This window comes from Mesocricetus auratus, unplaced genomic scaffold (assembly GCF_017639785.1).
Source record: "Mesocricetus auratus isolate SY011 unplaced genomic scaffold, BCM_Maur_2.0 Super-Scaffold_100042, whole genome shotgun sequence".
NCBI lineage: Eukaryota > Metazoa > Chordata > Mammalia > Rodentia > Cricetidae > Mesocricetus > Mesocricetus auratus.
Window position 1 is genome coordinate 2,297,238 of NW_024429219.1, and position 69,103 is coordinate 2,366,340.

At 50.3% G+C, this 69,103-nt stretch overlaps 3 protein-coding genes across 9 annotated transcripts; 1 reads left to right on the forward strand and 2 right to left on the reverse strand.

The window, feature by feature from the left end:
- Nucleotides 1-5,195: 5,195 nt before the first annotated feature.
- Nucleotides 5,196-37,732, reverse strand: Cep104 (centrosomal protein 104). Of its 5 annotated transcripts, none has more exons than XM_013120060.3 (23): nucleotides 37,435-37,732; nucleotides 35,014-35,098; nucleotides 33,512-33,663; nucleotides 31,505-31,678; nucleotides 31,095-31,233; nucleotides 29,585-29,647; nucleotides 29,254-29,336; nucleotides 27,693-27,861; nucleotides 27,254-27,412; nucleotides 26,895-27,122; nucleotides 25,136-25,333; nucleotides 24,620-24,787; nucleotides 23,971-24,144; nucleotides 21,302-21,478; nucleotides 19,130-19,336; nucleotides 18,510-18,617; nucleotides 17,063-17,099; nucleotides 15,916-15,982; nucleotides 15,332-15,440; nucleotides 10,446-10,584; nucleotides 10,229-10,296; nucleotides 7,701-7,791; nucleotides 5,196-7,326 (listed from the first exon to the last, which is right to left on the reverse strand). In XM_013120060.3, the coding sequence occupies exons 3-23, from the start codon at nucleotides 33,622-33,624 to the stop codon at nucleotides 7,211-7,213; spliced, it is 2,787 nt and encodes a 928-aa protein (XP_012975514.2). In that variant the 5' UTR covers nucleotides 33,625-33,663; nucleotides 35,014-35,098; nucleotides 37,435-37,732; the 3' UTR covers nucleotides 5,196-7,210. The 5 variants fall into 5 exon arrangements, 4 of the variants coding, with proteins under 4 accessions (XP_012975514.2, XP_012975515.2, XP_005079317.2 ...); XM_013120061.3 differs by having other exon boundaries at nucleotides 37,374-37,732; XM_005079260.4 differs by lacking the exon at nucleotides 35,014-35,098.
- Nucleotides 37,733-37,810: 78 nt separating this feature from the next.
- Nucleotides 37,811-50,485, forward strand: Dffb (DNA fragmentation factor subunit beta). Of its 3 annotated transcripts, XM_040734917.1 has the most exons (8): nucleotides 37,811-38,108; nucleotides 38,243-38,369; nucleotides 39,886-40,074; nucleotides 41,676-41,755; nucleotides 44,014-44,184; nucleotides 45,169-45,269; nucleotides 45,918-46,120; nucleotides 49,123-49,250. In XM_040734917.1, the coding sequence occupies exons 1-8, from the start codon at nucleotides 37,986-37,988 to the stop codon at nucleotides 49,125-49,127; spliced, it is 999 nt and encodes a 332-aa protein (XP_040590851.1). In that variant the 5' UTR covers nucleotides 37,811-37,985; the 3' UTR covers nucleotides 49,128-49,250. The 3 variants fall into 3 exon arrangements, with proteins under 3 accessions (XP_040590851.1, XP_021088202.1, XP_005079318.1); XM_021232543.2 differs by lacking the exon at nucleotides 45,918-46,120 and having other exon boundaries at nucleotides 37,819-38,108; nucleotides 49,128-50,485; XM_005079261.4 differs by lacking the exon at nucleotides 45,918-46,120 and having other exon boundaries at nucleotides 37,822-38,108; nucleotides 49,123-50,485.
- Nucleotides 50,486-53,073: 2,588 nt separating this feature from the next.
- On the reverse strand, nucleotides 53,074-57,762 carry CUNH1orf174 (chromosome unknown C1orf174 homolog). Its single transcript, XM_040734918.1, has 4 exons — nucleotides 57,666-57,762; nucleotides 55,329-55,442; nucleotides 54,114-54,572; nucleotides 53,074-53,607 (listed from the first exon to the last, which is right to left on the reverse strand). Exons 1-4 carry the CDS (start codon nucleotides 57,678-57,680, stop codon nucleotides 53,500-53,502), a joined length of 696 nt encoding a protein of 231 aa, XP_040590852.1. The 5' UTR covers nucleotides 57,681-57,762; the 3' UTR covers nucleotides 53,074-53,499.
- Between the last annotated feature and the right edge of the window lie 11,341 nt (nucleotides 57,763-69,103).

The window sequence follows — 69,103 nt, forward strand, 5'->3', positions numbered from 1 at the left end:
GCAGCCAACCAAGGAGTCTGAAGACGACTGGACAAATGAGACATCTGAAGAAGAAAGATGAATCATCCAGAGAGAACTGTCTCAAGAAAAAGAGTAAATTTAGCCTAATGATGTAGCACACTTCCAACAGGATGAAATTTCATAAACCTGTCCAAATATTTGTTTCTGCTGCTCTCTACAAACATAAGAGGCAAATGGTTTTTTCCGTGGTTCTGATTCCATTGAAAAAATTAAACCTGGCTTTAGAGTTGGAGCGTAGCTCTCTCCTTCTCTAAACCCAAGCATATTTGTTAAAGGAAAGTTCAAAATCTCTGTCTCATGTTAGAAAAGCCCCCCAATATGGGACAGAAGAAAATCCAAATTAAGGGACTATTCTATTGTCACTAATCTCATAATCCTTTGGTTTTATTTTGACTCTTTAAAACTTTTTTTAAAGGATTTAAAAAAATTTTATTATGTATGTATATAGTGTTCTATGCTTGGACACCAGAAGAGGGCATTACGTATGGTTGTAAGCCACCATGTGGTTGCTGGGAATTGAACTCAGGTCCTCTGGAAGAGCAGGCAGTGCTCTTAACCTCTGAGCCATCTCTCCAGCCCCTCTTTAAAACTTTTCTTAAGATATAAATACTATCTCTAAATTCCTAAGATTTCTGTCTGTCTGTCTATCTGTAAATTTTCTGTCGTGATATTAATGCTCATATAGAGTACTAACTAATTCTAGAAATAGGTTTCACCTAGCTTCCTGTATGTAATTTTGGGCTTGAGTCTGAAGCAGGTAACTAGGAATTAGATTTATGTACCTTGGATATACTTAATAGATTGTGGTCTTTTAACCTATGTGAGATCTGCTTCACACGACATTTAAAATGTTTGAGTTTTCTGCCGTGAACCCTGACCATTCTTTTTTTTTTAGATTTATTTATTTATTACATATACACCAGATTGAATTGTAGATGGTTGTGAGCCACCATGTGGTTGCTGGGAATTGAACTCAAGACCTCTGGAAGAGCAGTCAGTGCTCTTAACCTCTGAGCCATCTCTCCAGCCCCAACCCTGACCATTCTTAACAGTGACCTTTGAAGTCTCCAAAAGTTCCTCTCTGTTTTCCTCTCCCCAGCATTCCTAGTCTGGTAGCACCGCCTATACTTCCTGCCTGGCTACTGGACAATCAGCATTTATTCACCAACCAATAAGAGAAACATATATTCATCGCATACAGAAGGATATCCCCCATCAGATCCAGCCTCACAGACTGCCCCAGCCAGGACTTCAAATAAGCCCCACACTTTCCCATTACACAGAGACTGACAACAAATGATACAGCTAGCTTTCCTAGGACTTGACCATCATCTCAATTTTCCAGGGTCCTCTAAAGATGCTGTCACCCACAGACAACAGGAAATAATTTTAAGAACATGACATCCACAGTCCCAAGAGGTGGGGTGGGTAGTTTTTTTTTGATCATTCAGTGGGTTATGTATGTTTGTCATCATTTGGGGGGTGCTGGTCACAAATTGTTACTGGTCATGCCATGGGAGGAAACTAAGCAAGGGAGGTTGAATTCAAGGATCTGTTTCTGAAAAGAAAAAGGGGGATATGAAAAGGATAGGATGGTTAGATTACTGAATCTACTTTAAACTAAAATGCAACTATTAATCTCAAATATTTTACATTGGTATGGATTTTTGTATTCTGATACAAATTTAAGGCTATTTTTGTTAGAATATACTCACTATGTAATTTTTCTACTTTTGTTTAAGGTATTTTTATATAGATGCAAATTCAAGGTTATTTTGTTATACCGTATATATTTCTACTCTAGTTAAAGCTATTGTGCCTATGTAGCTCATTTAAAAATGTAATGTATAATTATGAAATATAGGTTAGTATTTAGTCATCTATAATGATTAAACTTGTAATCATGTTAAGTATATCTTAAAGGTTAGAGATATAGTTTACATGGATAGGTGGTCTTCAAACACTTCAGCCTACAGAATATGGCATTTAAGATGTTTTCATGACAAGGCTTTTCATGGCAGTGAGACATGTCTGCTCCTGGCAGCACCAGTTTACTTCAAAAAAGGCTGATGGGCATTGAAGAACCTCCATATGGAGTTTACTTTCGTTGTGGCAAAGTTAGCCACTGTGCAAGAAACTGCCCTTGCCTCAACTGCTGACAGTATACTGTTCAAATTGGGTAAGCATTCCCACCACTAAAGGCAACTGCTGAACTTTTGGAAGACAAGATAGAAAAGACCTTCAAAATTCCTGCTTCACAGAAAAGTTGGTCAGATATTCTAGGTCCATACGCTGAAGATGGATGCTCCAGGGTTGCAGAGGAACCTTGGGTGACCAACCAAGAAGCCAGGTGTCTCTGTCATTTCTATAGTTTGAAAAATGTTTTTTTTCTGCATGTCCTGCTTACTCAGGTAATATTATATCCTTCTAGGTTCTGTGATGGGGTTGAAGATGAGACAGTTATAGTTACAGTTTTCTTTGTTACCAAATTCAGAAAAAAACTTACAAGAGGTATAAAGTGTATATGGTTGAACGACATAAAGTCTTAATTGTTTATCTAAGAAAATATTTTGGAGGTCTAAAAAAGATAGTTTTGGGTTGGTAAAACAAGTTAGGACAGAAAGCTAATTAGGTACAAAACTTTGGACTCACCAAGATAGGATAATTAAATACTTTTGCTGAATTTGCCAAATGCAAATGGATTGTACATTTTGAATGTAACCCTTACTTGATAATTGTTCTTATTGTATATAGTTTTACTGTGTTAGAGTTAAAACCTTTCCTTTTTATTTAGACAAAAAGGGGGAAATGTCAGGGGACATTCAATGACACTGTGAACCCTGAGCTAGCATTTGTATTAATAAAATTAACCTTGGGTCAGGAGCTGAGTTAGCAACTTGTGAGGAGCCGCCCTCGCTATCGCTATCGCCATTAGAAGATGGCGCTGACATCTGCTGTCAGTTGGAGTTTACCGTTTAAGCTGTGCCTCACCCGTCATCTGGGGTGATGAGCAAACCACCAATCCCGGCTCTACACGTCTCACTCGGAGCTCCTAGGCTTATATAAGGGGCTGGGTTTCTTAGCTTGGGGTCTCCCTTTCAGAAGCTGATCATCTATCTCTCAAGATGTATTAAAGCTTTACTGCAGAAGGACCCGAGTGTCCTGCGTCGTTCTTGCTGGCGAGACGGTAGCGCGGGACAGCAACCAGTTGACAGAAAGTAATCATAAAGCATCAGATGGCTTCTGGAAGAGATAGACAGACACAGGAAGTGGTGGGGAGGGATTTTGAGTGGCTTTGCTTTTTTTTTTTTTTTTTTTTTTTTGGAGAAGCCAACAAGGAGAGAAGGAGAGGAGATTAGCTAGTTGCTATGCAACTTCCCTGAGTTACCAGGTTTTCACCCCAGCCTCTGAATCTCAAGTCTTATTTATAAATAGAACAATGGAGATTTAGTTAAAGCTACCTTTAACAGCACCAACAGAGCTGGTGCCTGTGGGAACAGAATTCCCATCAGGCTGCAGCCTGAGCAGCTGGGCTGCTGGCAGAGAAGTGGGCAGGCAGCTGTGGAGTCACAGTTGCTGGCTGAAATAGCAGTAGACTGAGGCACAAAAGATAAAACAGCATTCTGCCAACCAGAACTGTGGTCAAGCCTTTCACAGAAATACTGTAGTTCCTGGTGCTAGCTTCTTGTTTCTGTTGCTGTGAAGAGACACATGACCATGGAAGCTCTTGTAAAGGAAAACATTTAATTGGGCGTGGCTTACAGGTTCGGGTCTAGTCCATTGTTGTCATGGCAGGAAGCACAGTGGCATGCAGGCAGACGTGGTGTTGGGAGTATCTGAGGGTTCTACATCCAGATCTGCAGGCAGCAGGAAGAGAGAATAAAACTGGGCCAGGCTTGAGCTTCTGAAACTCCAAAGCCCAACTCCCAGTGACACACTTCCTCCAACAAGGCCACACTTCCAATAATGCCACTCCCTGTGTGAATCCATGGGGACCATTTTCATTCAAGCCGCCATAGCCTCTTTTCCCAATGCCAGGTCAGGCTGATCCTAGACCTTCTCAGTGGCCTGGGAGAGCCCCACCCTTGCAGACCATGGCCCTTTTGCCAGTCTGACCATAGAGGCGGCTCTCATGAACTCATGGAAAGGGCCCAGGAGCCTCATTCAAAATAGGCAAGGGTGTTGCCCACCACTGGGCTCTCAAAATGTGCAGCTGGTAACCCTTGCTGTGGTGGATGGTAGCACAGGCTTGTAATGCCAGCATGGAGAAGGAGAGGCAGGAGGATCAGAAGGTCAAGGTTATCCCCAGCTACATTGTGAGTCTGAGGTTAGCGTTGGCTACAATGAGACCATCTTAAAAAAAAAAAGCACCCACTTAAAATGACTCTTTAGGTTTGTTTGTTGGTATTCCAGGCCTGCAAAATGAGTTTGTGGCAGCTCTGAGTCACTGCTCATCTGCAGAAAGCAGCTGGGACACAGCGAATGTAATGTTAGACCTGTCCTTGAGAGGTCGTATTCTACAGGGTGAATTCCGTTCTCCCCGCAGCTTAGCATCCTTCCATTTCTTGGCAGGAAATAACTCATTCTGACAGGACTGTGAAGTGCATCCCTTCCCCAGCAGCTGGAGAAACCCCAGGACTATGTTAAGTCGTCCCACAGAGTGAATTTTCTGTTCTGCATGTTGATAGTAAACTCATTTTCAACTGTGTTTTAGAGACCCAGCTGTCCTAAGCCTCTCTCCTCAGCAAGCATTGAGGACTGAGCCAACTCTCGGTCACAACTTTGAGCTGGGCATAGTGGCGCAAGCCTTTAATGCCAACACTTGGGAGGCAGAGCTGTGTGACCTCTGAGTTCAAGGTCAGCCTGGTCTACACCATGAGTTTTAAATCATCCAGGACTGCACAGTGAGACCCTAACTCAAAAACAAAACTAGGTGGAGATGGCTCAGTGGTTAAGAGCATTTGGAGTAGACCTGTGTTCAATTCCCAGGACTCACACAGTGGCTCATAACCCTAACTCCTGATCCTTTTCTGACCTCCATAGGCAACTGGCACATATACGGTGCACAAACATACATGTAGGCAAAATACTCACACATAAAAAGGAGTAAACACAATAAAAAACAAATGAAATATGTATATAAAATCTTAAAATAAAAGTGACAAAACAATGGATGATCTTTTTACTGTATTAATATACACAAGGCAAGTTAGCACATAAACCTAAAACAATAACAATAAAAATATATTATTTTATACTTCTGGCACCTGAAATAAAGACAAATAGAAAAACTAGTTAAAACATTAAAAAGTTGCAAATTTTCATTAAAGATATTTACAATGTATTCTAGTATCAGATATGACACAATTATTTTAAATTAGATTTAATAGAGTATCTTTTATGAAAAATATAAATAAATATTAAATACCCACGGAGTGTCATATGTGAAGCTTGAGGAGTGCCCCACGTCTTGATGTTATGAATGGTGGGGACTCTTAGCTCCTCCCCTAAGTCAAGCACAGTGGTGTGGAGCTTCGTGGCTGCAACGCCGCCGCCACCTACGCAGAGACTCATGATTCCGTAACAGGCAAACATGGTGGCTAAAAACGAAGGGTTCCTCTTTCTTCTGTTTAGTTTCGAGTCAGAGCCTCACTCTGGAGCCCAGGCTCCCCTTGAACTTGTGGTGAGCTTCTGACTCCGGCCTCCCAAGTGCCAGGAGTACAGGTGTGAGCCCCCACGCCAGGCTAAGGAGGGAGGAATTTTACAAATATCTTAAGTTCCAATAGATAGGAAGCGTTACATGTATCTATTTCTTAAGTTCTGAGGTTAACTTCCCATTGTCATCCGTACTTGGGGATGGGCTGGAAGACAGCGGCCGCATCTGACCCGGAAGACCACCTTGTCATCCTCTGGTACCCGTCTTGGCCTTCTCAGTCATTTCGTGCTCTCTCCACACTAAAGCCTCGGTCAGGGTCTTCCTCTCAACAGATCCCGTTCACTTGACACTGAGCCAAGCATAGTAGGAGCTGTTTGCCAAAAGCAGGGGTGAGTTCATGGGATTCACCACCCAGCATGCTCGCTGCTCAGGCACCTGTATCTTTATGGATTTCATTTTACATGGTTGGGAATTTTAAAGAAATATGCCCTAATTTTATAACACTCATTATCTCAATCTTAGACATTTCAAGGGGGCACGAGGAAACCTTAGAAAGCAGGCAGGGCCTCAGTGGGCCGCCCTTCAGCCCATGGTGACGGCAGTGACAGGAGTTTCAGATGGACTCGTCCTTCCCAAAGATGGGTGTCTGAGCGGAGCTCCTGGGAGGAAGGCGGGTTGAGGATGCTGACAGCTGTCTCCTGAGGTCTGAGTCAGTTCAGTGAAGCACTTGAGAGTGACACACTAGGAATGCTTTGGGAAAGTGGGGTCACTTACATCACAGGATGTCACACACCTGATCTGGAGGCTCTGGGCCAGCAAGGTGCGGGACTTGTCTTTGTGGGTTAGGCAAACATGGGAGGTGCTCATTTGTGCCATACCGCAAACAGGCTTGCAGGTGGGCTACAGTCAGGTGAGAATATGGTAACCAAGGGGGACATCGTCCAAAATCCACTTAGGACTGGGCAGCAGAGGGAAGACATCAAGGCAGGGCTGCCAGTGGAGACGCGGACAGTGTGCACGAGGAGCACGGGGCACAGTGTGTGTCGGAGGGAGGGACCTGTTCTTAGAGTGGCCGTCTTGTGCTTGCTTCCTTTATTGCTCGCCGCTGTCTACGGTGCGACACCCTAGCAGACGGGTCAGTGAGAGTCAGCACAGCAGGTTCAGCCTGGCTGCTGCTGTCTTCCAGAGCCACCAAAGCTGAGCTCAGCCCCGTGCAAAGTCCACCATGTGCAACAGCCACCAGTGAGCTCCAAGTCTGGGGTACATCTCAGTAGTAAGGAAAGTGGGCACTGCACTTGCTGGCTTCCTGAGTGAGAGGTACTTCTGTGCCTGAGCACAAAGGGCCCAGCACTGTGTGGCCTAGCCCGGGAAGGGTTCTTTGGTCATATCCATACACTCTGTTCCTGTGAGAGTAGACACGGTGACACAAGAGCCAAGGGACAGCAGGTACTGAACCCTGCATCACTATGTCAACACACATGGCTTAGAATGGGAAACTTGCACAGCCCTTGGCAGAGGCAGAAGTGGCAACTGTCAGCGCCTCGTGTACGTTCTGCTGGAGCTCTTACTCAGGCCTCCCTTTGGGGTGGGGATCTTGCTTCCAACCTTGGGTCCTAAGGTGCCTGACTTCGATGCTGCTGGGCCCTTCCCTGCAGTGGAGACAGATGCACAGAGCCACGTGAAAAGAGGAACTCTTATCCACAGGTGGGCTGCAGACCCCCAGTGATAGTGAGCACGGCTGGGAGAACCACACCGACACAGAGATACGCATGGCAGCAGGAGAGGAAGAAAAGGATGCAGGGCACAGAAGGCCATCAGTTCAACGACCCTGACAAGAGGTCATGGACCCGTGTTACACAGGAAGCGACAAGGCAGCTGTGGTGAGCTGTACCGGCCCCCAGTGAGCTGCCAGGCGGCCTGCGTGAGAAGCAGTCATAGCCTCTTCACACTGACAGAAACTCAGGATGCTTTTCACCTAAGCTGCAGCAGAGCACAGGAGCCCCACACGTGGCTTATACCTCACCTTGCTGCGGGGCTGTGGCCTTGGAGAGAATGTGTGTCTTTCGCAGGTTCATTGTGCAGCCGGTAGGGCCCATCAGATGAGCCTTCCACGCCTGCAACACAGAGGAGGCACAGCACGTTAGCCTGGTGGCTCCAAAGGGACCTGGGGTGCTGCCAAAGTAGATTACTCTTTGTTCATAACGGGATGGGGTGCTAACAGCGAGAGGCTTGGCTCCCTGCCCTTCTTGGCCTCAGCACCTGAGTCTTACAGGCTAAATGGCATTTCACATTCTGCCCTGGATGACTGGAACCTGAGTCTTGTGGCCACGAGGACTTATTTCTGCCAGTTGCTAGGAGGCACAAGGCAGTGGGCCCTTCCTGGGATGAGCTGCAGGGGAACACGCAGTTAGCTAGCAACTCCACAGGATCCCGGAGATAACGAATGGAAGTCAGTGGAGGCCTGGCCTGCCTCAGGGGAACCATGAGGTGGCAAATGGATGTTGCCATACAGGGCTAAGCAGGGTGTGTGCTGTATGGCACAGACAGCCAGAACAGGGGAAGCGAGTAAACAGCAAACAGCCGCTGACACAGAGAGCCGCTGACATGGAGAGGGTCTCAGTGCATGGCAGATGGTGAGCATGGAGGGGAGAAGGAAGGAAGGAAGCTGCTGTCTGCATCAGCACTGTTCAAGGCAGAGACCACAGAGTGAGGGGAGGAGAGAGAAAACTGGGTCAGTAAAGGCAGTGAATAGGATTTTAAAAAATGAAGGTTCCTAATTACGAATGGGCAGTGGGTTGCAGAGTCTGTGGATGTACAAGTGTGCACACTGTAAGGAGGGGACAAGGACAGCAGCCTCAGCCCAGACACAGCCCTTAGAACAAGCCTCATTTACAGTCTTGGGGAAGCCATCTATAAAACTCAAGCCCCTACACCTGTGAAATGAAAACAGTGCATCCAAGCAGGTCTTCAGTGGGCATCCAGACTGGGGGAGCCATGCTCTGGTCAGTCCCTGGGTACCAGATAATAGTGGGAGGGAATGGCCCACGGACACCAGCGTTGTCAGGCTGTCCTAGGTCACTAATAGTAGAAGGGAATGGCCCACCGACGCTCAGAACTGTGGGGAGAGCATCCTGGGATTCCAGAAGGGCAAGGTGAGGAAGGTGCAGTGGCTTGGGTGTGCACGGGAGACGGCAGTGTGCACCGACAGGGCTGTGACATGTCAGTGTCCCAGCTCTGTCCACTGTGGCTTGGCTGTGTTGAGTCTCCCTGTGCTGAGCACCATGGCGAGCTGAAAGGACCACACACCTTAGCGGGACAGCTGATTCCTGGTCTGGGCAGAACCTTCCAGATAGGAAGATACTACCTAAGGTCATGAGTCAGCTCCAAAGCCTCAAGGGACCAGGTGAAGGGACACTTGTCCAAAAGTGATCACCCACAAGGGCAGGGATGGCCATGGCTCTGTCTATTCTCATCTGTGAGTTTAGCAAGTCACTAAAAGCAGATAAGCGGCCACCTAGAGACTAGTGAGCTGGCCTGTCATCCTGAAAGATAGTTGCATAACAGTTCCCTTCAAGACTGAAAAATTTTATGCTGTGGGAAAACCTCTTAAGCAGGAAGGTAAACATGCAAAATAGCTTCAGGAAGTCCCTGAAACTGACCAATTTCACTAGGCCCCGCCCTGCCAGAGTATGCAAGCCAAGCTACAAGGAAGACCCCAAGACCAGTCTAGCTGCCTGGGTGAAGCAGAGACCAGCTGAGCTGCTGTGGAAAGGTTTAGACCAGAGTCACTTGGAAAGGACACTCTCCAACTCTGCCTGCAGGCTGTGCAGTGTGCCCCAGGTTCCCAGCTTCAGTGAACCGTCACTCATGCTGGGGAGGGCTTTGGTGATGCAACAGTCTTCTCCTATAACTCACCCCTCACTTACATTCCTCCTAAGTTATCCCAGTATAACTCAGGCCTCACAGTTGGACTTGGTAGTATCTGTACTGTAACGAGATCCTTCTCTGGTGTGAAGAGATGTGTGTTGTGTCTCCCCAGGAAAAGTTTTGTCACACAACACTGGTGATGAAGAAAGGTGACAGGAAGAATACTGTACTCTAGAGCATCTCCTGGGACAGAGCAGAGCTGCCTGGCATGGAGGGCATCCCCACTGTACTGTGCAGACAGCCAGATAGGAGGCAGACTCACGGAGACTGCAGCCCCTGCACGCACACCCCAATGCCAGAGGCTAAGTACATGCCAAAAAGCTGACGGGGTCACCGTGCTACTTACTCAGGACAGGAGGAGAGCATGGCACTGAGTAGGAAGAGAACTATCAACCATTACGGGGCACATTTTGTTACTCCCAACGGTTAGGGGCTACAGACCCGAGCGTGATGCCAGGAACCACACATGAAAGCCACGACCAGGAAGTGTGAAAGCATGGGTGCTGGCTGCCCAGTGTCTGAGACTGCTGTCAGGAGGCCAGGAGGGCACTGACTGACAGCCTTCATCCCAAGAGCATGCTCGACGCTTCCCTGCCACTCCCATCTCAGTTCAGGCCCCCTCACCTCTTCTCCAGGGGCAAAGTTCTCATGACACAGAGGACATCGGTTTGCCACCTTCTCCGATTTGGCAGCTGAAATGATTTCAATAAAGAAGACTTGGTTACTTGGACGAACCCTCAGGGAGAGGAAGGGCACATCTAATCCCTCAACACCCAAGCCTGACTCCCAACAGCAGCTGGACCATTCCCTGGGAGGACACTGGTGGCCAGATGACACTCACGGGTGCACTCCTTGGTTTTGATGTGCCTGGGAAGCTCCTCCTTGGGAACAGCTTCGCTGCAGCGATGGCACTTCCCAAACCCGTCCCTCTTGTCACATTCTGTCAGCAGGTGTTCCGTCAGGCTGGAGATCTCAACCACCTGTACCCGAGAGAAGGGCAGTGTGACTTCTGTGGACCCCACAGTGGACAGCACAGCTGTTCTGGGTCCTTTGGTATTTAGCCTAAGCGTCTGTAGTCACATACTTTGTAGAGACCCTGTGTCCTTCTCCTGTCACCTTAATGCCATGTAAAGGCCATGGCAGTTGATTTGAGTGTCCTCCGATGTGGCTCTGGGTTCAAATTCTGAATCCCCAGTATTTTTTTTTTTTTTTTTTTTTTTTTGGTTTTTCGAGACAGGGTTTCTCTGTGGCTTTGGAGGCTGTCCTGGAACTCGCTCTGTAGACCACGCTGGTCTCGAACTCACAGAGATCCGCCTGCCTCTGCCTCCTGAGTGCTGGGATTAAAGGCGTGCGCCACCAACGCCCGGCTGAATCCCCAGTATTTCTAAGAATGTGCATAAAAAAGAGAGTTCTCCCACCCATCTATGGTCAGAACGCCTTCCACACAGCAGCGGCACCCACACCGTTGAAGAGGGCAGCTGCTTGGGGCTTTCAGAATCCGTGCTGTCAGGTAGAGGAGACAGAACACTCCCCATCCTGCCATCCATGCTTGAAGAGAGGTCCAGAGCAGGAGAGAAGCAGACCAGGGCATGAACCCCAGGGAAGACTGGTAGGGGGACAGCCCCAAATTGAAAACTTCTGTTGTGGGACATTTGCACACTGTGTAGAGGTGTGCTGCTGTGGTTGGTGTAATAAAAACTTAACAGCCAATAGCTAGGGAGCAGGTATAGGCGGGACTTCCAAGTAGAGGTAGGAAGAGGAGACAAGTAAGGTGTGCAGGAGACACCAATGAGATGTGGAACGAGTTGGACACACAGACTGTGAGAGTAGTAAAAGCCACGTAGTAGAATGTAGATTAATAAAAACATAGGCTAGTTTAAGTTATGAGCTAGTACAATAGGCTAATGGCCAAGCTTTCATAATTGATACTAAGTCTCTGTGTCGTTATTTGTGAGCTGGTGGTCCAAAAGAAAGTCTGAGTATAGACTTCCATTCAAAAGATATGTGGAGACAAGGAAAAGACAGAGACATGGCCCAGAATGAGAGACGACGGGCCCATTGCCTCTGATGGACAGATGGCTATATCCAGATGTAGAAGTTGACAACAGGAAGGCCTAGCAAAGATGGCCAATGGCCAGCGGACAGGCAGTACGTAGCATGTCAGAACAGAGGTGTTCTCTCTCATTGCTGTGAGCTCTAAGGTGGCCAGGACTCTGTAGCACCTCTGGGTACTAGTTTAGTAGAAAAAAGCCTGTCCAAGAGGACCAGGCTAGACACGTGGCCCAGTGCTGTGGTTCTATTGATATTCCATGATTAACTCAATCATGGCCATTACTGAGCACAGATAGCTGTGCTGATCCCAAATGTGTTACACAACAAATAAAAAACTCAGACAGATATTGGGGTTCAAACTTTAAGCTCAATGAGCTGATCCTGCTGCCTCTCCTCAGCATGGCTGGGAATCCTGAGACTAAATGTCTTCCTATACTCCATGGGGCTCGAGAATGAATGCCCGATACTGAGACCTTGCTCCTGTCTTATTTACCTCCCTAATGCTGGGATTAAAGGCGTGTGATCCCAGGTGCTGAGATCATCTTTGTGTGAGTTGTTTCTCTTTAGGATTGGATCAATTTTGTGTAGATCTGGGTGGTTTTAGACTCATAGAGATCTGTCTACCTCTTAACCCTGAGTCCTAGGATGGAAGGTGTGTACCACCACTCCTAGCTTCTGGCTGCTGGGATTAAGGGTGTGTATCACCACTGCCTGATCTCTATGGCTTGAGGCTGACTTTGCTTTCTGAATCCTCAGGCAAGCTTTAATAAACCATAAATAATATATCACCACAATCACCCATGGTTATGGCAATGAAATCATGCAGAACAATACACTGATAGTCTGATCCATGGTAACGGAGGAAGCTGCAGTCATCTCCTGAGACTCCACCATGCTTGACCTGTCCCTCAGCTGCGTGTCACCCTGAGAAGCCCCACAGTAGTGCGCAGGAAGTGGAAGTTAACTGAGGACGACACTCCACTGGTACTGCTTTGGTGAGCTGTACCCTGAGGAGCCGTGAGTAGCCCCAGGAAATGCACTGGCTCACCATGCTGGGTAGAACTGTCTCTGTTTTGTTGGTGTCCTGTCGGGGGTGAACAGATGTCCTGTACATCTCCCCCAGGAAAATCCACACAGCAAATCAGAGCCTGACTGCAGTCCTGATGGAGCTAAGAGTCTTGGAGAAGCAGCTACGTTGCCTGTTATGGGTAATAAGGGGCGTCTGCAACTGAGGCTGAGCTATCTAATAGCGGAACATCTGCAGGGCCGTCTCAATATGCCTGTCCTGTGGTACTGACGGCAGGCCTCTTTACAGGAGGTCCTGAAAATGGCATCCATCAGGGCATATAGTACACGTCTTCAGGCAGCACACAGGGTGCACATCTCCTGGCTACTTGCTGGAGATGGAGGACCAGACAATGCCCACGAGCCCTGCAGGATGGAGGGCAAGGAGGGGCTGCCGAGCCTCTGCCCATTGCTGTGCAGGAATGAAAGCTCATGGGTGGAAACCACCCCAGCTTCTTTCCAAGAGGCCTTCTGAGACCTGCCTGCTCTGTGAAAAGGTCTCATTATATCCTAACAGGCCTTGAAAAGCATTCTAATAGCAGCCAAACAAGCAGGTAAAGGGTTTAAAAGCAGAAGGCATCCCACCTCAGGAACCACAAGGCTACCGGAGGAAAACCTCAGTGTTCGGAGTGGGCTACCTCCCACAATCTGTTGTTGTCCACCCACACCACACATATTGCTACCTGCATGCCAGAAGCATGTGCTAAGCCCCTACTGCTAATGACACCGCATGCTGTAGTAGAAAGACATGGAGGGATTCTGCTAGGCCCCTCCCACTGGCTGGCTTTAGTAGTGCCAGAAAGTGCTATGCAGGCTACCGGGGAGGACTCTCACCAGCAGTTCTGCACAGCATGAGCTCTGCCTGCTACGCTACAACGTGCCAGGCCCTGCCAGTGCAACAGCAGCACGAGTTCTATGGCACAACCGGCTGTTTTCTGACAGGGTGAAGGCTCGCTCTACAGCAGAGAACTCAGGTGAACTGGGATCATGGGCCTCTTTTCTCAAATTGTATGTCTGCCATATTGTTTTCTGAACATTTGTGTTTCTGTCTCTAGATTACTGTTACTGTGAGCTATGGTCAAGTGTGGATCCTTTTTTTTTTTTTTTTTTTTTGGTTTTTACGAGACAGGGTTTCTCTGTATTGTTTTGAAGGCTGTCGGTCCAGCCTGGCCTCGAACTCACAAAGATCCGCCTGCCTCTGCCTCCCGAGTGCTGGGATTAAAGGCGTGTGCCACCACTGCCCGGCAAGTGTGGATCCTTTTGTTACAAGCGTCAGTTACTTCAGAGAGCCCCAAAGGGCCTAAGTACTCAGGATCCATGTCTGCTACTGTGGCATGTAGAAGGACAAATTTACTATGGCTCTCAACTCAAAAATGGCTCCTCACTTAACTTTAATTTCTTTGAGCCTTGGTTAAGTGGAAACTACTGTCTTCATTCTACAACCTTGTCTCAGAGTCTGCTGACAAAGGAGAGAAGTTCAACTGCCCGGAAGAGACAATTCACGGAACCAGCACTGCAGACCATGTCTATGAGCCAGCCACTAATTCACTCAGCCCAGCACGAAGCCCAGTGCCCTGTGTCCTGGCCTGTGTCTACGGAGTGTGAATAGTTTCTTTGCTTATGTAGTGTTGGTGTAAACCTCTGGTTTCAGTTTCCCCCTAAGGGTATGGTAACTGCTCAATTACACAGTGAAGGAACGAATCTACATTACCCCCCAAGGCTCAGGGGACACAGCAGTAGAGGGCAGAAAAAAGTCACGCACTGGAGGAGGATGTGGTGCTGTAGTGTAGCTATGTCCTCTGGGCTCAATGTAACTGTTGGCCTCAAGGGGCAGAGACTATGGTGACCGACGAGTACCCTACCCCACAGCTATAGCAATGTAACAAGAAATGAGCCTTATGATCAATAGGTCTGGGTGACAGTCACGGGGCTGTCACCATCCCAAGGCTCCACTCACCATCCCTGGTCCTACCCCACCACACACGGTCTTGTGGTCTAGCACAGCAGACAGTGAGTGGGATTTGACTGTGATGGTTAGGGGGAGAGGGAACACTTTTCAGTGATGAAGCTGCTCGAGAGTCAGCCATAAGCAGCTAGTAACTGCTAAGCTGGACTTAGAGGATCCCAATTAGTGTTTTAGCTGGGAACAATAGATGTTTCTTTATGTTTCCCAGGAGTATTGCAACACAAGACTGTCAGTAGTAAAGCTATTCCCAGCAGTCCCAAACTGAAACAGTAAAGGGTTTGAATCAATTATGGTCTTTGCAAAGCACAGACATGGCAGCAGGTGATCCAACACAGGAGAGCTGGGCCCATGCTGCAGGACCCCGCTTACACAAAGTCCCAGCAACAACTGCTGTAAATGCCATCAGAGTGGGATGGGGATAACTTGAGTTGTGGGTGGTGAAACTGTGGTTAACAGAGCCGTCACTCTGGGTGGGACACAGCATGGACTTCTCTGCTCTCCTCATGACTTTCCTTCTGAAGCTTCAAAGACCTGGGCTACCCACGCTTTGGTCTTTTTCTCAAAGCCTGGATGTTCGAGTGCTCGGCACCTGCCCTGCCTGCAGTGGTCACCTGAGTGGCCATGGCCCACGCCCAGCACCTGACCTGCCTGCAGTGGTCGCATCTCGTCAGCATGAGGCAGTGTTTCCAGTAGTGGAGGTCCAGGCCCTCTTCTGTGAAGGACTCATTCCTCTCCCCACAAAAGATGCACAGACTACAATGAAAGAGAAAAGCTAGAGGTAAAGGCCACGCTCTGGCTACTGTGACCACTCAACGCCCTCTGCATTAGACTCAGGACTCCCTAGACGCCTCCGTCCTGAAACGCCTGGTGCTCTGAGGACAGGCTATACCTCTCGGGAAGGATAGCAGGGCTCAGGGTTCTTGCATAATGCCTGGAGAAAGGGCTTCACCAAGCAGATGGCACGAGCTACAAAAGAGGGGAGGACAGCAAGGCCTTTACAGATTGGACCTGCCCCTGGACAAGATGTCCAGGACAACTGTTGTGGGGCAAAGACGGGGCTGTGGCTGTGGCTGTCCCAAGCCAGTGTGAACTGGCTGAGGGCAGTTTCCAGGCTTTGGAATCAGGAGGTGGAGTCCAGAGACTGAGAGTCACAGTGAGCCAGGGAGGAGATGTACGCCCAGGGCCTCTCCCTGCCCACCACGCAACACACACAGATTGCATCACTCACTTATCCAAATAGTGGTTATCTGGGATCTCTGGAATGTCAGGTGGGGCAGCTTTTCTCCCTTGAGGGTCTGATGAGATTAAAAAAAAACACACACACAATTTAAGTAACATTTTGTTGAAATGTTTAAAGTTTCACCAAAAATACTAATTTAAGAAAATGTCATTTTGAGTCGGGCGTTGGTGGTGCACACCTTTAATCACAGCACTTGGGAGGCAGAAGCAGGCAGATCTCTGTGAGTTCGAGGCCAGCCTGGTCTATAGAGCGAGTGCCAGGATAGGCTCCAAAGCTACACAGAGAAACCCTGTCTTGAAAATCCAAAAGGCAAAACAAAACAAATACCTTAATGTCATTTGCTTTATTATGAACCCAGTGGTAAGGTATCCAGCGAGAGCTGCAGAGCTAAGAGAAGCGGTTTCCTATCCTTTTCTTCAGTGCTAGTCAGGAGCCTTACACATCCCAGGCAAGCACTGTGGCCACGAGCTGCAGCTGCAGTTGGGTTTGAGGCTCAGGCCTTGCTATGTAGCTCTGAGTAGCCCAAGCTGGCTGCAGTGCTTCCAGTGAGATCTGATCCCACCCCACCCCAGGCTTACATCAGAACAATTGGTTCCCAGTGGGTGGAACTGTTTGGGAAGGATTAGGAGGTGTGGCCTTGTTGGAGGAGGTGTGTCACCTGGGCAAAAACCTGAGCCACTCCCAAAATCTTTCTGCCTGTCTTGTGCCTTTGGAACAGATGTGAGCTCTCAGCAACTGCTTCAGCACCATGCCTGCCTGACTGCTGCCATGACAGTCATGGGCTCACACTCTGAAAGTGCAAGCCCCAGACAAACTTTTTCTTCTACAAGGTGCCTTGGTTATGACATCACAACAATAGAAAAGTAATTAAGACACTTGCCATCCTCCTGCCTCATCTGCCACTCCCTAGGCTCATAAGTGTGACACCAGGCCTGCAAAAGGAAGTGATTTTGTTTTGTTTCAAGATAGTCTCACTATGAAGTCCTGGCTGGCTTGAAACTTGTTATGTCGCCCAGGCTGGCCTCAAACTCACAAGAAAACCTCCAGTCTCTGAGTGTTGGGATTAAAGGTGTGTCACCATGCTTGGCAAAGAAAGGGATTTCAGGTTGAGTTGCCCCGACTGGAATTTGCTCACCTTGATTCTTGATCTTCATGGAGTCATCCTCCTTCTCCTAAGACACAAAGAGAAAGGGTCAGGAGCAAACTGTGTCTATGAGCTGCAGTCTACCCAGCATACACTAACCTCAAAGTGCATGTCTAGATTTTGTTTGATATTTCTATCAAAGAATAATAGAATTCATGTCTTTCCTATTTATTTATTTTATTCATGACAGTCCTATCTATCTATCTGTCTACCTACCTACCTACCTACCTACCTACCTACCTACGTACCTATCTGTGACAGTCTCCTCTGTGTAGCCCAGGCTGGCCTCAACATTGCAATCCTCCTGCCTCAGCTTCTTCAGTGTTGTAATTGCAGACACTCAGCTCCACACAGCTATGACAGGGTCATCAGCAATCTTTTTGAGCCAACCCTGGTGGTGAACACCTATGAAGTTGGCATTTGTTAAGCAGAGACAAGAGGGTCACAAATTTGAGGCCAGCCTGGGCTACTGAAATGAGTTCTAGGGCAGCCTGAGCTATACTGTGAGTCTCCATGTTAAAACAACAACAACAACAAAACAACTCCAGCATTTCCTGCTGCTCTCTTTAGCTCCACCATTCCACAGACACACACATACCAAAGCTACCAATCTCCTCTACAGGTGACTGCCATTCATTCCTGTTTGTCGAGTGACCACCAACCCCATCAACATAGGCCATGTCCTTGTGACCTGGAGAGAGCCTCTAGTTTGTCACACCTGTAAGCTAGTAGGAAAAATACTCAGCATGGGCTGCACCCCTGCTGATGGCTACCATCAGGCTGCAATGGGACAGGAGGCACCGCAGAGCGCCAGGGAAAGGCAGTGGCCAGCTCCAGCCTCCCCCTGCGTTCCCCTTTCCTTACTGTTGCTCTCATACTGGCGCTGGTGGGGAGGTCTGGGGACCGTCAGCCCTTCTTGGGCAAATACACTGTAGACGTGTTTCCGCTTCTCTGCTTCTTCTCTCTCGCTTGTGTAGAGAGCAGCACGTGAGACCTCTGCCCACCTCACAGCATCTTGGAACTTGCGCCATAGGCACAAATAGCTTGGAGTCAGGCTCCAAGTGCGCCTTACAAGATTGAGCTTTGCATCTGGGACTGTGGACCTCCTTAACACTCTGCCCTCTTACATTTTAAATATTACTTGAATTTGTGGGCATGCGTGTGTGGGGCGGCAGCACGGGCAGACTACATTGCAAGTCCAGAGGGCAGAGGACCACTTTATGGAGTCAGTTCTTCTATCCCACGAGTCCCAGGGACTGAACACAGTCATCAGTTTGGCAGCAGAGACCCCCCTGAGCCATCTTGAGGGTGGGCAGGCAGAAGGTTCCCCTCAAAACTCACAGCAGCAACAGAGCTGGCTACTAACTCACACGGACGGACACCATCTGCATCGCCCCAGCACCCCACACACGCAGGCGAAGGTGGCTGGCATCCTGACCTGGGCTCCAGCCTGGGTCTCTCTCAGTGCCGCCAGCTGGCCCTGCAGAGCCTTCATCTCTTCTCTCTTCTGCTTTTCTGCTTCCCTCGTGGCTGCTCTTTTCTGGGCCTGGTCAAAAATGTTTTTCTTACATTAGAAGAACTTTCTGGGGGTAGCTTCAGACACTGGGAGACAAATCACAGCATTTAAATTTGGATATGACTGTAACTCCGGTTAAAAGTAAATTCTTCAGTGGCTCACTCAAGGTTTGTGCATCCTTAACCCCGCTCTCCCAGACAGGGAAGCACTGCTCTCACATCTCCCGGCTCACAGGCAGGGCCCGGACAGGGTGGGGCCCCGACAGGCTGGAGCATAGATCGGGAACCTGCTTCTCACTGCGGCCCGTGCTTCTCCACATGGGGCTCCTTAAGAAGGAAACTGGCCGTTTATTCATGTCTCAAGTAGCACTGTTATTCCTCTGACTTTCTTTTTTCCTAGTCCGGCCTGTCCGGTAGGCACGGCAATCCTCTTAGCTCAGTCTCCCAATGCTGAGGTTACGGCATGAGTCAGCATGGCTGGTCCATGTTCCATGCCACTCTTAAACAGACTGCAGTGCCCCCCATTCATGAAGGTCAACTCACCCTGACTTCGGCCTCTGTCGGCCTGCCATCTATCTTAGCAAACCCCTCGAAAATGGCTTTGTAGAGAAGGTTCCTGCGTGTGCTGCTGTCTTCTGGAGGAAGGTGCTCCAGGGTGAGGGCTGGGTGCTGCCTGTACATGTCCAGGATGACTCTGACCGCTGTCTCTCGTACCTCATACACCTTGTGCTCCAGGGCGCTCAGTGCAAACTGCAAAGAAAGCAACTCAGCTCTGCTACTGATTTTCTAACAACAAAATTAACTTCTCCCAGAACAACAGCGACCCAGGTGTACCCTGAGACGTGGAAAGTAAGGGCAAGGCAAAGAGGAGACAGGTGCAGAGGGAGCCACACACCTGCAGGTCTCTCCAAGGTGCTGGCACACAGCACACTCAGTCCAGCACTATGCTCGGCTTTTGCCACTGTGTGCTGTGAGGCTCTCTTTAATTACGTCCATCCACACACTCATATTTGAAATACACCATTATAAAGGGACTAACACAACCTCAGGGATGCCGCATGCAGGCCAAGGAGGGTAACACTTCTGTGGGGTTATTTTCTGTCTGGCTCCCCAGGCTGTTTTCTGCCTCTGCCTGGAGGCTCCCATTCATGTGCAGCTGGAATGTGCTGCTGCCCGGGCTGTCACCCTGCACAGCGTGTGTGTGCACAGCTGTGTGTGTATGCAGGGTTTGTTGTTTTAACACTGTGAGCAGGGTGCTGGGGATCCAGCAAGTGTTAAGAGCACCGATCTAACATACCCACAGGTTCTGTCCCTAGCACGCAATTGTACATGCCACCAAAAATATCAGCGAGATGGCTCAGCCAGCCAGGACCCTGTCCCGAGGCTGACTGCCTGAGTCCTGGCCTTGGCACCCACAGTGGAAGGAGAGCACTGACTGACGCCACCCTCTGACCTCCATGTGCCCCCTGGGGCTTCTGCTCCATGGGTGCTCGGACCATGCTTTCCAGACCCTGAGCTCACTCACTTTATGTCAGCGGTTCCCAACCCGTGGGTCACGACCCCCAAACAACCATCAGAAAACAGATTTGTACATTACGATTCATAACGGTGGCAAAATTAGTTATGGTGGGGGTCACCACAGCATGAGGAACTGTATTAAAGGGTCCCAGCGTTAGGAGGGCTGAGAGCCACCTCCTACATCTTTCATTTTCACTGCACTGTGGTGCCGTCAAACAATCAGGCCACAATATGAGTCGGCATGGCTGGTTCATGTTCATGCTACCCCATACTTCTGAAGGCTCAGCCTGCGCCACTCAGGCTCTCCCTACCCCTGGCTGCTCACCGTCACATCTGACTCCACACTGGCTCCTCACCTCCTTCCAGCCCGTGCTTCTTGTACTCTTACATCACAGACTCTGGTCCACCTTTCCCATGAGCCTCTCTGTCTCTGTATCCAGTGTGCACGCACAGCAACCCCATGGTCCTGCTCATCCATTCCTGCAGTCACCCCTGTACCCCTCTCTTCCTTTCTTTCGTGTCATCAGGTGGCGCTGAACCTGAGGGCAGCCAGTCAGTGTCCCACCGGACGATTCTGTTTCACTGCAGACTCGGCCACATACTCCTGTCCTGTGCCATGGGCAGCGGAGCTCAGTCATGAAACAAGTGTCTGGCAGTGACCCAGGCAGGAGACCAAGGTGGGCATGGTTTATACTCTCTGATGCATTCTTAAGCAAATCACTTTTTGTTTTTCAGGTTTTTTTTTTTGAGACAGCATCTTATATGGCCCAGTCTGACCTCAAACTTACTCTGTAGCCAGTGATAATCTTGAACTCCTGCCTCTACCTCCTAGTGCTGGGATTACAGGAGTGTGCAGCGTTGCAGACTGAACCTGGGCTTACCTCCTAGTGCTGGGATTACAGGAGTGTGCCGTGTTGCAGACTGAACCTGGGCTTACCTCCTAGTGCTGGGATTACAGGAGTGTGCAGTGTTGCAGACTGAACCTGGGCTTCTGTGCCTGCTAGGGGAGCCCTCAGTCAACACCCCAAAGAATGACTCTCAGGGTTTGCTCCCGCCGTGGAGAGGGATGTGCATGCTATGCTCCCACTAATGAGTGAAGAGACAGCAGGAGATCCTGGATGATCCCGCACGCTCCCTGGCTCAGTCACCGATTAGACAGCCCTGCTCTAAGTGTCACGTGCCACAAGGTTGGCTCACCTTCATCACATTGTCCACGGTGAAGCCTGAGTTCTCAGTGCCCAGGTCTCTCAGCAGCCGGGACAGAAGGTCCACCTGGCTCATTGCCAGATGAACAGAAGCATTGGCCTTCAGTGGCTGCACCAGGTAGGACGGAATGAGTTGGAGAGACTTCACCTCCTTAAACAAGGCCATTTCCTACAAATGGAGCACAATTTGTTAGTTATTACAGGTAAGGAGCTGGAGGTGACTCAGTACAACTTAGCAAGTGAAGGGACAGTGACAGGCCACAAGAGAATTACGAGTGGGAGCTGGGGTATCTTGGAAACAATTAGAGAGGAGGCAGAACCACAGATCTGAAGCAGACGAGATGACACGAGAGTCTGCAGGCTTCTGATGCAGGTGTTTCTCAGTGTCAGTAAAACCTTTTTCTGAATGTAAAATTTGGAAAGAAGTTAGGCTCAGAGACAGAACTTTAGCACTGGGTGTCAATGATTCTCTGGTAATATGATCAATAGATGGGACTAGAGTAAAAGTCCCATCTATTGCTTCCATTGTTAGGTGACGGGGTCTCACTAAGTAGCTTAGGCATCCCTGAACTTGCCAAATCATGTAGTCACAATCTCTCTTTGTATTTAGGTCATGAGTGATGGCTCAGATACAAAGGACAGAGGCACAGTAAATATGGCTTCCAGAGGCCAGGACAGCAGCATCCTGAAATAACAAGTGGGCCTGAACATGGAGGCTCAGGGGCAGTTAACCTGACGACTTTGGAAGCTCATTTTTATTTACGTGTGTGCACTTGCGCTATGTGTCTGTGTGTAATATGCCATGTGGGTGTAGGTGTTTTTGAAGGCCAGAAGAGGGCACTGGATCCTGTGAGCTGGAGTCACAGGAGGGTGTGAGAAACCATACATAGGTTCTGGGAACTCAAGTGCAGCTCTCAGAAAGAGAAGCAAGCACTCTTCACTGGGCCGTCTCTCCAGACCTGTCTGGTAACATTTGGCACAGGATTACCTCAGGTGGTGAGGGAACTTTATACTTCCCAGAAAATAACAGGGAAAGCCAGAGAGGCACGCTCCTGGAGCCTTAGAACCAGGGAAGTCGAGGCAGAGGAACTGTGAGTGCAGGGTAACACGGCTACATGGTAAAACTGTCCTAAAGCAAGCATTAAACACGGGCTGAGTGTGGTGGCACACTCCTGCAGTTCTGGCTGCGGGAAGGCTGAGGTGGAAGGAGCACCTGTGCTCAGAAGGAGGGTGACCTGGGTGACACGGGCAGACCCTGTCTCTTAAGGAAAACAAAAACCGGCTTCACACATGGGAAAGAAATGAAGCAATACACATTTCCATTTGCTCTGAGACTCACTGAAACCCTCCTGCCTCTGTCTTTCAAGGGCAGACACAACTTTTTACGGGTCATACCCCGCCCAAGCTCCATGCTACGAGCACTCGGCAGCACGTCTATTCTTATTCCCACCCCCATATTTGTTTTCCCTGGAAATTAAATTTCTTAATAAAGCCAGGTCTGAGATTCTTTACATTTCGAAGAATGACAAAAGTTCTAAGACAGATGTATGCACTCATAAAACTTGCATCAAACCTTAAGAAATTTTAAAGATTTTTCAAGTCCAGATACGGAGCTTAAGGATCCCTGAATCAGCGGGGCAGTGCACACCTGTAATCCCAGTGCTTGGGAGGTCAAGCACAAACACCTCATCTAGTTCTAGGTCACCCTTGGCTACACAGCAGATTCCAGGTGAGCCAGGGCTACATGAGACCATGTCTCATAATAAGAAAAACAAAACAAAACAAGCTTCCAGCACCAGATGTGTTCACCGGCTGACTTAAATAAAGCCGCACACATTTTCACAGTGCTTCATACATCTGTGTCAGGAGCCTCTTCCCCTTTCTCGTTAGCAGTCCTAGGTGACTGCACTCCATTTGTTGTCTGTGCACGTGTGTGGGTGTGAGCACACACAGAGGGAGAGGGCAGGTCACAAGACAATTCACGGGAGTTCAGACTTCAACCGTTGGGCCCAGCTCAGGGGTTGAACTCAGGCTGTCAGGCTTGGTGGCAGGGGCACCTTTTACCCACTGAGCCATTGCTCCTGCCCTTTCTGTGTTCATGTGAATGGGGTGTGTGCACAGCCATGCATCCTGGCATGTGTGGAGGCCCGAGCTGACTTCAGGAGTCTTCCTCCATGGCTAGCCCACCTTATTTGAGGCAGTGTCTCTTAATCAAACCCAGAGACTGCCAACATGGCTAGTCTTGCTAGGCAGTTCGCTCCATGGACCTATCTCTATCGTCCAAGGCTGGGATAACAGGGGAGCGCTATGCCCATTTGGTGTTTATGTGTGTTGAAAGGATCTTAACTATGAGTCAGAAACCACTTTAACTGCTGAGCTGTCTCCCTAGCTTTACATATTCATTATTTTTATCTCCAATAAGCTGGGTGTGGAATTGTGCCTGAACCCGAGCACTTGGGGAAAAAGCCTGAACTCCACGGTGAGCTCAAGTCCAGCCAGCATTCCAGAATGTCGCAAAACAGCAACAAAAGCCTGTGTGCACACTGAGCTCGCCTCCCCAGCTCCAGGGGAGCATGGCGGCAGGTGTCTGAGGCTCTGGTGTACAGAGCGAGCCCTGCAAGGCAGAGCCAGACAGTCACAAGGTGATGGGGAAGTTCAGACCTGAATGAAATTCAAAGCTATGACGCGGAGGCGAGCAGAGGAGTCTCCGGTTCTGGTGAGTAAAAGGGGCACGGTTCTCTCCACACAGTGCGTTGTTTCCAGTTTGCTCAGCTTGTGCTTAGGAATATACTGCGTAATTATCATTTTCAGCAGTTTCAATGAAGCCTGAAAGACCTGAAGAAAATGAGGTTACACGCATGAACTGCAGTGGTGGAGTCCAGGAGGAAATAGGAAATCAACAAGTGTGAATGCTATACTATAACCCACTTCCGAGAACAGCACCCCACACCCGAGCCCTGCTCTCACTGCGGCCCTCACTGACCCTCCTGACCATGCGATGCCAGCTCACCGTTCCTGAGAGACACCCAGCCCTCAACTTTTCTTTTTTGGAATACAATTTGCCAGCTCCTCAAGTCTCAAGAAAAACGAGGAGAGCTGAATGCTGGTCTACACATCTGCTGAGGTCTGAGGGAAAACAGAGGCCGTGCAGAGCGGGAAGAAGCGCCCAGGTGAGGACAGCATCTCCCACCTGCCTCTTTCCCTGGCACCTGGGGCGCACCCCCTGCTGGAGGACCCTCATTCCTGGCCTCATTGAAAGCTAAGTCACGGTTACATCAATGACCCGAGGGCAGCAGGCAGAGGGACTTACTGCGGTCACAATGTCCTTTGTGGCTCTTCTGACGAGAAAGACAGATGCTCTGAGTATGTTTTTCAGATCTTCCTTCTGGGTTCCAACAGGCATCTCCATCAGCTTCTTGTACAATGCCAGCAGTGCGTCTTCTCGGCAGGACCACGTCTTGGAATAGGCCCCAGCCACCTGCCAGGAAACAGCAGTCCTGCTTCGCCTCAGGAGGCAGACTGTCTGGCCCCACACAGCCACCTCAGACTGCCATCCTGCACTTAGAACTCTTTTATAGTAGGAAGCCCTCTGCAGAATGAGAGGTAGACCCGTGCTAATGGATATTAATGGATATTAAGATCCGAGACCTCCACATGTGAATGGCAGGATGTACATGAATGTGTGCGCGTGTGTGCGTGCACACGCACTCACACACACACACACACTAGCACGCATGTTAAACAAAGCTTCTTATGTTGTGCTCTGTTTGTGGGTACATGCACACACGTGCGCCATGCATGTGTATAACTTGGTTTTCCTTTTTACCAAGGCTTCGCCTAAGGTGTCGATGGCAGAACTGGCTTCTCTCAAGGCCTTCTCTGTCAAGGGCTCTGGCTCCCCTGAGATACCGCGTCTCCGGACGTCACTGCTGTCTGCCTCTATCACTTCTGGCTCTGCAGGTGCTTCCCCCAGCTGCTTTCGAGTAACAGGAAGAGGCCGTTCATCGTAGGGCAGGGCGTCTACCTGTGGGTGAGCAGAAGTGAGCAGGGTGCTGTGGGTAGGGAGGGGCTCTGCCCAGGATGACTGCTCCGCACACTGATGGGCCAGAGTCCAAAGGGCTAACTCTGCTGAGTACAAGTAACATCAGATTAGAATAATTCCCACAAGAGGGTTATAACTGGAAAAATGCGACAAAGCCTTCCATTCCTGTCTAAACTCATGACCAGCACACAAATTCAGCTCAGACACTGGTCACCTGCAGCCACTTCAGTTCAACTGACACAAAGGACAGGAGGAAGGGTCATCCCATTATTTTCCAGACTAGCGTTTGCTGACATACTGCATTACATAGAGCAGTAAACACGTTTCTTATCTGGGAGCTCAGGCCCAACACAGCTTCCCAGTAAGGGGATCTGTGACAAGCTTCCTCTGTGGTGCTCCTTGATGAGGCAGCTGCCACCCCAGTCTTCTGTCCTCCAGCATCTGGCTCACCAGGCGCTGCTCTTGGTGCCCACATGGCAGTGAGGATGGACCTTCTGCCTTCACAGCCTCATCTAGTCAGAGACAAAGGCACAGAACCAAACCCACAAGTCCACAGCAGAGTGAGAGCGTGGAGGGCACGCCTGCCTGGGCCCTGGAACACACGGTACTGAGACCGTAGGCAAGTGCACATGGGTGAGAATAAACTTCTCAAAGTCTGCAGTCACTTGTGTGAAACCCTGAGACAACATGGAAGACCAGGTCACAGGAGCATCGCTACCCTAAGGTGAACACGTGGGCAAAGGCCCCTTCTGGCGAGGCCTCCTCTGTCCTCGCTGCTGCTCCAGAGGCTGGGGCGTGTGACTCCAGCTGACCTACTGGACTGAAGTGAGGACCTGCTGACAAAATGTGCTGCTGTGATAGCAGGCAGCCTAGGGAGACAAGGAGTCGGGATGTCAAGCGATAGGAAGACATGAGGTTTCTGATGACAATATTGAGCTCTTGAGTCAAATCAGTCCTGGAACCTGCAGAATCTACTGCGTTCCTAGCTTAACAGTCAATAAAAAGCCCAGCTTGACTCAGGTTTCCTGTTACGATGCTGTTCTAACAGGCAACTGACCATGGATACATGGCTGAGGCGCTATCTGGGAAAGTATGTATAGGGGATTTACCCATTTGAGACAGGACCTCACTCTTAATGCCCTCAGGGTCTTGTTACCTGCTATGCAGTCCAAGCTGAACTGGCAGCAATTCCGCCTCAGCTTGAGAGCTTCAGGTAGGGGCATTTTACATGTGCTCTCTCATTCCTTGAAGCAAGGCTTCTTACAGGAGAATCACGGGCTCAAAAGATAAGACTCTGTGAGCCCACAGACGACGGGGCAGACCCAGAGGGCCAGGCAGGATGGGTTCCAGATGTGCCTCTCGAGGGATGTGGCCAGTGGACAGAGCTTGCTTGTGCTCTGCTATCTTCCCAGGTCCCTCTGGATTTGGGAGGAGGACTGGCCCTGGGGGCAGGCATGCACCTGTGCTTTAGGATTAGTACCCAGGACAGCCCAGGTCCTCAGTGATGCCGCTCTAACAGTCACGCCGGAGTGGAGAAACTTACATGGCTCCTAGGCGCAGGGCCTGCAGCAGGCGGGGGCTGGTCCACTGCTAAATGCCGAGGAGAAGATGCCAAGGTGTAGGCCAAAGGCTTTTCCTGGAGGGCAGGGCCTGCAAATGTGTCTTCTGGTACCAGCTCTTCTGTGCGTGGGTGTGAGGACACTGTCTTCCAGTGCTGGGGGCTGCTGGGAGATGCAAGGGGCTGGAGGGGCAAAGCGAAGGGTCTCTGCATCTGTGGGAGAGATGAAGGGCAAGGGGTCGTGACACGTGGCGAGGAGTGCCTGCGTTAGCCCCCAAGTGAGCACAACTCTGATTAGCCCTCCGCTCTCTCCCACGGGCCCCTACCCTGTGGCCCACCCTGACCTCTGTTTCGCCCTGCAGGAGGCCATGCAGCTCCAGCTGTTCGTACACCTGGGCACGGTAGCGTGCCATCTGCTGCTTCTTCTCCTTGGCCAGGTCATAGTCCTCTTTCTCCACGGCGCAGCGCTTCTCCACCTCATAGCGCCCCAGGCGCTCACCGACCTGTGGCACACACATGGGCATCTGCTCACAGGACAGTTGTGGGTGGGAGGGATCTGTCCTGCGTGCTGTCTCCACACAGGGTCCTCAGGAGCTCCACACAGGCCAGGACAGCCCAGCCCCACCCAGAGGAGCAGCAAGGCCTGGTTCCAGCTCCACAGTGTCACCTTCCAGGTGCCTGCCCAGCCCCAACTCTACCTGCCTGCGATTCTGACTCCCCGTCTGCCCCTCAGCCGTCAGGAGCGCTTTTTGGGGTGGTGCGGAGGAGGCCCAGAACCTGTACCTTCTGTAAGTCAGCGATGGCTTGCTTCAGTTTCTTTGCGTGGTCATAGCGCTCCTTCTTGACAGCTTCCCGTTTCTTTTCATCCAGCCTGCGGATGATCTGTGCGACTTCAGGGTCTTGGTACATGTCAAAGGCCAAGTCATCAAGTGGAGAGATGTAGTCCGATCTCCTAAGGAGAGAAAACGACCCTTCAGGTCAGGAGAGTCCAGAGCTCATGCTGAATACACAGGAAAGAAGGTCCCAGCATCGCTTCCGGGGGCTCCTGTAGACTTGGACAGGCTGGTCAGGCTGCGGCCGTGAGCTCTCTGGGGCTCCTGCTCTGGTGTTTCACTGAGCTGTGTATCAGGCAAAGCCTCAGGTAAACTCGGCGTCCATGACCATGTGATCACAGCCACCACTGTTAAAGTTTACAGCATGGCAGCGATGAGCTTCCCTCTGGGCTATAAAGTGCAGTGACAGCAAGTGTCGGGACCACACAGCAGGGCCTGAGCGCCAGTTCCAGGGCCTCACATCAGCTGCACTGGCTGCAACACGAGAGCCACATACAAGCTGTGACTCGGGCATTTCACATATCGGTAAAGTTTAATTAAATATGATTTGTCACAAAGAATTTAGTAGGAAAACTTGAATAATAATGAGCTCAAAAATCCCCAGGTTCCTTTCTGCCACCCCATACCCCCTTTGATCAGACCCTTTGCCCTCCAGTCCAGCTTCTGATGGACAGTTGCAGCAGCTATGAACATCCCTTCCATCCAGTAACGTCAGGGTTGACATGACATACATGTTCTCCCCGCATACCGCATATTAACTCTCAACACTATGCTTACAACTTTATACCAGTTTGTCATGATGTCCCAGAAATAATACAAAGGTTATATTTTTAAGAACATCATCAAAAAAAAAAGTCCCATGGTGCCATAGTCAGAATTTCTAGGGCAGAAGCACACCCACTCTTATGTAGAACACCAGGAACAAGTCAGGTTCTTACACAATGGATTTCAGCACTGAAACTCACACTTCACAGGCCAGACACAGCATGCCCCACCACTGAAGGCGGAGCACACCACTGGGTGCTGTGGCTGCTTTGTAGACTCAGGCTTTGGTGTGGCCACCAGGAAGAAGCCAAGCAGAGGTGACACAGCTGAGGGTACATCTGGCTCTCCAGCAGGCTCAGGACTCTGAAGCAGAGCCTGAGAGCTGAGGCACATTGACAACTCATCACTGTTCTCAGGGACACTGCTAACACTGAACACACAGAACTGTATGAACGCACAGAACACACAGAACTGTATGAACGCACAGAACACACAGAACTGTATGAACGCACAGAACACACAGAACTGTATGAACGCACAGAACACACAGAACTGTATGAAGCCTCTCTGAATGCAGCAATGGAGCTGAGCAGGATAAGCAGCCACCTAAATCCCTGCACAGACACCAGACAACCCAACCAGTGGCTTATCTGCTCACCTGACCTAAAGCTCACCGAGACCTCGAACCCTTTGGAATGGCCGAGGAGTCATGAAGTATCTTGTGAAGGAAATAGGAGGAGTCTTACCCAGCAAAACTTCCTTCCAGGGCTGGGTCCTCATTGTGGGAACTATGGCCCAGGTAATGGTCAATCAGCTTCTCTCTAGAGGTCTTTGGGAACAAAACATCTTCTTAGACTCTCAGCAAACAAAGGACAAAACAAATCTTAATTTTACAACTGTTTAATAGAGAGGTGCCAGCAAGACTCAGTGTCCCTAGTTGTCTGCATGGGCAGCTAAAGTTCCAGAGGAAAGTTTTGAGGCCTTCAGAATTGATACATTTTATGATGAGAATTAATGATTCCTCCTCCCAAAGAAATTCCTTTTATTTTTTTTAGGAACTATACTTTCCATACTTACAATATTGCTTTCATCACCAAAATCTGCAGGGTCTCCAATGATATTTATCGCAACCAAAGCCACCTAAGAAACAGTTAAATCAGCAGACATTAAGTATGAAGTGTCTGAGATGCCTTACGCTGTATTGCCGACTCTTGACTGTGGTGTTATGAGGTAGGAGGGTGCATCCCCAAGTGCACAGACAGTAAGGTTTACGGTAATGTAGGGAACTGCGGAGTGCTCAGTAGGTTAATATTACTACTGTTCTAATGCTCAACCAAGCAGCTACGGTTTATATGTTTCTAAAACATAATCGCTACCTAGAGTTTTAGCAGAATCTCCCAATAAGAGGTCTCTGTCTACATTAGCCCAGAAAAGGAAGAGAAACACTAAATTAACACAGCTCCGTTAGCCCAGGTGCTGATTTCCACCTTTCACCCTTGGTGGAGAAATTGCTCTCCTTCCCACCCATCACTATAGCCCAAGTTCCTAACCAGTTCCTACTGGCGGACACAGCAGACAGGGTGGAAGGAGAAATCCTTAGAGAGGATACCTCCTACTCCCCAAGGCTGTGCTACAATGGACCTTATGCCGCAGCAGCTGCGCATCTCACAACTCATTTGCCTGATACACAACGTGACCTCCTGTCCTAGGAGACGAGGCAAGGGGACAAATGTGTGCAAGCAAGATGGCTGTGGTCACACTTGACTTCCTTGGTCAGGCGGGAAGAGGTATGGGGCTGAACTCAGGCTGAGTGTGGGTTCTAGGACTCTACCAAGCACTCTACCCGAGCCTCACGGGGGGCGGCCCCTACCACTCTGGCTGGCTTTTGGGAACCAATTCCTCTTAGGGGGGGTCGCCTCGCCCAGCCTTAATGCAGGAGCAGGTGCTTAGTCCTACTGCAACTTGATACGTCACACTTTGATGACACCCACGGGAGGCCTGTCCCTTTTGAAACAGAAACAGAAGAGGAGTGGATTGGGGGTGGTGGGGGAAAAGTGGGGGGAGAGAATGGGAGGAGAGGAGGGAGAGGAAACTGCAGTTGGGATGTTAAATAAATAAATAAGCAGCTGGACCAGCCGCAGGCAAGTGGCTTTCCTGGGCACCAGCCTCCGCCAGCTCAGAGGGTTCCTCTGCATCATGCTGCCAAAACATCAGACTGCCAGTCACACGGCGAAGGGAAACACAGGTGTGAACCGTGGAAGTGATTCTACCATGTGGGTGTCAAGTTATTACACAAAGCTGCAGTGAAAACCTCCAGGAAGCCTTTTCACATCCTCTTTTATCTGAGTCTGGTCCAGTCTCAGGGGCTCTTGTCTGCCCTGTGACTACACGCCAGAGTTGACATATGGGAGAGCCTGGCTTCAGAGAGCATCTCACACAACTGCTCTCATGAGAGCACCCTGACTGGGCATGTACGAGGACACCCGAGCAGTCCTCTCGTGGAGGTGAGCCTTGTGTGTGTGCGCGTGCGTTGGAAGGGCACGTGCTCTGGTGTCAGGGCAGAGTCTTAGGCACACACACACCTTACCTGATTATATATGTTGTACTTGTTGGCATGGTTCTGGTGAAGAATCAGTTTGAGAAACTGCCCCACGGCATCCACATATACAGACTTCAGCTCCCGGGCCTTACAGCCTGTCTTCTCGTTGTCACACAGAGAGACATAGCTGAAAGGAAAGCCACGCCTGAAGGACTGTGGACAAGGCCGTTCCCACCCCACTGAACCCCACGGGGCCCTTCCAGGGTCAGGCTCCGATTAACGGTCTTGAGGAAAGCTTTCTACCTGAGAAGCAGCAGCTGCCGAGCCCCAGATACGGTACCCCTGCCTGCTAAGCACATGAAACCCCAGGCACGTGTTGGGAGATCACAAAAGGCCAAGAGGCACAATCCACGGAGCTGTAAGGCTCAGTGTCACCGTGTACCGAGTGTCATTCTCACCCCAGTCTGCGGAACCGCTCTCCTTGGTACGGCACCAAGTACTCAGGCAAGCTTTCACTGATGTAGAACTCGACCTTGCTGGAGATCATGTACTGGTGAGCAAGCAACTGCAGCTTTCTTATTCGACACCTCTCCACCATCTGGAGGACAATCTCTTGTGGAAACTGGCAGAACCTGAAAGCAAACGCAGTCGTGGGTTTCTGAGCAATGCCTGCCCTTTTCCAGCGGGTCTGCTTCCAGACCTGACTAGAAGACAGTGTTGCTTCCTCCCTTCTAAAGTGGACTGGCTCTGCGGGCCACCTGCAAACCTCACCTTAGGCTGTGAAGACCCCGAGGACACGAGGGAATTGCCTGCTTAAAGGACATCGGGCTGTCAACAAGCAGGAGGTGACTTTCGGGTGTGCTCAGGGCTCCAGGCGCAGGCTGAGCTGAAGCGTCTAACTTTGTTCAGGACAGTGTATGAGTGCCAAGCAAGACTTGGCCAGAGCACTACTTCTGTCAGCAAGGGATCTACACAGCAAGCAATCATGACTCAGCAGCAGTGTGGGAAGGACAGCACTGACAAGCAATCATGACTCAGCAGTAGTGTGGGAAGGACAGCACTGACACATGAGCTGGCAAGCACCATGGGCACGAGAAACAAAGGATGGGCTGTCATAGCTCCTCCCCTCACCAGTATCAACATCACTCCCGGGGACCCGTATATGTGAGCGTGTGTGTGTGTGTGTGCCTGTGTACTCGTGTGCGTGTGAGATCCTCATTGCTGGCCAGGTGTGTGTGTGTGTGTGTGTGTACATGTGTGTGTGTACATGTGTGCATGTGCGAGTGCATGCTTGTGAGAGCCTCATTGCTGGCCAGGCCTTTCTTTCTCACATCCTACTCACGAAACCCATAAACTGGGTGGGGCTCCTTTAGGGCTCAAGGGTGAAGCTGCTTCCCCCAACCAGGGTGGAGCACAGCTAGCCAGGGTGCCACTGACACATCGGTCCTGTGCTCACCTCCCAGTTCCAAGGAGTGAGTGCTCTCCCAGTGAGTCACACCCCAAGCCTCCCATCCTTATCAAGTACACCGACAGGGACAGATTGGTTTTGAGTAAGAATCATTTGCTTTGAATAAAAGCAGCTGAGTGGGTGAAGGTGCCTGCTGCCAACCCGGGCAATGTCAACAGAGACCTGAGTCCACACACATACAGTGACATGCAAGGACATATCTATGCACTGTACATGTAAGACAATTCATCTGGAACTGGTGTGCAGCCTGGAGCAGTCAGCTCTGGAGATCTTAAGAAAGACATGGCGCCCTGTGCCCACCCCTACTGGCACCCTGAACACCCTTTCTGAGCCACTACTGACAGGTAAATCAGGAGACTCCTGGGCCAAACCTAGTGTGACTCTGTGGGGGGGGGGCAGGGGTACACATAGCCTTTGGTATCCTCTGGAAACACGTTACTGAATGGATATAGTTATGACCTTAAAGAAATACCATGCCAATGACAAAAGTACCACGTGAGTGTGACTTGCATAATTACTGTCACAAAGGAAGCCTCGTGTATCTGCTTAAGAATCTTCAAGCCTCATGAGCTTGCAGGGCAGACATGGCGAATGTTGAAGGTCTCTGCAGAGGGAAACCCAGAAGGCAGAGAGTGCAAGCTTTACCCTTAGCAGCTGCAGACAGGCAGAAGACCACTCAAATGGGGAGCTCGGGAGGGAAGTGGCGGGAGCATGGGCCTGGCCTTCCTTCCCTCCCAGTGTGACAGCAGTGACCAGGAAGCGCAACACCTGCGGCTCCTGCATTACTGCCCTGTCCCATCCGATTGACTTCTCCAGTTCCTCAGTGCTCATGAGTGGAGGGGGAGGCGGCGCTGCTTACTGGGTTCCTTAGGAACTCCATGAGGCAAATGCACTTTAGTTTTAGTGATTTAATTTAGTTTTCACCGACTAGAAATGCATTTCATGGTTTTAGAGTGTAAGGGATTCAGACTCAGATGGGCTTTCAGTCCAGCCTTACTTTGGTGACCTCCAGCCACTGACAGTCGGTGCGTGGATCATTAGTTCCCGGGCACTGAAGCCATCTTCATGTCCAGAAGAGCTGACCACTACAAATCCAATCTTGTGGGGCATTCTGCACACACGGGCTGCTCAGAAGATCAGGGAAGAGTTCTGTGAAGGAATTCAACTCAGTTAGAAGAGGCGTTAGCTCATGTCACACAAGGTAAGCCACAAAGCACTCACAACTGCCCACCACATGAAAGGCTAGTTTGTCTACAAAGCATCTTTAAAACTGATGTTTTAATTCCACTTAACTTTCCATTTAAGCCGTCTTGATTTTCTGAAAGTCTGACCTGTGCTGTGGGCTGAATTCCATCCTTACTAACGGCCAGATCCACCTTTGTTGCATGTGAATGTGACCTTACTGGGGTTTCTGCAGATGTGATCAAATTAAAATGACACCCCATTGGGGGAAATCCATTGCGGCTGTGTACTTTCAAGAAGAGGAGAATGATCTGGGGGTGAGTACCCCAAAGGTATAACACCTGTATCTTGGGGTGAGTACCTCGAAGGTATAGCGCCTGTATCTGGGGGTGAGTACCGTAAAGGTATAAAGCCTGTATAAAAGCACACAAAGGCCAGGTGTGGGCTTCATCTCCAGAGACTCCCCACCCCCACAAAACAAACAACCCCCCAATAAACGCACACAAGAAGCGGAGGCTCAGACACACATGGGGTGGACGCCACATACTGACAGAGACTAGAGCCACTCGATTAAAGCTGAGGCTGATGTTGGAGACCATCAGGAGCTAGAAAAGGCAGAAGGACCCAGACCTCAGAGATGCCTGTCCCTGCTGCCACTTTAATGCCAGCCCTCTTGCTCTGAAATCCCTAAGCCATTCTGCTTGTGATACTCTCATGGTAAAACCAAAGCTTCTGGCAGGGTACAAAGTGTCCTTTTGCATCATCGAGGAAACTAACAACTAGGGAGGAGATACCTAATCATCGGTATAGCAACCACTGCCTTGTGTAAATGTGCAGCCCTAAGGAAAGCAGGGTGTGCAGATGCGGGGCGGGGGGTGAGCGAGGCTGCACTGGGAGCCTGACTCAGGACATTTTAGAGTGTTATCTGAGAACAAGATGGACCAGGGTCATCTGCTGGCTCCACGCCCTGAGAGGATGTGGAAAACCACCCGGAGATGCCAACAAGGCACCTTGCTGGGTCACTTCCCTTCACCCTCCAGATGGGCACAAGCAGTTGTCAGTTCCCCCCCTGAACCTAGACAATCAAGCTGGGCCAAAATAGGCTACACCACAAAAGTTTTGGATTCAGCACTGGGTGGAGGCATGGGGACAGGCAGCAGGGACAGCCCTTCTGGTCCTAGTGAGGGAAGAGTGCAGAAAGTCTAACGGAAAATCTGCTGGAAGCCAAGCTGAGGGGAGACATGGGCAAGCTTGAGGGAGCCTGGAGAGGAAAACCTGGCTGAATGATTCTCTCAGTGTGGTTTTCCGTGAACTGACCTGTATCCCAGCTCTCCACTGTCTCCTGGAGGACGCGTGCGTGCTGTCACGTCTATTTTGCCGCTTGGCGCCCAGGCTCTGTATGCTGGAAGGCAGTGCACTGACTCAGCTCTGCACTGTTGACTCTGCACTCCCCTCCAGCCCTGGTTGGGGTCTGCTGCACTTTCCTAGGCTTGGACGGTCCATGAATTCCACATCCTGGCACAGTGAGGGTTCACGGATGGGAATGCACATATGTGTTGCCCAGAGGGAACAGGTGACACCCTATCCCAGGATTATACTGAGGCCACAGCAAAGGAGCTTTCTTCCCTCAGAGACTCCAGGACTGCTGAGGCCACCAGAGGAGGAGGCCCTGCCCAAGTGGAGCCAACCTTGGGCAGCAGCACTGTCAGAGAGCAAAGCGTGGGCCCTCAGATGTGACCATACCGAGATCCCAACAAGCTCATGGCCTCATGGTTACTTCTCAGTTACCAAGTCAATCAAATGCCTGCTAAGCAAGACAACTGGCGGTAAAGAAAATCACCAGCAGCGGAAAAACAAAAACACTCCTAATACAGGGAAAAGAGGTCCACTGGAAGTGTCTTGGAATAAGATACACCACTGAAATACTCTGTAGGCAGGACGATCCAAAGTATCCCTTAGGAAGCTTGGCTCATTGAACATGCCTGATGCATAACCTAGAGCTTTCTCTTACTTTCACTGGACTCAAAAAGGGACCAATGCCAGTCTGGTGGGTGCTTTTTTTTTTTTTTTTTTGGTTGTATGCACCAAACTACTACAGCGAGAATGGCAAGTCTGTGTTAAAGATGCCACACTGAGTTCCCTGTGACTGTCACAGCAGAGTGGAGGAAACTGACCCAGGAAATAGTCAAGAGCAATACCATTCTCGACCCAGGAAATAGTCAAGAGCAATACCATTCTCATGGCTGGGTGACTTAGCAGGCTTCTCCTCCAACTGGTAAGACTAACACCCCTAGGTCACTCGGGTCCCCGAACCTGGAGCTGATGCTCCCTCCCCTCAGCCACTATACTTCCCTTCAGCACCCACTAGCAGCCTGACTGCATTCGGCCTCCTCCATACCCCCATTCCAGAGGGTCACAACTGTCTTGGCGCTCCTGCGCCACCCAATGGTCCTGCCAGGCAAACACTCTTCACACCCAACTTCAGTTTCCTCTATCCAGGTTTTAATTCTAAAAACCCTCTGTAGCCTCCACCTAGGCATTCAACTGCTGACTCTGCCTGGACTCTCACTCCTGGTCTGGGATTTCCTGTGATCTTTGAGACAGACTCTCACTATTTAGCCCTGACTAGCCTACAACTCAGTATGTAGACTACACTGGCCTCAGAGTCACAGAGATTCTCTTGCCTTGGCACACGGGAGCGCCGGGATTAAAGTTGTGTGCCACTATGCCTCACCATGCCGTGAATTTTAGAGAGCATCCTAAGCTCATGAACACTTAAAAGGTATATCCCTGGCTCTGACTTCTCAAATTCCTTGGCCATCTTCAAGGGCCTGGCCTACGCCAGGTGTCTTAGTGCACACTTTTAATCTCAGTGCATGGAAGGAGGAGCTCTGAGCTTGAGGTCAGCATGGTCTACGTAGGAGTTATAGGGCTACAACAAAACAACAACAAGAACAACAAAAGAGCAGGCATGTCTACCTTGACCACAGCTGTACTCAACTGTGGTCTTAACCAGCACCTTCTGGGGGCACACCGAGACTTACAAACAGAATGTTAAAGGCAGATACAAGTGTGTCCCCCAATAAAACCAAAACTACTGGCACTGGAGACCCTGGTAGGAAGGCTGTGGGGCAGTGTGCCCGAAACACCGGGATCTCAGTATGCACAACTGCGAAGCATTCGTTTTCAGACCCCGCCCCCCACTCCTCTGCCCCAGTCTTCAGGGGCCTCGGCACACGCTTGTGACTCCGCACAACCCATCACGGAAACTTCTGGATCCGTGCAATGCTGGGTTCCTAGCCGGTCACCAGCCACAGTCAGCACTGTCGGGTGACATTTACCCTAGCATTGCTTATAAACTGTAACTAAGCCCAACCTCTTCTGTTTTTGGTTGTGGGCCTACCCTTGAAAGCCATGCCTCCAGCCCTAAGTCCGAACCCCAACGTAGCACAACTTCCAAACATTTTGTTACAAGGAGACGAAAAGTGTTTCCAGTTTTCTTTTCGAGAAACGTAAACGTTACAATATTAAGTCTTGATTTTTTTAGGGGGTGGCAATAAATCTTGAGGACTGAAAGTATTTTTGGAGAATCTGAAAGCTTGAAAAGCATCTCAAACCAAACCCAACAAACAGCCGCCCCACCCCCACCCAACAACACGGATCCAAGTGTGGCCTACCCCGGGGGGCCAGAGCTACAGTCTTTAGTGTGGCGGTAACCGGTCCTGTTCTGTAACGCACCCAGAAGAGGACGCGGCGGGGCTGGAACCGGATTCCTGACACTGAGGCCGGAGATGCGCTGCCCGGAAGGCCTCAGCAGGCAGCGGCCACGTCCCTTGGTGCCCAGGTGTCTTCTGCCTCGGTGCCTGCTGCGGGCCGAGCGCCGCGGAGACGAGCAGGAGAGATGCAGCGATGGGGGCTTTGGTCCGGCCGCCCCCACCCCCGGGCCACTGAGGCGAGGGCAGCGGAGGAGCAGCCCGGGCCGCCTCTGCCCAGCGCCCGGGCCGGCCGCAGCCACGCTCCCATGGCAACAGGGCCGGGCCCGCCTCTGTACGCCTGCGCGTCCGCCCCGCAGGCGCCTGCGCGCGCAGCCGCGCCTCGCGGATTCAGGCTGGGGACCGGTCCTGTAGACGGACGTTTCGGGTCGCGCCTTTCATAGGAAGAGAATTAGCGTTCCGGGCGACGCCGACCCCACCACAGTTCCGTGGTGAGAGAGGCGAAGAAGCCGGGGACATCGGCCACCCTCCTCGTCCCGTGCGCGCGCGCCAAAGCCCCGCTGCCTGAGCCCTGCCATGTGCGCTGCGCTCCGCAAACTCAAGAGCGTCAAGTTGAGAGCCCTACACAGCGAGTGCAAGTTCGGCGTGGCGGCCCGGAGCTGCCAGGAGCTGCTGCACAAGGGCTGCGTCCGCTTCCAGGTGGCTTGGGGTTGCGGGCGCTGCGGGGGAGAGGACCCCGATTACTACTGGCACGGTCGGGCGCTGGGCTCCTGTAGTTAGGTGCTGTCTGGAAGCCCGGACTGGGTGGGACAAGTGCTCTTCCTGTCCTCCAGCTCCCGGTGTCCGGCTCCCGGCTGTGCTTGTACGAAGATGGCACGGAGGTGACCGACGACTACTTCCCGGGTCTCCCCAACGACGCCGAACTCCTGCTGCTCACTGCTGGCCAGACTTGGCAGGGCTGTAAGTAGGAACACTTTGGAGATGGGCGGGACCCATGCGGTTTAAAAGCGCGGGTCCATGGGCCCAGGCAGGAGCCTAGTAGATCGGGACAGGGGCGCTGAATGCCGAGAGCTTTTGCTGAGGACCCCTGTTTTCAGTTTTTTAAATTTTATTTTGTAATTGCCAAAGGCAAGGGGGAAGGACTGGGAGAGCCCGGAGAAGGTGTTGCTGTGCTGTGCTGTGCTCTGCAGGGCAAGGGCGGGGCAAGCATGGTTCACCCTTGCCCGGGGCTGTTCTCCGACAGGTTGGTGCTGAAATGCCATCAGGGATCATGGTTTTCACGGAACCTCTTTTAGGTAGCTGTGTGATGACAGCTATGGTGGCTTTAATCCGAATTCCTCGGTGGCTAATGGGATTGGATATCATCTTCATGTGTTCCTATTTGCCGCCTGCAGGCACTCCTTGGTGAAGGAGTCTTAATGTCTTTGTGTGTGTGTGTGTGTGTGTGTGTGTGTGTGTGTGTGTGTGTGTGTGTTTAATCGGATTTTTAAAGCCGTTGAAGTATTTACCCCACCCAGAGAAAAATCTTGGTTATGACTTCCATGTCAAATAATGTGGCTTTCAAATATCTCCTGTTGTGTACCTTTTCATTATCTTTATTGGAACTGAGATCCAACCAACTGAGTTAACTGACTTTGCTTTTTTCATGCTCTGTAGTAGAGCAAAAGGTTCTGATTTGGGAGGGGAAGGGAGGACAAGGTTACACAGCTCAGACTGGCCCTAAGTACATTCTGTAACTAAGGCTGGTCTAAAGTTCCTGATTCTCTTGCCTCCACCTACCAACTGCTGGCATTCCAGGCATGTGCCCCATCCCAGCTTCAAAGTTTCTGACTTTGGTGACATCCAGATTTGTCATTTTCTTCACTGGGCATTTTCACCGTCTAGGAATCTCTTGGCAAGTCCTGGCCTCCGGGGGTTTCCTCCTGCGTTTTCTGCAACCGTGGGTGTGCTCACAAGACCTTACTTCTTCAGCTTGTTCACACAGTGGATTTCCCCAGTTCTGAGTGTGAACCAGATTTGCAGCCTCGCTTGGCTGTGGCCTTTTAGTTGCTACTGGATTCTGTTTGTTTCTGTTTGGGTTAAGGTCCTCAGGAGAATGCACTTGGCATTTGGCACTTGCCCGGAAAGCTCACTGTAGTCACTTGAGGAGAGGGTCTCTGGGAAAGTAGGGAGAGGGGTTGGGAGGCATGGAGGTGGGGTCCTAAGGGAACAAGCAAAGGAGGTGACTTGGTGTTGGGGGAGAGATGGCCGGAAGAAGAGCAAGTGTACTTCTGTAGAGTGCTGCAGTCCCATCACCTGACAGGAGATGGCCAGAGGAATAGAACCAGTAGTGTCACACCTGTGGAGGTGTCAGGTGTCAAGGGTTGGTGACACCAGAGTCTCGACTTCTGGCAGTCTCTGGGTTAAGTGGACAGGATGCTCTTCTTGGGGCCAGAACAGCATGAATGTGTCTCTATTTGTCTCCCGGTGGTGGCAGATGTGAGTGACATCACTCGCTTCCTCAGTGTGTTTAATGAGCCACATGCCGGGGTCATCCGGGCTGCAAAGCAGCTGCTGTCGGATGAGCAGGCCCCACGGAGGCAGAAGCTGCTGGCTGACCTTCTGCATCATGTCAACCAGAACATCTCTGCTGAGACCCGGGAGCAGGACCCATCCTGGTTTGAAGGTATGTGGATTGGGGTGACCCGTGGTGGCCAGGGTGTCTGGGGCAGGCAGAGAAGGGCCTCTTTGGAGCCAAGGCTCAGGAGGATCTCTGTCTATTTCAGATCCCGATGTTTCCCAACCTAAGGTGACTGGCCTCTGGAATGTGTGATAACAAAAGGTGCCATGGGAAGGCTTGTGGCCAGGACTCCTGGGTGGTGGAGTGTCTTGGGCAGCCTCAAAATGGACTGTTTTCTTTTCTTTGTTTTAAATCATTCTTCCAAAAGTCATGGCAAGATGCATGGAATGTGGAGTTTACCACCTTACCATGCGAGAGACAGAGAGAGAGAGAGAGAGAGAGAGAGAGAGAGAGAGAGAGAGAGAGAGAGAGAGAGAGAGAGAGGATAACAACAACCCTGGGTGTCATCCTCAGGATTAGCTGGATCCTATCAGTTAGGCTAGGCTGGCTGGTCAGCAAACTTCAGGGGCCTCTCCTATATACTTCATATCATCCCTGGGTCATTTAAGGTACCTGATACAATGCAACAGTGGACAGTGCTTGCTGCTTAAGCTTGAGGACCCGAGTTTAGATCCCCAGCACCCATGTAAAATCCAGGTGTGATGGCACATGTCTAACCTCAGTGTTGGGGGACAAAGTCAGGCAGATCCTTGGGGGTTCACTGGTCAGACAGTGAGATCCAGGTTTAATGAGAGGCCATGTCTCAGTGGAGAGAGACAGAGGAAGACACTCACTGGTGACCTCTGCCCTTTACATGTGCATGCATGGGTGACTGTATCTGCACAGAATCGCACACATGTGACATGTTCATATACACCATGTGCATGCACACACAAACTTAAAATCCTTTAAAATGGAAAACAATCTACATTTTTAGTTCAGATGTAAGGGTTTTTAAAATTTATTTTTTGTTTTTGTTTATTGAGACAGGGTTTCCCTGTGTAGCCCTATCTGTCCTGGAACTCACTTTGTAGATCAGTGTGGCCTCAGACTCAGAGATCCGCCTGCCTCTGCCTCCCGAGTGCTTAGGTTAAAGTTATGTGCCTGCCCAGATGTAAGATTTTCTTTCTCAAGACAGGGTTTCTCTGTATAGCTTTTGAGGCTGTCCTGGAACTAGCTCTCGTAGACCAACCAGGCTGGCTTCGAACTCACAGAGATCCGCCTGCCTCTGTCTTCCAAGTGCTGGGATTAAAGGTGTGTGCCCCCACTGCCCGGCTTAGATGTAAGACTTTTAAACGGTCAGCATCTGTGGTTGGGTGAGTCTATTTATAGAAGCCCGGTGGTGCAAAGTTAGTGGCACTCCATGCATCCGAGCACCTTCACCTTGTCCTGTCATCGGCACTGGCATTTGATGTCAGAGCCCATTTCATCTGGCACAGCCCATGCTCTGTGACTCTGCAGCTCAACTCCCCCATCCCCACACTCCAGTTTCTAGCTCAATAAGTGGAACACCTCCCCACATGGTTTCCTTTCATGTGGCACCTTGTGCAAATGGGGTCACATCTTCCCCCGCCCCTTTCTTGTCTGCTTGGCTCCTCTGAGCTGTGCAGGACACAGACCAAGAGGTCATGGTCTGCCTGTGGGCTCCAGAGTCCCCTTTCTTGTAGGTTTGGAGTCTCGATTCAGGAACAAGTCTGGCTACCTGAGATACAGCTGTGAGAGCCGGATCCGGGGCTACCTGAGAGAGGTAAGGCCTTGTTCAGATCACGCTGAGTGGGCGCTCAGCACAGGCTCATCAGTGGGCGGGGCTCGCACCCCTCTGCTGATGCATGCCTGCAAGGTTGCTCTGTCAGCAGATGGCGCGTGTACCTCAGAGAAGCAAGAGCTCCCTGTCTCGTGCGTCCGTTCTCTTCTGCACCTCAGCCTCTGACCCCGTTGTCCGGCAGGTGTTAGAACCTTTCTGGACTGTGACCTGTGGGTTAGGGTCAGAGGCCTCAGCCTCAGCTTTTACTCCCCCTGTGTTTGGCAGGGATCCTGTTGTTTAGAGTAGCATCTGCTCCCGTCTTGTGCGGCTGGCGGGTCTGCTGTGATGTGAGCTTCATTCCATTATGGATAAGTTTTCTGCATCTCCTCCCTTGCCCCAATGGCACCTTCATAATTGGGTCGTAGTGTCTCCCCGCCCCCCAGCACTTATGTTTAATTTTTCTCTGGGCACATTGCAGTCCTCTGACTTTGGAAAAGTGGATCACAGGACTGAAGACGCCTTTGCTTGGGGTGCTTTGTAGCTATGCTCTGAGCGACTGCTGGGCCTCAGTGCTGGCTCTTGAGGAGACCAAGGCCTTCTCTGGGAAGAGCGGCCTGTGGCTCCGGTGCAGCTATACCTAGCCTGAACTCCAGGAGAAGGCTGTCTTTGATGCCCTGATGCCTTCTCTGCCTGGCTTCCTTCCGGTGAAGACATGAATGCCAGTGAGGTACAGAGTGGAAGGAGACCTTCTGTGGTGAGTGGGACCTGCCCGTACTGAGGGCATGAGGTGCCCGTCAGTTCGCCAGAGGAGCCTTTTGTGCCTGTCTGCACCGGGTTCTGCATGGCTGTCTTTATTGAGATAGGATGAGCGGTGTCTGGGTGGTTTGGGACAACAACTTGGCTCTTGGGGACCTGCTCTCCCTGGGGGCATTTTTGTCAAAAGAAACTTGGGTAACTGCCCAGCAGTTGGCTAGTGGCACAGGCCTGGGTCACCACTGAGCCTCTTGGTTAAGGCTGTTTTGTCTCTTTTTTTTCTCCTCCATTCACACCCTCCTCCGAATCGTATCCTGCTGTGTAGCTTGAACTAAGTCTTAGTGTCTGTGGGTAAAAACCTGACATGTGCATGTGTTCCCAGAGCCCTCTGCTGGTTGAAGCTACCCCCCCACTTCCCCTGGGTTTGGAGGACCTGCGCCACCCGCTGGCCGGAAACCCTGACTGTCTTGGCTGTTACCGTGGACACTGCCTGCCTACACTGGCCCTGCTGGGCTCTCAGACTGTATTTCCATTGGGCATGCTCTAGGACTTCCTGCTTAAGCCGCTGAGGCACTGTACCGCCTACCTGGAGCGAGGTCTGCAGGAGCTCTGTGGCAGGCAGTGGGGACAGTGGTGGCGCTCCATGCCTGACAGCTCTGCCCCGGTTTCCTCTAGGTGGCAGTAGCCAACCCCAGGCAGACAGAAGGGCAGAGAGTTTGCTGGCCTAGGACCAAAGCTGAAGAGCCAGCCGAGGCCTGAGTAGCCAGGCAGTTGGAGCAGCATGGTGTGGGTCCCCTTCACCCAGGACTCAGAGTGGGGACCGCTTGGCCTGCATTGTCTGCTCATTTGCATATAAGGTCCCCATTGGTCAGCTTTGCCTTCATTCTCTGCTCATTTGCATGTCAGGCTCCTCCTTGACTGGCAGGTGGAAAGTGCTGCCCTTGTTCTCCCCATACCCAGCTTAACCCACTCAGTGTGTCACAGCTGCTCATGTTCTGCTTGTGTCCGCTGTTCTATACTCCATGCGGCCTTGGCGATTGTCCCACATGACCTAACCTTGTAGGTGCCCTGATTGGTCCTGGTTCCTACCCTCTGGCTGCATGGGGGCCTTTTGTGACTGCTGCTCACCCGAGCACAGGGCAGACACTGCCCCTGCTGACTATATGATCTTATCCCCCCACCCCCACCAGGGGATCTAGCTGTTTAGAGCAGGTGGCCTTTTGGATCCTCCTTCCTCAGCCTCCAGGTGATCCGATTACAGACATGGACCTCTCTGCCCGGCCTCTTCTTGTTTTCTTCTCCCAGCCTGATAGCAGCGTTGTTAGTCCCATCCCGTGGGCCCGGAATGGTGTCCTAGGCTGTGATAGCTGAACAGTGCTCAGACACTCTAACTGTAGGACTGGGCCTTGGCATAGTGCGTGGCATAGGCTGGCAGCTGAAGCACGCCCTTTCGGGCGTGGGCAGGGCATGGGCTCAGGCTCAGCGATACCTCTGGCTCACTCTTCCAGGTGAGTGCTTACACCTCTGCAGTGGATGCAGCGGCCCGAGGAGAATTCGAGCGGGTCCTTAGCTTCATGAGCCAGAAGCTCAAGTCTGTGAAGTACCACGGCAGCTACTTCGACAGGGGTGCAGAGCCCGGCAGCCGTCTCTGCACCCCAGAAGGCTGGTTTTCCTGCCAGGTGAGCTCGTGCCCTTTGTTCTGGGGCCACTAAGCGCCGCCGGGCGTAGCCCTCCTGGGGCGAGAGGTGGGGAGGACATTGGGCAGCTGGCCTAGGAGTAGATGCTGGTGACCTTCCATTCAGAGTGTGGGAGGAGGTAGGGATGGGGTGTGCAGTTGTTGGCGTGACAGGAGCATGCTGAGAATAACAGGTCTGCTCCTGTGTGGATCTCTAGAGGCACTTAGCAGAGGATGGTTCTCTAGCAACAAGGACAGAAATGCCTTCATCTTTTGGAAACCCAGAATACAAGATCAGGGGCAATGGAATGTTGGGGACAGGTAGAATTCCAAAGACAGAATTTAAAAAAAATTAGGTTTATTTTTTATGTAGATGGGTGTTTTGCCCATGTATATGTCTGTGCACATGTGTGCCTGGTCCCCTGTGGAGGCCAGAAGAGGGTGCCAAATCCCCTGGAAATTAAGTTACAGATGGTTGTGAGCCACATGTGGTTCTGGGACTCAAACCTAGAACAGCCAGTGCTCTTGATCTCTGAACCACCTCTCCAGCCCACAAAGAGGATTTTCAATTGCTAATGAACAGCAAACACTTTTGTGTTTTTAAAATGAGGTCTTAATATGTAGTTGAGGCTAGACTTAAGGTCACTATAAGCCCAGGCCGACTTAATATTTATTTTATTTTTGTGTATATGTGTGTAATGTGTATCTGTAAGTGTGCACATGCCACAGCATGGGTGTGGTCAGAGGATAAACCACACCCGGCTCTTGCATGGACTCCAGCATCCAAATGTGGTTCTCAGGCTTGTGCGGCAGGTGCTGTTCCCACAGAGCCATCTCCTTGGCCTTTGCCTCTGAGTGCTGGGGATACAGGTGTTGCCACTGCCTGGTTCACAGTTCTGCTCATGGATAAAAGCAAGCTTGTCGGCTTGGAGGAGAGCAATACTGTCCCTCACTCCTACCTTCCCATCCCCCGCCTTGGTCACTGCAGGGCCCCTTTGATATGGATAGCTGTCTTTCCAAGCACTCCATCAACCCCTATGGCAACAGGGAGAGCCGGATCCTCTTCAGCACCTGGAACCTGGATCATATGTGAGTGTCTGTCACCAAGATTCATGTTAGCTCAGCAGAACTAACCCGGCGCCTGGCGGGGTTCCTATCCCTGCTCAGGGCTGGTTCACTGCACCTGTGTGGTTCAGGCCCAGGGACAGACCGCACATGCTTTTGGAACGGGCTTCTGGAGAGATGGCTGCCGTCCTGCCAACTGTCAGTGCCCAATGCTAAGCTGTCTCTCTGCCCTCCCGCCCCATCTGTGATGAATCTGGTGGCCTGACTCCCCATGGCCCAGTGTTGGGCCCTAACACTGTGTGCTACATGTATGAACCAGAGGAGCTCACTTTTAGGGCTGTGGTGTGGGAGGTCAGGGCCAGCAGGATGGTGTCACAGCTGGGCAGGCTGCAGCCTCTCTGGAACCAGGACAGGGCGGGATCATATTTCTGCAGCTGTGGTACTCTTACCGTAACTACCCTTGGCTTTGCTTTATGAAGGCAATGTGCTGTAAGTACCCCCAAATGGCTACCTGACTCTTGAAATCAAAACTATTAAGAGTATATAAAAAGTGAGTTATATTTGAGGGCCCCTTTCATCCCTCAGTACTCAGTGCCCCTTCCCTGTTGTCAGGGGAAACCACTGTCCTGAAATGAGTGTGCCCTGTTAATCCCTCTTGTACACTTTTACCAGGAGGTGTGGACTTGGGTGCCGCAGCTCCCTGGCTCTGCAATGCTCTGTCTGCCCACACAACTCTGGTGAACAGCACAGACTCCATCACTTGTTTGCAGACGCTAGCCCCACATTTGCTCCCCCGCTGGGCATTCAGGCCATTCTGAGTACTCACCGTCCTCTAACTGACAGTCTGACCTGTGGACAGGCTGCATCCACAGCCGGTGAGGAACGCAGACTTGGATTCTACCCGGCATCATGAGGGCGTTTGGGCATCTGGATGAGAAAGACTGCCCTGGCTCTGACCTCCAGTCTCCCTGGGAAATTAATGCCCGTGGTCCCCTTCCGAGCACTCCCAGCCTTGTCTGGATGCTCCAGCTCATGTGACTGCGAGTTGCCTCATGTCCTCGCCACCACTCGGTGTCACTATTGCCTCTGCATTTCCCTGTCTGAGGAGAGCACCCACTTTGCTGCGTCTGCTTCCCGGCCCTGGGAAGGCTTTGTGACTCTGCCATCCATGGCTTTCACGTTGCTTCCTTTTGCTCATTGTTTACTTTTTGTCCTGGGCACGGATTCTCTCCTGGCCGGCTGTGTGAGAGATGTTGTTGCTGTACTTCTGATGTCTTTTATAACAACCGGATGGGGTGGTGAGCCCTAGAAGACTAGGCCTGTGTCTTAGGGTCTGAGGCACTGTTGTCAGAATGCCTACTGCAGGTCCAAAGTGTGCAGACCCTGCCATTCGCCCTGTGGGTGGGTGCAGGGGCCTCCGTTTGCCTCCCGTTGTCTGCAGCTGCTTTTTTTGCTCTGTGTTCAACTGCAGCGAGTTTTGCTTTTTTTGTTTTTAATTCCTACTTTCTTCTCCTTTTACGGTTTCTCCTTGTTCTCTAGTTTCTCTGTTTTGTGTTTTAACATATGCTCGAGGCTACATGTCTTCAGCTGCACCTGGCTTTAGTGTTTTGAGATCAGTGTCACTGTTCTGATGTGTGAGCCTTTGGCAGGTCTCCGAGTTCCCAGGGCTGTTGTGTCATTTGACGTCATTCTGCTCATGCTTCTTGTGCTCTGGTACCTGAAGGTCGAGACTCTCCCCACACACTCTGCTGTTTACTTCACGCTCCCCCTGCTGGGTTTCTCTTGACATCACAGAGTGTGTCTCTTGCCGGCACGTTAGCTGCCTGCCATTTGTCTGGTCTAACTGAGACTGTCCTGTGCGAGTTCCTGGTTCCAGTGTCTGGATATAGTGGCTGCTCAGTAGCTGTTTGATATTTTGGTGCAGGAATAAGTGGGTTTGAATTCATCTCACTTGCGGTTTGCTGTGCTGCCTGTTTGCCTGGTCTCACTATGCACCCTGGACCCACCTGCCACTTCAGTCTTCTAGGACTGTTTCGAGTGCTGTCCCACCTGGCCTCACGCCTGCACAGATGCTTGTTTTCATGTCAGTGCCTACTTACGCCTCCCTCCTCACTGCTCACTGCCTCCTGCATCTCCCTGGTGGTCCTAGTGCTTCTTGAGAGGATCCCAGGGTGAACGCCCTCTCCAAACTTCTACCTCGGAGTGAGTGGGGACTGACTGTCTCACACTGGGTCTGGGATCACAGCCATCTAGGTCCCTTCTGCACTCCCCGGAGGGAGGCTGATCACATTGATTCCTGGCATTTGGTCACGGGCGCTGCTGTCAGCATTCTGCCTTCTCTGTGAAGACTGGTTTGTTTCCCCTTAACCGAAAGTGTCGCATTTCCAGAGACACGCCTTTCTTCTTGGTTCTCCTGTGACTTGCCCTGTCTTCTGGAGAGTTCTGGTTCTCCTCCGCAGTCTCTTGGGTTCCCATGGGCATTCTGGGAACTGCTTCCTGCCCACACTCTTCATGGTGACTCTGCTTGCATGCTCTGGCTCACGGCTGTTGTTTCTGGATAACTCTCTGCTGTGGACTCAATTGTATCCCTCCCCCCCAACCCACATTTTTTATTTTTGCTGCCACCAATGAGACCAAACCTGGAGATAAGTCCTTTGGGAAACAGTTAAGGTTAAATGCTGTCACAGGGAGGAGAGTAAGTGGGAGAGCTTGTTCGTGCTCTCACAAGCCAGGAAGTTGGCCCTGATCAGACCAGACTCGTGTGCAATGGCTTCAGCGCTGTGCATGGGGGAGGTGGTTTGACTTCCACTCTGCTGTTCTTGTGACTGTGTTTGGATGTGAATTTCTTTGGTGACCGTCTTTCTGTTGTTGGCTTGCCAGAGTATCTCTGCAGAGTAGATCTGCGTTTGTTGCCTGTGGATGTTCCAGTTTCAGTGGCTCTGAAGTAACATGACACTGTTTTTACTTGCCATTTCTGTGTCACACTGGTCATACACACTCGGATCACATGCCTATGGGAGACACAGGCTTGAGGGCGTCTGTGGGCACCTGTGTAAAATGGGTACATGAACAAGCAGCAGTCACTAGGGGCTGAGAAGTATTCACACGTGGGGCTTGGCTTTGTTGAATGGCCATGCGAGCAAGGCCAGCCTTGCATTCATTTTTAGTATGTTAAGCAGTGGCCACTATTCAAGTTTGCAAAGTAAGACGAGCAGCATTGCTTGCACTGGGCTCTGCTGCACCGACCAAGCCCACCCGTGGCCCAGGATAGGGATGAGCCAGTGTCACCAGTCTGTGAAGCGTGGTGCTGGGCTCCTCTGGTGATTCATCCATACGTCCTCTCCATTTCGCTGCCTCTGCCTTTCTGGGATATTCCCAGCTTAGCTTCCTTAAGCATCTTCAAGATCCTCTCACCTTTGGGGTTCTGTTGCTGTGATAAAACACTGACCAAGAGCAACTTGGACGAGGAAAGGGTTTATTACAGAAAGGGAAGTCAGGACAGTAACTCAAGGCAGGAACTGATGCAGAGCCCATGGAGGAGTGCTGTTTACTGGCTTGTTCAGCCTGCTTATCTGATGTAGCCCCACCAGCCTAGGGGCGGCGCTGCCCACTGTGGGCTGGGCACCAGTCACTAATCAAGAAAATGCTTCACAGATCTGCCTACACAGCAGCCTGACAGAGGCATGATCTCAATTGAGGTTCCCTCTTCCTAAATGACCCTGGCCTGTGTCAGGTTGGCAGGAATCTGACCAGTACGGCAGGGGTATTTGCTGTGGTAGGCACTGTGCTGTGGGTGTCGGTGGCTGATGGGGAAGGCACAGCGCCCTGCGGTGTGTGGCCCTGACAGCGGATGGGCTGTCTGTCCCTGACTTGGCAGAATAGAGAAGAAGCGCACCGTGGTGCCCACACTGGCTGGAGCCATCCAGGACGGGCGGGAGGTGAACTGGGAGTACTTCTACCGTCTGCTTTTCACCGCCGAGAACCTGAAGCTGGTGCACATCGCCTGCCACAAGAAGACCACTCACAGGCTGCAGTGCGACCACAGCAGGATCTACCGGCCCCAGAAACGGTCCAAGAAGAAGTGGCCTGCTCGGAAGCGCCAGTGACACACACCAGGCCCTCTGTGAGGCAACTGCAGGGGTGATGGACTATTATGTTTACATTCTGCCACTCTAGAAGGTTCTAGAAAAGACTTTAAGAGTCTTTGTGACGGATCTGATCTGAGTATCTTCTCAGTTTGCTTCCTCAACCTCTGGTCTGGCAGCCCAGTGTAGAGAGGACAGTGCTGTGTGCTGCCCGTGTCCCCGTGGTAGAGTCTTCATGCCCATGGCTGCAGGGCTGAACCTGGCCTCTGTGGTATGAGGGATGGTATGTGTTAGTTTGTGTCTCAGCTTTCATGGCCTCCATTTCCACTGCAAATGGCAGCTCTGACTACATTCCTCTGAAAGAGATGGTGCTTCTGGGGTAGATGTTTGCATTTCATAAGGAACATGGAGGATGTTCTCTGCTGAACTGTTTTAAATAGCAGAAGGTGAGAAGCCTTCCAGATGTCTCCTGGTGAGAACAGCTGACTGGGGCATTATCTTGAGCCATGGGAAATTGCTACATTTCACTGCTTAAATAATGGCTGTCTATCATGAATCTCATGACTCAACACTTATACTTGTTTGCACAACTGGAGCAGGTTTAAGCTTTTGTGTGTAGAAATGGGAAGCTGGTAAAAGCACGGATGGCTTACCTGTGCAGAGAATGACCTTGAATTCATGATACTTCTGCCTCATCCCTAGAGCTGGGATTACAGGCGTGTACTACCACACCTGGTATTTGGCTTTGTAAATGTGCGTCAGTTTGTGCAGAGACAGTCAGAAGAAATGCCACCCTGTGAAAGCAGTGATCCTGGGGTATTCAGCTGGATGAGACCCAGTTACCAAATACTAATTTCCTGCATCATGTATTTTATAGTACTTGATTTATTTTGTTTTGTTTTTTCCTTCTGAGATGGGCTCTCACTATGTAGCTCTGGCTGGCCTGGAACACACTATTAGATCAGCTTAGCCTTGAACTCAGAGTTTTGCCTCTGCTTTCTGAGTGCTGGGATTAAAGGTGTGTGCTACCACGCCCCATCTTGAGTTTTTTTTTAAATGAAGATTTTATATATTTTATAATGTTTGGATTTTTACCATATTTTAATTACCATCTTTGCCATATAATCAGAAAAACAATAAAGAGTTTCCAAAATAGACATGTCAAAAGTTTTCATGTGTTGAGGAAGATGGGGCTAAGGGTGCGATACCAGCGGCTGGTGACTAAACTGTTGCCCCAGCTGAGTCCATCGTCACGGTAATGCACGGCCTCAGGCCAGCGGAGTGGACCTTAGAGGACCCCACTGCTTGTCTTACAGTCACGAATGCACACTGTTCACAATGGTGCCTTCTTCCATTTTTCTGAGGGCTGCCCTTTTCAAGCACCCAGGACATACAGAGTCACTACCCTCTACCAGGACTGCTCTCTCTGAAGTTTGACACTTGTTATGTGTATGTGTGTGCCTGGATGTAGTGTGTTAGTGCACCATGTGCACGAGGTCAGTAGGATCGGATACCCCGGAACTGGAATTACAAGGGTTGTGAGCCATCACATGTGTGCTGGAACCCAGTCTGGGTCCCCTGCAAGAGCAGCAAGTGCTCTTAGCAGCCAAGCCCTCTCTTCTTCCCCAAGTGGGACACTTGTAGCCTTCTGTTACCCACATCCCTACCAGTGTGCTTAGTGGAGGATCGCTCTGCACCCTCCTACCTGAGGCTCCGTTTCTGCAGTCGGTGCAATGCAGAGATCCACTCTTGTTGCAGCTGGACATGCAGCATGAGCTCTGAGTGAAAGCCAAAAGGCTCTGTCTGCTCCTGGGTCCTCAGCTGGTCAGTGATGGAGTGGGGGTCAAAGGTGAGAAGTGTCAGAGGCAGCAGCTGTCACAGTCAGTGAGAGACAACGCAAGCCTGGGACCCATGCGAGCTCAGGGAGTCTCGGCTGCACAAGCTCAAGGGCAGTGAGCAATGGGATCACAAGTCAGACTGCTGCGAGGTCCTGACAACTCACGTAGGGAAAGGTGCAGGCTTAAATACCCCAGCAAGGCAGAGCCACTCAAGCCAAGTTCTGGCTTAAACCTGTGAGTCCAAAGAAGGGCCTGTCCTTAGGAAGGTCTTTGCTGGGTGAATTCTGTCTGCCCCAGGCCCTGGGCCCATTTGACCTGTGGGGAGACTGGAGTGGGAATGGCAGGTGTGCAGCAAGGAGCCAGATGACTGACCTCCAAAAAAATCCAGGACCTGTGTGGACTGCCTCCCACTGTCTTGGGAATGACAGGATTCCACAGGGAAGGTACCTGGGAACTCACATTGATTCCTCTGGACCCTGCACCCACCTCCACACAGCTGCTGGCTTCAGTCAGTGTCCTCTTGCTGTGTTCACTGGTTTCTGAACTCTGGGAGACTGGGAAGACAGGATGTGCTTGTGTCACAGGTACCCATGACTGGAGCCTTCACGGGGCCAATCTGCAGATGCCAAACTGGCTTTGGCACTTGTACAGACTTTGTGAAAGTTGTAAGAAGTCATCTTGTAACAGCTGGCTGGCTCAGGCTCATAAACAACCTAGTGTATCTTCCCAAGCAGATTCTAACGACAGCTTTAATGTGTGTGTGCGTGCACATGCCATATGTGACTTTAGTGTGTGCGCCATGCCATGTGTGACTTGAATGTGTGTGCGCGCATGCCATTGAGACTTTAGTGTGTGCGCCATGCCATGTGTGATTTTAATGTGTGTCCACCATGTGGGCTGTGGGGATTGAACTTGTACCCTTGCAAGCCGAGCCTTGCCTGTTCTTGAGTTGTTTGGTTTAGCTGCTGTGGACTGTCCATGAACACACACTGCTGGACCTGTGTCCATTTGTGCCTGAGGTCCCACACCCACCCGCCACCCTGTCTGTACTTTCAGAGGATGCCTGTGTTCTGGCAACTCTTTCCTCTCATGACAGGGTGAGGAACTTAGGACTGTGACTACGTCCATCTCAACAGCCTCTTCCAGTTCCCACAGGAAAGGGTTCCAGTGGCTTCCCAGGGCTGGTGACTGTTGAGATGAAGCTGCCAGTGAGGACGGGAAAGGGTACCCGCTGAGGCCTGCTGCAGGCTGACGCTTGGGCCTGTTGCTTCCTCCCACCCAGTGACCGTCAGCAGGGTGGGCTGTAACTAAAGGAAGGAGGCGGGCTCCTTTCCCCATTTTGCTGGCCGTGGTAAGTCCGTCTTCTTTGGTAGGCATGGTGTGATTAGGGGTGCTCATGGGAGCCACACAGCTGTTCCACCATCAACTCTGGTGTGTCTTTTCCATGGCCCGAGCAATGTAGGGCTGTACGTTACTGTCCCTGACTACCAGGTGACCACAAGCAACAGCTTTAAATTAACGTTCATCAATCATTAAGTCACAAAACTGAGTAGGTGAAGGTCAGAGCTAATGAGATCTCAGTGGAAGCTGAGGACAGTGGGGAAAGTTAGCTGTTGGGGATTGGGCAGGTCTGTCTGAACAAGAACACACCTGAAAATTCCTTGCAGGCCTGGGACACTTGTTGCTTTTGCATAGGACCTACATGGCTAGCCCCAGTCCCAGCAGAGCAGCAGGGAAGGGGCCATCACAATGTCTCTTGTTCAAGGCCTGTACCAAGGGCCTTGCATCTCCTGCTGGCTGATGGACCTGAAGGGTGGTCCCGGCTTTGAACACCATTCATTTCTTCCCAAGGTTCTCAAATATTTGAGAGATGGTGGTTTTGGGGACATAATATTTCCTTGAAAGTATTTTCAAAATATATTTTATTTCTTTCTCATATGCACTTTGCTAAAACTATAATGTATACAATTAGCTTCACTCAGCAACAGGAGTCCTTCCAGAAGAAATTGAATTCATCTCCTGCAGTCAATTTGGCATGGTAAACAAGCTGGTGTTACCAAAACCAGAGTACCCAAACTTTCCTTACTTCCCACTGCCCAGCCCCTGCTGACCCCTGCTAGCATGGCATGTCTATGAAGGAGGAAAAGACATCAGCACAGTGGTGGTGGCAGCAGCCTGTGGTCATGAGGGACCCTTCCACAGGAGCCCAGTGTTTGCGCTGGTGATGTTCGTGTCAGTGGTGTTCACTTAAGAACACGTTCTCTTGGAGATGCCATACAGAAATCGTAGCGCGTGCTGCGTGGTTCATGAACTACTGAGCAGGTGAAGACGCTACATCTCTGCGTCATCCTCATCGTCATCCTCTTTGGCCCTGAAGTGCATTTTTCTGAACTCCCGCCTGCTCATGGAAGGACAAGATGAAGAGGCTGGTGGCAGATCCTTAGAGGGGAAGAAAACACGACTTCAGTCTTGAGTGACATTGCCTGGGCACCCAGATCCAAACCCGACCACGGCCTGCCCTGGGCCTTGCAGAGCAGGCCTGTTTCAGACATGGGAAATGGTCCCTTGGTGAGGAAGATGCTATACCCCAAACTAGAGACAGCAACAGGAACATGGTTGCATGATCACAAAATCACAGATTGGACTTCCTAACCTTGTTCGAGGCCCAAGACACACCCAGGAGGCTGAAGCCTGGGACCCTGCCTTCCCAGCCTTTCAAACTGGAGTTGGTTCCCAGCCTATGAGCCTGAGAGAGTGGGGGTGCTGTGGGGGAGGCACCTCCAAATAGCACCCAACTCATTTTTGCATGAACACGATCCATTTATGCTTGCTTTTGTGTTACGGCATTATGCACACACAGTAACCTGAGAACACATGGTGGTAGCTGTGCTCTCAGGTTACTGTGCTGCCCAGGCAGCGCAGGAGAGACAGGAGGTAATACTTACCTGCATAAGCTCGACATTCCCGAAGAAGCGACTCACAGGCATGGGCTGGTTGCTGTCATCATCTAGAAAGACGCTGCTGTCCATCTGAAGCACAGGTGCCCGCACCTCCTCTGTCCTGGGCGCAGGCTCAGCCTGTCTGGCAGAACTGTCATCAGGCTCCTGGGCTGCGGAAGCACTGTTGGGCTCTGCTGTGGGCAGGGCATCTTCAGTCTTTGCTGAGGGTTCCTCACTCACAGCCTGGAGGCAGCCCTGGGGAGGCTCTCTACTCTCCGGTGCAGGGACAGCAGCCTTAGCACTGTCCCCTGCATTTTCACAAGGGGCCGCAGGGGCCACTTTTGGCAAAGAAGAAATGTCACTTTTAGGGTCAGCTTTCTGTAATTCTGCCTTTACAAGGTGACTTTTGTCATACTTGAACTTTTTGGAAGTGCGTCTGTCTGTAGTCTTGTGTGATGAGGAAGCCTGCCAGGAAAGAAAAATGTAAGAGAAAACCAGACCCATCTGGCAAAGGCACACGGCTCAGTCTCAGACCCCCCCCCCTTTCCTCTGTCACCAGCCACCATCTGTCCTGCCACTAAGGGGCAGGACAGACTGCAGGCCGAGGAGGACTCCACAGTACCACTCAAGCTGTTTTCTGAAGTGTACGCCTACTTGCTTTAAAATCACAGTAGGGACACGCAAGATGGCTTAGAGCATAAAGGTGCCCGCTGCCAAAATTATGTCCCAGAGCCCACAGGATGGAAGGAGAATCTTCTACTTCAAGTTGTCCTCTGGCCTCCTCCACATATGCACCATGGCATGCATGCGTCTCCCTCAAATAAGTAAAAATTTAATTGAAAAAAAAAAAAGATGTAAAAGAACCCAGTTTCCTTCTCTCCACTCGAAGCAAGCTCCCAGCACTTTGCTTTGTCTGTGACAGTGCCCGAACACCATAGGCACCAGCAGATACCCAGGCCGGCTTCAGCAACGTGTCAGCGTGCTGTCCCGAGTAAGCCCTGTGCGAGGTCGGTTGCAGAGGCGTGCCCCAAGCCCCAGCTGCCTCATTTGGGGATGAGATCCCCTGACAGCAGGGATGGATGGCACTGTCACATGGCCTCTGAAATGCCTCCCAGGCTACACACATCAGCAGTGGCTTGTGTGTCACACAACACGTCCCGAAGTGACAACTGTAGGAACGGATGGAGCCAAGGCCTTTGTGTTCTTGGTAGTGAAGCTCACCAGACATGCTGTCTTGACAGTTGTGGAGCTGGCAATGTCCTCGGCAGAGGCAGAGCTGGCTGAAGAGTAACTTCGGGCCCGAAGGCGTGCTGAGGATCGCACTCCACCTGTGAGCTAGACAAGAGTGAAGCTCAGAGAGCAAGCTTTGGGCAGAATGCCAGACACAGAGCCGTGGGTGCGCAGCTCAGGGCCCGCCACATTCCCACACCTACAACCAAAGGCTGCTGTGGCCCATGCTGTTTCAACCCCACTGCCCAGGGTTAGACACAGGGTCCAGGGCCAGAGGGATGGCTCCGTGGGAAAGGGGGCTTGCCACCAGGACTGAGGACCCGAGTTCAATCCTAGGGACCCAAACAGTGGAAGAAAAGAACCGACTTCTGTAAGTTGTCCTCTGGCCTCTACCTGTGCTGTGGTACACGCTACACGGGTGGTACAGCGCACACGCATGCATGCAATACAGCTGGAAACGAAAGCTGGCTGTTTACTTGTCCACTGTGAGGTTCGGGACCATCAGTCCCCTTGTCTTGTACGTTTCCAAGAACCACCACTGTAGCAAGTGGACATGGACTCATACCCACGTGTGTCTCTCTCTCCTACAGGGTCTTATGTAACCCGGGCTGGCCTCAGACTTGCTATGTAGCTAATGAGGACCTTGGGCCCCTGAACCTGCCTCTATTTCTCAAGCGCTGGGATCACAGATGTGAGCTGCTATGTTTGGCTTATGTGGGACAGGGGAATGAACCCCGCTTCATGTGTGCTAGGCAAGCATCCTACCAACTGTGCCACATTCCCAATTCCACCCCTTAAAAAATTATTTTCTGAGAAAGTTTTCATTAAATTACTCTTGACAGGTCTTGAATGCGAGACCCATCTATCCGCCCTAGCTTCTTGAGTGCTGGGGTCACAGCCTGTGTCACCACACACAACTGTCTCCCATGTAGCAGCCCAGGCTGGCCTTTAAATTCACACACCAGCACACATGAAAGGGACAACTATAAAGGAAGAGAGCAGAAAATGTATTCGAAGAAGTAATGGTTGAAAATTTTCTGTGTTTACCGCAAACAGTCTATACATTGAAGAATCTTAACAAACTCAACTCCAAGTTGACAGGACACCTCCGTGACACAATAGGGAGGAGAGGATAGCTCAGAGGACATATCATCCCCTGCAACAGTTCTAATCTTGAAAGAACCTGTAAGAAACTGACCCCTTACTCTGCAGAAACAGTGGGAGCCACAGTGAATACACTTGGTGCATTTATTTAAAAAAAATGTCAATTAAGAAAATCTACACCAGAAAACCTGTCTTGTAAAATGAAGGCCCGAATGAAGAAATTTCCAGATACAAACTGAGGACTGTTGCTTTAGGACTGCTGGGAGTTCTAGCTGAAGCAAGTGACCCCCCAACAGTAACCCCCAAAAAATACACGCACAGGAGCACCCCTCCCCCAAGGGGAATCCTTGTACAGAAAACACTTCTCTCAAAAGGCAAAAAGAGGCAACATGTTAGTGACACGGAAGCGGTCACAAGGCGGGTGGGCATGAAGGAGCTTTGCTGGCGGGACTGTCAACAGATGTCTAACAAAACACCAGGAAAAGCAGGGAGAGAGCCACACGCCATTGGACCATTCTGTGTCTCTCTAGAACCGGGGCAGCGCAATTCTGGAAACACCCACACAGGGAAGTAAAAAGCGCAGCGGAAAAGAAGTATTAAAACCAAAACCTTAACGTCAGCTTATTCAAGACGGACAGCAACAAAGATAGTACCAACACGGGGCACAGTTACGTTGTCAACCACACTACACGCAAGCGCCCACACAGTCCCACCAAAAGGCCGGGATGTCTGCCTGGATCTTGGCCTCCCGGCAGGTCGACAGCGGTCACAGGAGCTGGGGTTCCCTGCACCGGCCGCGTCGGCCGGGGATTAGGCCCGGTCACCCTCCCTTACTGTAACACAGTTAGTCCCCTGCCCTGTCCACACGCCACGGGTGTGCCTGGCTGAGGTCAGCTACACCATGGCCCATGTGTAGGCAGAGTGGAGGGGCGGGCAGCCGGGGAGGCAGTAGCCGGGGCAGCCGGGGAGGCAGTAGCCGGGGCAGCCGGGGAGGCAGTAGCCGGGGCAGCCGGGGGCGGCAGCAGCAGCATGCACAGTCGCGCTGCAGCCCCGCTCCCGGGGCAGGGCCTGTGGGATGGGATGCGAGGTCCTGCACTCCCCGGGGGCGGAGCTGGGGGATCCCAGGCTCCCAGGAGAGGGGACGGCGGCCAGGCGGGGCCCAGGAGGCACCCCGGGGAGTGGACGGCCCGTGGCGGCGCGCGTCCCGCCTGCTGGGGCCCTCACCTTCCTGCTCCTCATGAGTGAGCGCCCCGGGGCCCAACGCTCCTCCCTCCGCGGTGTGTCCCCCGCGCGCGCCGCAGCTGCGTCTGACGTCACCGCCGCGCGGCCAACCGCAAGGCGGCGCCTCCCGATCGCGCGCCGCAAGCGGGCGGGCCGCGGAACGGGCTTCCGGGAACGTGAGCCAAGGAAGGGCGCGGCGCCGGAAGCCGGCCGACGCGCCCGCCACACCGGGGAGCCCGCGCCGCCTCTGCCGCGCGCGTGCTCGCCGGATCTGACCGCCGTGTCTGGGGAAGGCTCGCCCTTCGAGGCTTTCTCTCCCCCAAGTCCCCCCGCGGCCGCCATGTTTGAGAAGGGCACTCCTTTCGGAGGCGTGGGTCGCCATGTCGGAAAAGGGCGTCACGTGACGCGCCCCGCGGCCGCCATGTTTGAGAAGGGCGGGCCTCGTCGGTGCAAGTTTTCCTCTCTCTGTGGTCTCAGCCTCTTCCTTCCCACCCTGCGGGGACCCCGTCAGCCCGAGGTCCCATTGACCCTGAGAGAAGCCTCAGACGGGCGGTCCTGGCCTCGGCAGGGGCTCAGACGGCAGGGGCGCTTGCAGTCAGACCTGACGATTATTAGGGTTGTGATCTCAAGATACCCACAAAGCGTCCTCGGACAAGACTGAGGCTCCATCCCGAGACTGACTCATTTTCTCTCTCCTCTGTCTCTGTCTCTCTCTTTCTCTCTCTCTCCTCTCTCCTCTCTCTCCCTCCCTCCCCCCTCTCTCCCTCCTCTCTATAAATAAATAAATAAATAAATACATCAGATGGGATCTTCGGCCTCAGCCTCTGGCCCAGCCGGGTCGCATTACTGACGAAATGAAGGAGACTTGACAGGCAGATGTCTGTTTCCTCATTTTAAGGGTGAGACTCTTGAGGGTCGGGCCTGAGAGTGAACTGCTTTAGGGATCCCCTCGAGGCCTGGAAGTTCATGCATGGCCTCTGCCCTCCCAGATGGCGCCCTCCGAGCCTAGAGCAGCGGGCATCCTCTCCGCAGGGTGTAGGCTCGCCTCCCTTTCTTTATAAGGGCCCCCCTAGGCATTAGACGAGTAGAGCCCCTGAAATCAGGCCGCTGGTAGGATTAGGCTTTGGGGAGGTAGCCAAGCACCTTGCCGCTTTGGCATACTGGTGGGGCTGCTCACCCTCCTGCCTGGTGTTCCCAACCCCTCAGCCTCATGCCTCTTCCCCGTTATTTCCCACGGTGCTTGGAAGGGGACTGACAGGTGTGTGACTGGTGGGACGTCCATTGGAAAGGAACTTAGTATAACCGCAGCCAGCTGTTAAAAACCAGCGTGTGCTGTAACATGACGAGCGGGCCATCACTGTGATTAGCTCAGCTCAATGATTTCCCTTCGTCCTTCACAGTGCCAGGTCCTGGTTCTATTGGGCTTTGAGGTTGGTGTCTGTAGGGAAAAGGGACCAGTCAAAGAAACACACCCTGAGCAGAGCCAAAGAAACACACTTTGGCCCTGCAACCAGAACCAAAGAAATGTACCCTGACCCTAAAACCAGTGCCAAAGGAACACACTTTGTCCCTGGAATCAGAGTCAGTGAAAGAAATGTACCCTGGCCCTAAAATTGGAGCCAAAAGGCTAAAAAGGACCAGAGAAAGAAACACACTTTGGCCCTGAAACCAGAGCCAAATCTGACCCTAATCCTGTGTAAAAAAAGTAACCAATCCTGGAGCAGAGCTCTAGCCAATCTGAGCTCAGCACTGAAATCGGACCAATCCCTACTCTGGAAAAACTTTCCCAACCCCAGGAATCCCTATATAAACCCTGTATATGTTCAGCTTGGCTGGTCCAGCTGCCTTCCAATAAACCCCTTTGGATGAGCTTCGGGTGAAGGTCTTCTTTTGCGGCGGCGACAGAACAGAGGCGACCCTGGGCAGAGCAGAGCAGAGCAGAGCAGAGCGACCAGCGCTGTAACACTTGCCCGGGAAACCTTCCTTGGCAGAGCAGAGTTGTTACACTCTGCTCCTGGCTCCCTGCTCTCCGCTCTCCGCTCTCCAGGAGCAGAGCTGAACTGTAGCAACTTCGCCCGAGAAACCTCCTGCGGAGCAAAACTGCTACACTAGGCGAACATCCCCAGCTGGAAGACCCTGTCCTGCCGGAGCGGAGCTGATACACCGGAGAAGCCTTTCTCTGAGGCAAGGCTGTAAGCTGCCAAGCTTACTGCAACCTGTGGTGGTCCTTGGCTCCCGAGCTCCAGGATACCTTTCTACCTGAGCTGTGTAACACTCAGTATCCTTGGCTCCCGAGCTCCAGGATACCTTTACATCTGAGCTGTGTAACACTCAGTATCCTTGGCTCCTGAGCTCCAGGATACCTTTCCACCTGAGCTGTGTAACACTGAGTATTCTGTGACTCCCGAGTGCCAGAATACCTGACCCACTCCTGTTCCATCCTGTCCTGACCCATCCCGACGAAACGCTTACAGTGTCGATTTACTTTATGTACGAGAGTGTTTTGATTACATGTGTGTCCGTGGACTGTGTGTCCGTGGACCAAATGTGATCCTGGAGCTCTTGGAGGCCAGAAGGGGGCATGGAATCCCCTGGAATGGGAGTTATGGAAGGGTGTTAGCCACATGTGGGTTCTGGGAACTGAACCCAGGGCCTCTGTAATATCAACAGTGCTCTTTCTAAGAATAGCTACACTGTCTTGTCCCAAGCTGGAATGGGAATGTGTTGGGGCCTAGCCCCCACAGGGTCTCTGAGTTGCTTGTCAGCTGATAGCCACAGGTTCATCCTGTTTTCTAGTCCTGGCTTACTGCCCCTGCATTGCCCCACTGACATCAACATCTAGCACGAGGAAAACACGCTCTCTTCCACCTGGGGTTTTTTCACTGTGCTGTAAGCCTGTATATATAAGACTGCTCCCTCCTACAAGAGAGAGACCTCTTAGCATTTGCAGCAAATACACACACACTGTCTCTCCTGGCAATAAAGGCAGAACATGCATTCTCCTAATTTAGGCAACTGGATGTCTTTCTTTTCCTGATACCTCGGCTTGCTTGTGGCATGGGTGCCAAAATTGGAGGTGCCACTGAGATCCAGAGAGAGTTTGAAAAACTGGGAAAGATTGGCCAGAAGGAAGACTCAGGAGAGGAGAGACTCCAGAAAGAAAAGAATTGAAAACAGGTACCTCAACTTCTAACAGTAAAATTGAATGGTTAAATCTCCAGGCTTTTGCCTGAGAGATCACCTGCTAAGAAGAAAGTGTATTGAATTAATCTCCAGCCTTAGCCCAATCCACTGAGGTCAGGAAAGTAAAGGGGAGCTGAAAGATCACCCTCAAAAGGCTGACCGGCTAGTAAGGCTATGAGGGTGTATTGGAAAAGGGTACCAAGGTAGGGGTACCAGGTGAAATCTCCAGGCCTTCGCCCGACACCAAAGTCAGGAAAGAAAGGGGAACCTGAGAGAGCATCCTCAGTTGGAGGGTGGATTGAGTAAATCTTAAGGCTTTTGGCTGAGGGATCATCCTCGGTTGGAGGATGGATTGAAAATGGGTGAATTGAAAATTGGTAACAGTTAGTAAATGAGGTACTGGTATTAAGTGAAAGAAAAGGAAAAGGTTAAAGTATATGAAATGAAAAATACATGGAGAGTCTGGATACTGTGTGCTGTTGTGTTGTTTTTAAATTGTTTAATTGCTAAGAAAGGAACAAAAACTGCTAAAAGACATTATCACTGCTCCTGAAATAATCCAACTTACATATTTTGAAAATGCTTTGACTTCTAAATTTAAATATAAGGACAGGTTATTTGGGAAAATAATTTCTGCTTTTGTTTCCACAGAAAATAAAAAGCTGTGGGTGCCTTCCAGACTAGTATGGTTTGATGAAGCAAGACCACCTGAAGCAGTGCCCCAGGTGATCCAACATCTAAAACAGCTGAAACGATGCAGCTTTGCATACTACAAAAACAAGAACTTCAACAGGTTTTTGTTTTTTTGTTTTTTGTCATGATTCCCCTGGTATTTCAGCGCCCCTTAACAGCAGGAAGTAGTTTGGAAAGAACGACGCCCACATTCCCAAATATTGTTTATAAATGTTTGTTTGCATTTATACGGGGTTGGTTATTGATACAAATTTATGAATGTGAACTGCTTAAATTGCCTTGGATATGATTAAAAGGATATTTAACTTGGTTCAGATATAGTTAAGAAGTTACCTAAATTGCTTTGGATATAGCCAAAAGGAGCATCCAGCCAGTCAATTTCTTAACAGGAAAGGTTGACGATTTGAGTCCTCAGAGGCAGTCAGTGGAAAAATGGCAAAAGCCTACAACATGGCCTGAGAGCCAAAGAAATCTGTATGGAAGATTCTATAGATTAGCAAACAGTTCAAACAAAATATCAAAAAAAAATTAAAGGGGGAGATGTTGGGGCCTAGTCCCCACAGGGTCTCTGAGTTTTTTTTTTCCGAGACAGGGTTTCTCTCTGGCTTTGGAGGCTGTCCTAGAACTCTCTCTGTAGACCAGGCTGGCCTCGAACTCACAGAGATCCGCCTGACTCTGCCTCCCGAGTGCTGGGATTAAAGGCGTGCACCACCAACGCCCATGGTCTCTGAGTTTTTTGTTAGGTGATAGCCACAGGTGCATCCTGTTTTCTAGTTCTGGCTTACTGTCTCCACATTGTCCCACTGACATCAACATCTACCATGAGGAAAACAGGCTCTCTTCCACCTGGGGTTTTTCCACTGTGCTGTAATCCTGTATATATAAGACTGCTCCCTCCTAAAGAGACCTTGTAGCACTTGCAATAAAGACACACTCTCTCTCCCTCCCTCCCTCCTCGCAATAAAGGCAGCACATGCATTCTCTTAGTAAAAGCAGCTGGACGTCTTGTCTTTCTTTTCCTGATACCATGGACTTGCTTGTGGTGTGCGGCAGGAATAGTGTTTCCTCAGTCGCTACCGTGGGTGGTCCTGACATCGTATTCTTACCGGGCACAACAAATCGTCAGTTCTCTAAGTCTGGACTGGAAATCTCAGCTGGACAGGTCATTGCACATGTGTGTCAGAATGGATCTATGACTGAAATCTTCCTGGAGCCTTATGATTGACTCACTGCTCCCAGAACCAAGGCCAGCATTAAGGAATGGGGCCTATGAGGTCCTGTCAGGCATCCACAATAGGTCATGGGTGAGTGTTGCTGGACTATGCTTTGGGCTGCCAGCTCACAAAAACGACATCGAGACTTCTTATTAATTATGAAAGCTCAGCCTGTAGCTTAGGCTTGTCCCACTAGGGCTTGTAACTTAACCCATTTCTATTCGTCTGTGTGTTGCTACATGATTCGAGTTTTTTTATATCCCCTCCACTAACACTGTCAATAACTCTTTTTTGTGGTCAGTTTCCATTCAAACATAGTAGAATATATCTGGGCACAGGGTGAGGGGCCAAGACTCACTTTGAGTGCTTGGGCAGTAAGGCCAAATTGTGTCCTCTGAACGAATTTTTTAGGGAAGAACCCCTATCTACCATGGTGTGCCTATCCGTAATTGGGCCTGCATATGATTAAACCAGATGCATAATGGGAAGGGACACTTCAGTAAGCCCAGGCTTATATAATCCAAACCTGTTAATCAAAACAGATCCATCTTGTAGCAAGTCTTTCTCTGTACTGCCAGCTCCCAAATAATGACACAGAGACCTACTATTAATTATGAAAGCTTAACCTTAGCTTAGTCTTGTCCCACTAGCTCTTACAACTTAAGTTAACCCATTTATTTTAATCTAAATTCTGTTGTGTGGCTCTACCTCATTTATCTGTACTGCTAAGGCTTCTCTCTCCGTGTCTGGCTGGCGACCCCACTTTCTTCCTCTCCCAGTCCTCTCTGTCCCCAGGAGTACCACCTAACCTCTTCGTGCCTAGCTATTGGCCATTCAGCTCTTTATTAAACCAATCATAATGACACATTTTCACACAGTGTAAAGGAATATTCCACAACATTTCCCCCTTTTGTCCAAATTAAAAGGAAATGTTTTAACTCTAACATAATAAGACAATAAGAACAATTATCAAGTAAGAATTACATCCACAATGGCTGGTCCATTTGTATTTGGCATATTCAGAGAAAATACTCTATTACCTATCTTATCTTGATGAAATTAAAGTTTTATACCTAAACCATTTCTATCTTGTATTACCAACCCCAACACTATCTTTTTAGACCTCAAAACATTTCTTAAATAAACAATTTAAGCTTTCATGTCTTATACACTTTACACCTCTTTTGTGAGTTTCTTTTCTGAATTTGGTAACAAAGAAACTGTAACTATCTCATCTTGAACTCCATCAGAGACCCAAGAAGGATCTAATATGTCTGAGTAAATAGGAAGTGCAGAGTAAGCAACTTTCAAAATGATAGAAATGACAGAAACAGCTGACTGCCTGGGACATCATCAAGGTTTCCTCTGAAACATTGGGTCATCCATCTTCAGCCCACCAGCCTAGAATATCTGGCAGACTTTTCTGTGAAACAGGATTTTGAAGGACTGTCCTACCTTGTCTTGGCAAAGTTCAGCAGTTCCCTTCCTTTGTGTCCTGATTGTCCAAATTGGACAGTATACTGTCAGCAGTTGAGGCAAGGGCAGTGTCTTGCCCAGTGACTAGCTTTGCCACAAATGAAAGCAAACGTTTTTTGATGCCTATCTTCTTCTCTGAAGTAGATTAGTGCTGCCAGGAGCAGACGTGTATCTTTGTCGTAAAAAATGTCTTATGTTATTGAAACATCTTAAATACTATATTCTGTAAATCTTCGAAGTGCTTAAAGGTCACCTATCTATTTAAAATATATATCTCTGTTTGACCTTCAAAGCATACCTAATATGACTATAAGTTTGATTTTTATAGATGACTGTTAATCTTTTTTATTATCCTAAATAGCTTTCAAGGACTAAAACTTTACATTTTAAAATGAGCTGCATAGACACAATGCCCTAGACAAGAGTAGAAACATACATACAATACACAAAATTCTATATCAGTATAAAATATTTGAGACTAGTGGTTATTCAAAAGTAGAGTTGACAATCCACCCTTTATCCCATCATTTCTATACTATATCCCCTCTTTTCCCCTTCAGAATCTAATCTCTGAATCTAATCTCCTTTGTTCAGTTTTCTTTCTGATTACGACCAATATCAAATTGTAATCAACCTCCCTAAATGATGAATACTATCCATAATTCATTGAATGGCCAAAACCCACTCACCATACCACTTGGGAATATGGACATCATATTCTCTAGTCTGCTTCCTATTGTCTGGGGGTGATGGAATCTTTAGGGGACCCTGAGAAAATTGGGATAATGGTCAAGTCCTGGGAGAGCTAGCTGTACCATTACTCGTCCAGTTTCTGTGCGATGGGAAAGTGCGGTACTTATCTGAAGTCCTGCCTGTAGTAGTGTGTGAGGCTAGACCATCTCAACTAGCAGCTTGGAAGATGGTATGGATGTAGAATTTTGAGGAAACTGCAACAAAGGCATTCTGAGAGGCTGGATCATCCAGGCTACCTATCTTTATTGGTGTCTGGTCCTTTATTTTTTTTTTTCAAACACAAAAATTTTTAAAGGTCACACATATCTCTGCATTAACCTAAGTATGGAATGTACAGTGGGCACAAGTTAGTTAAAGATGATTTTTTTGTTTTATGTTTGAGTAGATAAAAGGCATCCATCAACTTTATAAGTCTGTTTGATCTGCATAACCAAACTGTAATATAAATCTCCATTCATGCCATATGAAAGGATAACATGTAATAAGTCATGAGGACTCTGTAACTAATAAGATTTGTCATGTCTCACCCAGTCTCAGAGTTGTTCCCATGTTGAGGGATCAGCTTATACATCACCTGTCTTGTAGTCTTTCTTCCCTTTTTATATCATATCGTATCGTATCATGTCATTTCTCTCATATCATATAATAGCCAAGATCCTCAGGAGGTCTTCCTGGTCAAATCTGATCTCAATTGACTTTGAAAGAATCCATAGCTTTTTATTTCCTGTGGAAACAAAAGTATAACCTCTCCCCCAAAGCAACACATTGTCCACCTTCCATTTTGAAGTCTAAGATATTCTTAAAGTATAGAGGTTGGTTTAATTCAGCAGTTCCTTCCGCAATCTAGTGTCTCCAAGCAGCTATAGTTCTCTCCAAAAATTCAAAGTTAACTGTTGTGAATATTAGTTTAAGATGTATTACCTCTGCTTATGCTGTGGTATATTTGTTTAATGATGCAAAGATGTGTTGCATTCTTTTATGTTGCATTTGTTTAACTCTGTAAAGCTGTGTTACTTTGCATGCCTAAAACACCTTATTGGCTTAATAAAGAGCTGTATGGGGCCAGTAACTAGGCAGGAGAAAGGATAGGTGCGGCTGGCATGCAGAGAGAATAAGTAGGAGGAGAAATCTAGAGAAGGGTTAGGAGCGAGAAAAAGAAAAGGACAGGATGCCAGGGGCCAGCCACTCAGCCACACCGCTCACACCGCTTACACCGCTCACACCGCCCACACAGCCCACACAGCCCACACAGCCCACACAGCCCACACAGCCACAAAGCCAGCCACAGAGCAAGGAGGAAAGAAAAATATATAGAATAAAGAAGGGTAAAAGGCCCAGAGGCAAAATGTAGTTAATGAGAAACTGGATAAGTTAGAAAAGCTGGCTAGAAACAAGACAAGCTAAGATCAGGCATTCATAAGTAAGAATAAGCGTTTACTTATTTGGGAACTTGGTGGCGGCCCCCCAAAAGTAAAAAGAACAACTACAATCAACAAAACACCATATAGGATCCAGATGCCTTCTGTATTTCTATATTTAAATGGCTTTTCAAAGATATTATCTTACTTTCTCTTTTAAAGACTTTTTATTTTCAAACTATATTTTTTTCTATGACTGTGTAAACCTATTTTTCTTTTCTTTTAAATTACTATGCACCTTTTTGGGATTTTCCATGTCTGGGCATGGCTTTACTAAGCAGCTGCAGCATTCTCTGACCTCTCGAGATAAAACTTAGACTTCCATGTCTGCAGCCGTTGGGGCTCAGCTTTACACATGGCGCTGGTAGCTGACTCCAGCCCTCAGACAGTTAGTGGCAGTGCCTCTGTATGACACTGAGCACTAGCCCACCCGAGAGACTGCAGGACTAGGAAGCCACATCCAGCTCCTTGTCCAGAACTTTCCCTACCTTTCTCAGGCCCTATGCTTGGATATTCAAGCCCCCCCCACATTGTACATTATACCTAGCAAGTCTCTCTCTGTACTGCTAGCTCCCAAATAATAGCATGGAGGCTTATTATTAATTATGAAAGCTTGACCTTAGCTTAGCCTTGCCCCACTAGCTCTTATAACTTAAACCAACTCATTTATCTTAGTGTATGTTCTGTTGCGTAGCTTGTAAGCTCATCTCTCCACACTGCTCATGCTGCTCGCTCCATGTCTGGCTGGCGACCCCACTTTCTTCCTCTCCCAGTCCTCTCTGTCCCCAGAAGTCCCGCCTAACCACTTCCTGCCTAGCTATTGGCCGTCTAACTCTTTACTAAACCAATCACATTGGCACATCTTCGCAAAGTGTAAAGGAATATTTTAGTACACGCCGTAGCAATCCTTTCACCCCTCCTTTCAGATCTCACAAAGGAAGGCCCTGGGGAGTCACCTGGGTCCCCTGAAGAGCTCAACCCAAGGAGCTTCCAGCTCTCTTTGTAGTTGTATCTGGTCTACACTGTCCCCCCTTTTTTCTTCATTAGTTTGCATACCATTAGCTTATTACAAAAGGGAGACATGGGAATGATTTACATGATGAAATACGCCAGAACTTTGGTGAAAAGGGCAGCTTCATGTCCAAGAACAACACCAGCTCTAAATGAGAAATAACTCTTGTTGTTAGAACCTTGTTGGTGCCTCTGGGAGGAACTTTGCCTCTGACTTTCTCACATTTGGCCAAATGTCTCTACCCTTTCTGTAGCACTTTATCCCACAGCTGTACTGTTTCCTGAAGTGTTTTTCTTTGAGATTTTTCTAGAAGTGTAATGTTGCCTGATTGGTTAGTTTCAGCTACACCCCTTTTAGCCAGTTCTTTGTCAAAACTGTGGAAGAGGCTTTCTCAGTGCTCATCCTGCCACAACTCTCGCTGCTTCTGGAGATGATAGCCTCTCCAGTGAGCAGGGAGTGGAGGCCAGGACTCTCCTTCTAGGCTTTTCCAAGCAGCCAGGAAAGAGAATAACTCCCGACTGTTCTCTTGAATAAGGTTTCTTGCAACTTTCCACTCTGTATTCTCTTCTGCAATCCCTTCTAACTATGGAGCCAGACCCTGGAAATCCGTGGTCCAGACCGTGACCCCAGGTAATAGGTGTTCCTCAAAGATTGAGGGTGTTGTGGCTTACCGTTTAGAGCTATGTGTTCACCCACAGGATGTGGTGACAGGTTAAATTCTTCTCTCTCTCCTGTCCATCCCAGAGCGAGGCTCCTATTCCCATACATTACTAAGCTGTCACTGTGGGTCTGGACAGGGGAGAAGTTACAGTGTTGGCAAGTGAGTCCCTCTCATGCCCTTTTACAGCCTTTGCACCAGTGGAGGTATACAGGGACCTCTGAAATATCACATGAAGAGTCCTGAACATTTTCAAGGTAACAAGAACCACGGGGGGGTTACAAGGCATCAGACCTCCCCAGGTCACATGAGGTGCCTTGGTGATCCTTGTTCACTTCTTTGTCCTTTCTGTGGTCCATCAGGAGAGAACAGTCAGGATTCTTCCCTTCCTTCCTTCCTTCCTTCCTTCCTTCCTTCCTTCCTTCCTTCCTTCCTTCCTTCCTTCCTTCGATTTATTATGTATACAGTGTTCTGCCTGCATGCATGTCTGCTGGCCAGAAGAGGGCGCCACATCTTATTACAGATGGCTGTGAGCCACCATGTGGGCGCTGGAAGTTGAACTCAGGACCTCTGGAAGAGCAGCCAATGCTCTTAACCTCTGAGCCATCTCTCCAGCCCCAACAGTCAGGATTCTTCAGAAACAGCTGAGACCCAGTAGTGCTCCAGGCTGGTCAGGTCATTCTCTCCTTGAGTGGACACACGCTGGAATGGATGGAGTAGCTCTACAGGGGCTTTTCCCCCCTCCTCCCTGATTCCCATGTTGGTGTGTTGGGGCGCACAAGTCCTGGGATGCAAGTCCGCATAGAACAAGAGCCAGCTGTTCCGCAAGTCCCTGGGATCCTCTGGTCCACTTCATTTCTTTTTTGGGGATCAGCTATACCCACCGACCTCCCAGGATGAGGGAGTAGGGACTTGGGGGTTCGGGGCAGCATCCCAATGGCAGGATGTGATGTTTATGTGGTGATTGCATGTGGTTTGTCTTCCACATGGATTGGGAGTCTGTTGAGGACATAGGCCCAGCACAGTGGCTGGGA

What these genes read in the sequence shown, in the direction of transcription:
- Dffb (XM_021232543.2), top strand. Translation starts at nt 37,986, where the DNA reads ATGTGCGCTGCGCTCCGCAAACTCAAGAGCGTCAAGTTGAGAGCCCTA. An exon ending in GGACCCATCCTGGTTTGAAG is followed by an intron (nt 40,075 to 41,675) that starts GTATGTGGATTG and finishes CCTTTCTTGTAG; the next exon opens with GTTTGGAGTCTCGATTCAGG. An exon ending in ACCTGGAACCTGGATCATAT is followed by an intron (nt 45,270 to 49,127) that starts GTGAGTGTCTGT and finishes TTGGCAGAATAG; the next exon opens with AGAAGAAGCGCACCGTGGTG.
- Cep104 (XM_005079260.4), bottom strand. Translation starts at nt 33,624, where the DNA reads ATGCCCCACAAGATTGGATTTGTAGTGGTCAGCTCTTCTGGACATGAA. An exon ending in TTGGTGATGAAAGCAATATT is followed by an intron (nt 29,337 to 29,584) that starts GTAAGTATGGAA and finishes TTGTTCCCAAAG; the next exon opens with ACCTCTAGAGAGAAGCTGAT. An exon ending in CCGTGGACAATGTGATGAAG is followed by an intron (nt 19,337 to 21,301) that starts GTGAGCCAACCT and finishes CTTTCTTTGCAG; the next exon opens with TTTGCACTGAGCGCCCTGGA.
- CUNH1orf174 (XM_040734918.1), bottom strand. An exon ending in CTGTCAAGACAGCATGTCTG is followed by an intron (nt 54,573 to 55,328) that starts GTGAGCTTCACT and finishes CTTTCCTGGCAG; the next exon opens with GCTTCCTCATCACACAAGAC. An exon ending in GGAATGTCGAGCTTATGCAG is followed by an intron (nt 53,608 to 54,113) that starts GTAAGTATTACC and finishes TTCCCCTCTAAG; the next exon opens with GATCTGCCACCAGCCTCTTC.